Genomic DNA, 63136 nt, shown 5'->3' on the forward strand with positions numbered 1-63136 from the left:
CAGTGTGACAGAGCTGTGACCGGTCACCTGAGGAAACCAGACCAGGACCACATGAGCCAGTCCCAGTCCAGTCCTAGTCTAGTCCCGGTTCAGACTGTGCACATAGTTTTCAGTCTAAACGTGACACAACACGAGCTGAGAGCTTCAGGCGCCTCAGCCCCGCCCACTCCTGATTCAGCCCCGCCCACTCCTGATTCAGCCCCGCCCACTCCTGATTCAGTCCTGATTCAGTCCCAGTTTAGTCCCAGTTTAGTCCTGGTTTAGTCCCAGTTTAGTCCCGGTTTAGTCCTGGTCCTGTTGTGGCCCTGATTCATGTTTTGTCCATGTTTGTATTTGAAACATTCCGGAGCTGGTTCAAACATTTCAACTTTTGTTTGTTGTAAACTCTGTTTTGACTCTTTAACGTGAGCTCCATGTTCCTCCTTGTTCCTCCACGCTGGGGGTGTTCTACACATATGTCTATGACAGAATGATCAGCAGTCTGAAAAACTCTTAAACAGTCTGTGACACAGACACTGAATAGTTTTGAGAGCTTTTGCCACACCCCCTTTTGAGTCGACCAATCAATGAGCAGCATGTGTCTTTAGTCCAAGGAGGATGTGGTCAAACACAGACCCAAACACTACAGCCCACCGCTTAGCACTGTGACGGGACTCACCTGGGTGGGGCAGGTGGTGGAGTGGGTCAGGGGTCACCTGGGTGGGGCATGGTGATGGTGTCGTTGGGTCAGGTGGTGTGGTCTCACCTGGGTGGGTCAGGTGCGTGTGGTCTCACCTGGGTGGGTCAGGTGGGTGTGGTCTCACCTGGGCAGGTGGGTGTGGTCTCACCTGGGTGGGTCAGGTGGGTGTGGTCTCACCTGGGTGGGTCAGGTGGGTGTGGTCTCACCTGGGTGGGTCAGGTGCGTGTGGTCTCACCTGGGTGGGTCAGGTGGGTGTGGTCTCACCTGGGCAGGTGGGTGTGGTCTCACCTGGGTGGGTCAGGTGGGTGTGGTCTCACCTGGGTGGGTCAGGTGGGTGTGGTCTCACCTGGGTGGGGCAGGTGGGTGTGGTCTCACCTGGGCAGGTGGGTGTGGTCTCACCTGGGCAGGTGGGTGTGGTCTCACCTGGGTGGGGCATGGTGATGGTGTCGTTGGCGTTGGTGGAGCCCACGTTGTAGATGACCACTGCGGAGGCGTTGAGCGCTGCCGCGTGGCGGATCTTGTCGCGGTACGTGCAGTTTCCGCGCGCGATGAGCGCGACCCACGGCCCCGCGCGCGGAGGCACCGCGAAGCGCCCGTGGGGGTCACAGGCCAAACGGTCCGTCTGCGGCAGCACCACCACCCCCCGCGCGTCCCGTTTGGGGGAGTGCTCCCCGTAGCGGCCGCACTCCGTCTTCTCCGTGCGCCAGTCCGCCGTCACCGGGTCCGTGTACGTGATGTTCACGAAGGCCGTGTACCACTCCTCCCGCTCCGCCACCGTGAAGTCCAGACACAGCAAGTGAACGAAACTGAACGACAAGAGCCACGTAGACAGCGCCAGGCTCCGGCACAGAGCCACCAGTGAGCCCGGGGCCATGACGGAGCACCGGGGGCCCGGAGCAGCGGGGGCCCGGGGAGGAGCACCGGGGGCCCGGAGCAGCGGGGGCCCGGGGAGGAGCACCGGGGGCCCGGAGAACCGGGGGCCCGGGGGTTGAGTGTGGGACCCGGGACGGGGCCTGGAGCCCGGGGAGAGTGCGTGGAGTACGGGGCCGGGGGACAGTGTATGGAGCCCGGGGAGAGCGCGTGGAGCGGGGAGGGACAGTCTAAACCGGGAGCTACTCCCCCATCTCCGGCTGGAGGCTCAGGAGCCCCCGGGGCTGGTCCTGGTGGTGCTGGTGGTGCTGGTGGTGCTCAGACTCCTCCGCCGCCTCCATCACAGAAGCTGCGGCTCAGGAGCCGCGGAGCCGCGGTGGAAACGCTCGTGGACGCGTGCGCGCCGCGGGGCCGCTGTGCGCCTCATGCCGCGCGGGGCCGGTGTAATCCCCGGTGTAATCCCCGGTGTAATCCTGGTGTAATCCCGATTTGAGGTGAGAGATGGAGAGAAATAAGAGGTAAAAGAGGCAGATCTGTGGACGGGCGCTTTGTTTTGACTGGGCCCAAAACTGCGTCCACTGCGCATGCGCACCAGCACCGGGGCGAAGCGCACAAATAAAAGTGTGACGTCAGTGAAAGCGCGTGTTTTCTGTGCGCGTGAGGCCAATGTGACGTAGGTCACGTCAGATTAAAGATCAGGGCGTCGGGTTTTATCCTCCAGTTTATCTCCAAAACGAGTTTTACTCAGAAAGTGAAAACAGAGGATTTTATTTTGAAACTCGCCGCAGACCTACTTCCGGTTTCCACTGTGAGGGACGAGCAGCGCCCTCCCGCGGCCACACGGCACATGAACACATTTATAATGAACTGGACCGCCCGAGGTCACGTGTTTGTGTCAGTGCGATTCAACTGAAAAGAAACAAATAAGAACAACACAGAGCTGTGAGGTGGAGTCTGTGAGGTGGAGTCTGTGAGGGTGGAGTCTGTGAGGTGGAGTCTGTGAGGTGGAGTCTGTGAGGGTGGAGTCTGTGAGGTGGAGTCTGTGAGGTGGAGTCTGTGAGGTGGAGTCTGTGAGGTGGAGTCTGTGAGGGGGGAGTCTGTGAGGGGGGAGTCTGTGAGGTGGAGTCTGTGAGGTGGAGTCTGTGAGGTGGAGTCTGTGAGGTGGAGTCTGAGGTGGAGTCTGAGGTGGAGTCTGTGAGGGTGGAGTCTGTGGGGTGGAGTCTGTGAGGTGGAGTCTGTGAGGTGGAGTCTGTGAGGTGGAGTCTGAGGTGGAGTCTGAGGTGGAGTCTGTGAGGGTGGAGTCTGTGGGGTGGAGTCTGTGAGGTGGAGTCTGTGAGGTGGAGTCTGTGAGGTGGAGTCTGAGGTGGAGTCTGAGGTGGAGTCTGTGAGGTGGAGTCTGTGAGGTGGGAGTCTGTGAGGGTGGAGTCTGTGAGGTGGAGTCTGTGAGGGTGGAGTCTGTGAGGTGGAGTATGTGAGGTGGAGTCTGTGAGGTGGAGTCTGTGAGGTGGAGTCTGTGAGGGGGGAATCTGTGAGGTGGAGTATGTGAAGTGGAGTCTGTGAGGTGGAGTCTGTGAGGTGGAGTCTGAGGTGGAATCTGAGGTGGAGTCTGTGAGGTGGAGTCTGTGAGGTGGAGTCTGAGGTGGAATCTGAGGTGGAGTCTGTGAGGTGGAGTATGTGAGGTGGAGTATGTGAAGTGGAGTCTGTGAGGTGGAGTCTGTGAGGGTGGAGTCTGTGAGGGTGGAGTCTGTGAGGGTGGAGTCTGTGAGGTGGAGTATGTGAAGTGGAGTCTGTGAGGTGGAGTCTGTGAGGGTGGAGTCTGTGAGGGTGGAGTCTGTGAGGGTGGAGTCTGTGAGGTGGAGTATGTGAAGTGGAGTCTGTGAGGTGGAGTCTGTGAGGGTGGAGTCTGTGAGGGTGGAGTCTGTGAGGGTGGAGTATGTGAGGGTGGAGTATGTGAGGGTGGAGTATGTGAGGGTGGAGTATGTGAGGGCGGAGTATGTGAGGGTGGAGTATGTGAGGGCGGAGTATGTGAGGGCGGAGTATGTGAGGGCGGAGTATGTGAGGGTGGAGTCTGTGAGGTGGAGTATGTGAGGGTGGAGTCTGTGAGGTGGAGTATGTGAAGTGGAGTCTGTGAGGTGGAGTCTGTGAGGTGGAGTCTGTGAGGGTGGAGTCTGTGAGGTGGAGTCTGTGAGGTGGAGTCTGTGAGGGTGGAGTCTGTGAGGGTGGAGTCTGTGAGGGTGGAGTCTGTGAGGGGGGAGTATGTGAGGGTGGAGTCTGTGAGGTGGAGTCTGTGAGGTGGAGTCTGTGAGGTGGAGTCTGTGAGGGTGGAGTATGTGAGGGTGGAGTCTGAGGTGGAGTCTGTGAGGGTGGAGTCTGTGAGGGGGGAGTATGTGAGGGTGGAGTATGTGAGGTGGAGTATGTGAGGTGGAGTCTGTGAGGTGGAGTCTGAGGGGGGAGTATGTGAGGGTGGAGTATGTGAGGTGGAGTATGTGAGGTGGAGTCTGTGAGGGTGGAGTCTGTGAGGTGGAGTCTGTGAGGGGGGAGTCTGTGAGGTGGAGTATGTGAGGTGGAGTCTGAGGTGGAGTATGTGAGGGTGGAGTCTGTGAGGTGGAGTATGTGAGGTGGAGTCTGAGGTGGAGTCTGTGAGGGTGGAGTATGTGAGGGTGGAGTCTGTGAGGTGGAGTCTGAGTCTGGAGTCTCCACCCGCTCCACCCGCTCCACCTGCTCCACCTCAGACTCACTCCACCCGCTCCACTACAGACTCCACCCGCTCCACCTCAGACTCCACCCGCTCCACCTCAGACTCCACCTCAGACTCCACCTCAGACTCCACCTCAGACTCCACCCGCTCCACCTCAGACTCCACCCGCTCCACCTCAGACTCCACCTGCTCCACCTCAGACTCCACCCGCTCCACCTCAGACTCCACCCCAGACTCCACCCCAGACTCCACCTGCTCCACCTCAGACTTCACCTCAGACTCCACCCGCTCCACCTTAGACTCCACCCGCTCCACCTCAGACTCCACCCGCTCCACCTCAGACTCCACCCGCTCCACCTCAGACTCCACCTCAGACTCCACCCGCTCCACCTCAGACCTCCGCCCGGGTCAGTTCTACACCGGGCCGAACCTGGTCCTGGAGGAGGCGGGGCTGACATCTGTCTGTCAAACACTGTCTTCTGTCATGAGGAGGTGACACCGCAGCAGTAAAACCCCCTCCCCCTCAGCCCCTCCTCCTCACAGTCCATTTACACCAAGACCAGAGACAGTCCTGGTTTAGACCTGGTTTAGACCTGGTTTAGACCTGGTTTAGACCTGGTTTAGACCTGGTTTAGTCCTGGTTTAGTCCTGGTTCAGTCCTGGTTTAGACCTCGTCCTGTGTGACCTCACTCAGGTGTGAAACTTTACCTGAGCGCTCAGGTTTCTTTTCACACTCGAAACAAAAGAACAAACACTGTCCCACATCCACGTCTGAACCAGGTCGAAACCAGGACTAAACCAGGTCTAAACCAGGTCTAAACCAGGTCTAAACCAGGACTAAACCAGGTCTAAACCAGGTCGAAACCAGTACTAAACCAGGTCGAAACCAGGTCGAAACCAGGTCTAAACCAGGACTAAACCAGGTCTAAACCAGGTCGAAACCAGTACTAAACCAGGTCGAAACCAGGTCGAAACCAGGACTAAACCAGGTCTAAACCAGGTCTAAACCAGGTCTAAACCAGGACTAAACCAGGACTAAACCAGGTCTAAACCAGGACTAAACCAGGTCGAAACCAGGTCTGAACCAGGTCTAAACCAGGACTGAACCAGGACTGAACCAGGTCTAAACCAGGAATAAACCAGGACTAAACCAGGTCGAAACCAGGTCTGAACCAGGTCTAAACCAGGACTAAACCAGGACTAAACCAGGTCGAAACCAGGTCTGAACCAGGTCTAAACCAGGACTGAACCAGGACTGAACCAGGTCTAAACCAGGACTAAACCAGGTCGAAACCAGGTCTGAACCAGGTCTAAACCAGGACTGAACCAGGACTGAACCAGGTCTAAACCAGGACTAAACCAGGTCTAAATCAGATCAAAACCAGGACTAAACCAGGACTATACCAGGTCTAAACCAGGACTAAAGGTTAGGTCCTGGTTTTACCTGAAGCCCCTTTGTAGTAGCAGTGATAGTAATAATATCAGTATCAGGAGGAGATGTGTGTGTGTGTGTGTGTGTGTGTGTGTGTGTGTATATATAATACACACACTTTCTCTCTCTCTCTCTCTCTCTCTCTCTCTCTGTTCTGGTCAGACTCTTTCTCTTTTCTCTTTTCTTCTAATAAACTCCAGGCGCGTCTTGGCTCCGGGGCCGCGGCTCTTGCTCTTTTTTTTCCTCTGTTTTTTCTCATTTTTTTCTTTTTTTTTTTCAGTTTTTTCCTCACATTCCTGCGCTCTCCGCAGCCTCAGACTGACAGCTGCGCGGGCCAATCACAGCTCAGCCTCCACACACTCGTCCAATCAGCGCGCGGCTCGGCTCGGGGGCGGAGCTGCGGCTAAACTTTCAGCTTTTGTCTCAAACTTCAGCTTTGAAGCGAAACAGACGCGACCGAGCGCACCCGAGCCGCGCCGAACCGAGCCAAACCGAGCCGAGCCAAACCGAGCAGAGCCGACAGTCCGCGGCCCGGGCCTCGCTCTGCGGGACTTTACTTTTACTTTGGGACTTCAGGACCTCCGGGTCCAGACACCGAAGCGTCGGCGGCTCACAGTCCGCCTGTGAGGCTCCTGTGGCTCAGGCCCCGCGGACGCCCCGGAGCTCGGGCCCGTGTCTCTCCGGTGGACCCGGGGACGCCTCCGGGACGCGGCTGTGGAGCGGCTCAGGGGCGGCTCTGGAGCGGCCCGGGACGCCCTGACCCCGGGTCTCGGTGGAGTTTGGAACTTTACGGCCTCCATTTTGCCCCCCCTCCCCCTGCGTCTCTTCCGGTGTGGATGCTGCGGCTGACGTCACTCACCGGGGGTCGGTAGGTCGGGAGCGGGGCCGCGGGATGGGGCTCCGCCGCGGGTCCCCGGGTCGGGCCTGCTCCTCCTGCGGGCTCTGGGTGCTCCTGCTCCGGCTGCTGCTGCGCTGCTGCTCCGCAGAGGAGGGTGAGTCCCGGGTGAACCGGATCAGACCGAATCGATTCTTTAGATCGATCATGATTCACGGTATCGATCCCCCTCCCCAGAGACCTCTGGGTCAGAGCATTAAAGCTCTAATACGGATTATTCTATAGAATGGACCTATAAACATCAAACTGCCTCATGTAAACAGACAGGACCAACCCGGACTAACCCGGACTAAACCAGGTCTAACTCGGACTAAACCAGGTCTAAACCAGCTCTAACCCGGACTAAACCAGGACTAAACCAGCTCTAACCCGGACTAAACCAGGACTAAACCAGCTCTAACCCGGACTAAACCAGGTCTAACCCGGACTAAACCAGGTCTAACCCGGACTAAACCAGGTCTAAACCAGGACTAAACCAGCTCTAACCCGGACTAAACCAGCTCTAACCCGGACTAAACAAGGACTAACCCGGACTAAACCAGCTCTAACCCGGACTAAACCAGGACTAACCCGGACTAAACCAGCTCTAACCCGGACTAAACCAGGACTAACCCGGACTAAACCAGCTCTAACCCGGACTAAACCAGCTCTAACCCGGACTAAACCAGGACTAACCCGGACTAAACCAGGACTAACCCAGACTAAACCAGGACTAAACCAGCTCTAACCCGGACTAAACAAGGACTAACCCGGACTAAACCAGGACTAACCCGGACTAAACCAGCTCTAACCCGGACTAAACCAGGACTAACCCGGACTAAACCAGGTCTAAACCAGCTCTAACCCGGACTAAACCCGGACTAAACCCGGACTAGAGCAGGACACTGTGGTACTGATAAGTTTGTGATTTAAAGGTTGGACAGACTCCATTTTTGATCTGACCCAGGATCAGCTGACCCTTGACCTCAGAAGATCATTTCATTGTTTTTGGTCCTGGTTTAGTCCTGGTTTAGTCCTGGTTTGGTCCTGGTTTAGTCCTGGTTTAGTCCTGGTTTTGGTCCTGGTTTAGTCCTGGTTTAGTCCTGGTTTAGTCCTGGTTTAGTCCTGGTTTGTAGATTAACTCTGTTGTTCCCTCAATGGAATGGGAATAGACTGAGACCACCAGGTCCAGACCAGGTCCAGACCAGGTCCAGACCAGGTCCAGACCAGGTCCAGACCAGGTCCAGACCAGGTCCTATCCTGGTTTTTGAGAGAAAGACAAATGAGATCTTTAAACCAGATGGACTCAAGTATCTCCTCTGACCCTCTGCTCCTCTCAGCAGCGTCTGGTCTCGGTCCTGGTCTCAGTCCCGGTCTCTGGTCTCAGTCCTGGTCTCAGTCCTGGTCTCAGTCCCGGTCTCAGTCTCACTTCTGGTCTCAGTCCCGGTCTCAGTCCCGGTCTCAGTCCCGGTCTCAGTCCCGGTCTCAGTCCTGGTCTCAGTCCTGGTCCCAGTCCTGGTCCCAGTCCTGGTCCCAGTCCTGGTCTCAGTCCTGGTCTCAGTCCTGGTCTCAGTCTCAGTCCCGGTCTCAGTCTCAGTCCCGGTCTCAGTCTCAGTCCTGGTCTCAGTCCTGGTCTCAGTCCTGGTCTCAGTCTCGGTCTCAGTCCTGGTCTCAGTCCCGGTCTCAGTCTCACTCCTGGTCTCAGTCCCCGTCTCAGTCCCGGTCCCGGTCTCAGTCCCGGTCTCAGTCCTGGTCTCAGTCCTGGTCTCAGTCCTGGTCTCAGTCCCGGTCCCAGTCCTGGTCTCAGTCCTGGTCTCAGTCCCGGTCCTGGTCTCAGTCCCGGTCTCAGTCCCGGTCTCAGTCCCGGTCTCAGTCCCGGTCTCAGTCCCGGTCTCAGTCCTGGTCTCAGTCCTGGTCTCAGTCTCAGTCCCGGTCTCAGTCCTGGTCTCAGTCTCGGTCCTGGTCTCAGTCCTGGTCTCGGTCCCGGTCTCAGTCCTGGTCTCAGTCCTGGTCTCAGTCTTGGTCCCGGTCTCAGTCTCAGTCCCAGTCTCAGTCCCGGTCCTGGTCTCAGTCTCAGTCCCGGTCTCAGTCCTGGTCTCAGTCTCGGTCCTGGTCTCAGTCCTGGTCTCAGTCCTGGTCTCAGTCCCGGTCTCAGTCCTGGTCTCAGTCCTGGTCTCAGTCCTGGTCTCGGTCTCAGTCCCGGTCTCTGGTCTCAGTCTCAGTCCTGGTCTCAGTCCCGGTCTCAGTCCTGGTCTCAGTCCCGGTCTCAGTCTCAGTCCTGGTCTCAGTCCCGGTCTCAGTCTCAGTCTCAGTCCCGGTCCTGGTCTCAGTCCCGGTCTCAGTCTCGGTCCTGGTCTCGGTCCTGGTCTCGGTCCTGGTCTCAGTTCTGGTCTCAGTCCTGGTCTCAGTCCTGGTCTCAGTCCTGGTCTCAGTCTCAGTCCTGGTCTCAGTCCTGGTCTCAGTCCCGGTCCTGGTCTCAGTCCTGGTTCTTTGTGGAGCCGGCGCCCGCAGCAGGAGGATGACATCACTGTGATATTGTTGTGATGACATCATCAGCGTGCGCCCGGGGCCTGAGCGCTGCAGATCAGGCGCCGCTCGTTACACGAACTCAAACACGAACTCAAACACGCTCATTTGACTCTGACAAATGTACGGCTGGACATGGCGGCTGGTTAAAGCTGCACTGTGTCACTTTTCACGTCTGAAATCCACCGTCTGCTCGTCTCCATGGAGACAGTAGTACGTTGCCTGGAATGTTCCGCAGTATGGCATTTAAAACTCTCCGTCTCCACGCAGACAAGCGGCAGCACAAGCACCTGTGTCGAATGTAACGTGGATACGTTTAATGCCCCACTGTGGAACCTTACAGGCAGAGCGTTAACGTCTCCATGGAGACAGGCCCCGACCACAAAAGTTCCACAAACGTTTGAAAAAGACTGAAACCTGAACTGACAAGACGTTTGTGCAGACGCCACAGGCCCAAAGTGAAACAAACAGACTGGAGTATCAAGACTAGAGTATCGACAATGAACCTCTGTCCTCCTCCCTCTCTCCTTCCTCCTTCTCTTCTCTCTCTCTCCTCCTCCCTCTCTCCTTCCTCCTTCTCTTCTCCCTCTCTCCTCCTCCCTCTCTCCTCCTCCATCTCTCCTTCCTCCTTCTCTTCTCCCTCTCTCCTCCTCCCTCCTCCTCCCTCACTCCTCCTCCTCCTCGTGGTATCGAGTATCGGCTCTTGCTCAGTATCGTATCGTGCTTGTTCTCCTGATGCTTATCGCTGACGGTCGTTCTCTTTTTTCTCAGAGGTTCTGTTGAACACAAAGCTGTCGACCTCTGACCTCCGCTGGGGCGTGTACCCCGGCGATGACCCCCAGTGGGACGAGGTCAGCGTTCTGGACGACGAGCACAACACCGTCCGAACCTTCGAGATCTGCACGCCCAACAGCGCCACCTACCACTGGCTCCGCACCAACTGGATCCCCCGCAAGGCCGGCACCACCCTCTACGTGGAGATGAGGTACTGCCCCACTGGACCGGGTCTGGACCGGGACTGGACCGGGACTGGACCGGGACAGGACTGGGACTGGACCGGGACTGGACCTAGCACTGAACCTGATTTAAGTCAGTCTTTCTCTCGTCCTGGTCCTAGCCCTGGTCTGGGTTCTGGTCTTGGTCTAACACTGGTCCCTCTGGTCTTGGTCTAACTCCGGTCCCTCTGGTCCTGGTCTAACTCTGGTCCCTCTGGTCCTGGTCTAACTCTGGTCCCTCTGGTCCTGGTCTAACTCTGGTCCTGGTCTAACTCCGGTCCCTCTGGTCCCTCTGGTCTTGGTCTAACTCTGGTCCCTCTGGTCCTGGTCTAACTCTGGTCCTGGTCTAACTCCGGTCCCTCTGGTCCCTCTGGTCTTGGTCTAACTCTGGTCCCTCTGGTCCTGGTCTAACTCTGGTCCCTCTGGTCCTGGTCTAACTCCGGTCCCTCTGGTCCTGGTCTAACTCCGGTCCCTCTGGTCCTGGTCTAACTCTGGTCCCTCTGGTCCTTCTTGTGTCTCAGGTTCACGATGATGGAGTGCTCGTCTCTAAACCAGCGTCACTGTAAAGAGACTTTTACTCTCTTCTCGTTTGAGTCGGATCAGGCCACGCCCCCCGGCTCTGCTCTGGACTCCGCCCCCTCGGAGCCCTTCGTGAAAGTGGCGACGGTGGCGGCCGACTTCCTGCTGCGTCGCGGTGGCGACGGCGTGCGACGCTCCAACACGCGGTTATTGCGATTGGACGGGCTGACGAGGGCGGGGCTTTATCTGGCCATTCAGAGCCAAGGCGCCTGCATGGCCCTGCTGTCACTCAAAGTCTCCTACAGGAAGTGCCCGCCCCTCCGCGCCGCCTTCGCCGCCTTTCCCGAAACCGTGCCACACTCGCTGGTGCAGCAGGTAACAGCGCCCCCTGCAGTACACCTGTAATACACCTGTAGTACACCTGTAGTACACCTGTAGTACACCTGCAGTACACCTGTAGTACACCTGCAGTACACCTGCAGTACACCTGCAGTACACCTGTAGTACACCTGCAGTACACCTGCAGTACACCTGCAGTACACCTGTAGTACACCTGCAGTACACCTGCAGTACACCTGCAGTACACCTGCAGTACACCTGCAGTACACCTGTAGTACACCTGCAGTACACCTGCAGTACACCTGCAGTACACCTGCAGTACACCTGCAGTACACCTGTAGTTCACCTGTAGTTCACCTGTAGTACACCTGTAGTTCACCTGCACTAGAATCATTTGGATAATTTCAGACTCTGTTCACTTGAAAACTCCCACTTGATGACATCACAAGGTGGAGCAGAGCGTTTTGATCTTTGTAGATGTGACAGACGAATAATAAAGTGACTCAAACATGTGAAACAAACACACGTCCAGTTTAGAGGAACATGGAGCTCAGTCTGTGACAGGAGCTGAACAATCGTTTGACCATTGAAAGAATCGTTGGCTGCAGATTCATAACTCCTCCTCCTCTTCTCCTCTCCTCCTCTTCTCCTCCCCCTCCTCTTCTCCTCTCCTCCTCCTCCTCTTCTCCTCCCCCTCCTCCTCCCCCTCCTCCTTCCTCCCCCTCCTCCTTCCTCCCCCTCCTCCTTCCTCCCCCTCCTCCTTCCTCCCCCTCCTCCTCCTCCTCTTCTCCTCCTCCTCCTCTTCTCCTCCTCCCCCTCCTCCTCCTTCTCCTCATCCTCCTCCTCCTCTTCTCCTCCTCCTCCTCCTCCTTCTACTCCTCCTCTTCTCCTCCTCCCCCTCCTCCTCCTCCTCCTTATCCTCCTCCCCCTCCTCTTCTTTTCCTCTTCTTCTCCTCCTCCTCGTCTTGTCCTCCTCGCCCTCCTCTCCTCCTCCTCTTCTCCTCCTCCTCCAGGCTCAGGGCGTGTGTGTGGAGAACGCCATCACGCCGCCCGGAGAACACACTACACTTCCCAGCATGCTCTGTGGCCAAGACGGACAGTGGGTGGGGCAGCCCTCCTCCTCCTGCGCCTGTCGCCCCGGATACGAGCCGACAGGCGACACCCGCTGCCGAGGTGAGACCAGGACCGGACCAGGACTGGATCAGGACTCGGACTGGATCAGGACTCAGACTTGACCAGGACTTGGGCTGGACCAGGACTGGACCTGGACTAGACCAGGACTCGGAATGGACCAGGACTAGACCAGGACTGGACCTGGACTGGACCAGGTCTGTGGAGGCTGTGAGGTCCGTTCAGTCACAGGACGTGGCTGGCGCCTCTGTGATGTCATGCGTACATTCTTCGATGATCCGTGGCGTGCGCTCTTCACTTCCTGACGGCGCCCGCTGCACTTCCTGTTATTCTTTGTGAGGTCAGGGGTCGGAGGTCGGCGGACCGGCTCCAGGAAGTGTTACCACGGCGACGGGGAGGAGCCGCAGGGTCTAAAATAAGACCCAGGTTTTCAGTGTTTATGGCCCCGTCGTTCCCCAGAGTCACTGCCCAATCCGCGTCAGTCATGCTAGCTGTTAGCTTGTCTTTATCTTCATGATTGGACTCAGGCAGTTGTATGTTGTGTCACTTAAACCTGAGTTCTGCTTCATTTAAGTGAAATGGAGTTTGAAAATAAAGTTTCCAGAGGTTTATTTTAATAAAAACTCCGGTGAAATTATCTGTGACACAAACACGTGAAATTTGAACCTCAGACCAGAACCTCCATGTGTCATGTGTTTACTCCAAGAGAACGACCACACGGAGTCCTGACGTAGACCTGGTTTAGACCTGGCTTAGACCTGGTTTAGACCTGGTTTAGGTCTGGTTTAGACCTGGTTTAGGTCTGGTTTAGACCTGGTTCAGTCCTGGTTCAGTCCTGGTTTAGTCCTGGTTCAGTCCTGGTTTAGTCCTGGTTCAGTCCTGGTTTAGACCTGGTTCAGTCCTGGTTTAGACCTGGTTTAGACCTGGTTTAGTCCCGGTTTAGTCCCGGTTTAGTCCCGGTTTAGTCCCGGTTTAGTCCCGGTTTAGTCCCGGTTTAGACCCGGTTCAGTCCCGGTTTAGACCCGGTTTAGTCCTGGTTTAGTCCTGATTTAGTCCTGGTTCAGTCCTGGTTTAGACCTGGTTCAGTCCTGGTTCAGTCCTGGTTCAGTCCTGGTTTAGTCCTGGTTTAGTCCTGGTTCAGTCCCGGTTCAGTCCCGGTTCAGTCCCGGTTTAGTCCTGGTTTAGTCCTGATTTAGTCCTGGTTTAGTCCTGGTTTAGTCCTGGTTTAGTCCTGGTTCAGTCCCGGTTCAGTCCTGGTTTAGTCCTGATTTAGTCCTGGTTCAGTCCTGGTTTAGACCTGGTTCAGTCCTGGTTTAGTCCTGGTTTAGTCCTGGTTCAGTCCCGGTTCAGTCCTGGTTTAGTCCTGGTTTAGTCCTGGTTTAGTCCTGGTTCAGTCCCGGTTCAGTCCTGGTTTAGTCCTGGTTTAGTCCTGGTTTAGTCCTGGTTCAGTCCTGGTTTAGTCCTGATTTAGTCCTGGTTTAGTCCTGGTTTAGTCCTGGTTCAGTCCTGGTTTAGTCCTGATTTAGTCCTGGTTTAGTCCTGGTTCAGTCCCGGTTTAGTCCCGGTTCAGTCCCGGTTTAGACCTGGTTCAGTCCTGGTTTAGTCCTGGTTTAGTCCTGGTTTAGTCCTGGTTTAGTCCTGGTTCAGTCCTGGTTCAGTCCCGGTTCAGTCCTGGTTCAGTCCCGGTTTAGACCCGGTTCAGTCCCGATTCAGTCCCGGTTTAGTCCTGGTTTAGTCCTGGTTCAGTCCTGGTTCAGTCCCGGTTCAGTCCTGGTTCAGTCCCGGTTTAGACCCGGTTCAGTCCCGATTCAGTCCCGGTTTAGTCCTGGTTTAGTCCTGGTTCAGTCCTGGTTCAGTCCCGGTTCAGTCCTGGTTCAGTCCTGGTTTAGTCCTGATTTAGTCCTGGTTTAGTCCTGGTTTAGTCCTGGTTCAGTCCTGGTTCAGTCCTGGTTCAGTCCCGGTTCAGTCCTGGTTCAGTCCTGGTTTAGTCCTGATTTAGTCCTGGTTTAGTCCTGGTTTAGTCCTGGTTTAGTCTCTGTATGTAGCCTTATGCTATGCTTATCCTTAGCCTTAAGTCCCTTTAATGCCACAGTCTGTAACTTTTCAGCAGTAAAATAAAAGTTGTTTTTTTTCGTGCACTGATGCAGTTCTCCTCCCGTCCACAGCGTGTCCCGCGGGTCACTTCAAACCCTCCTCTGGTTTGGGGGCGTGTACTTCCTGTCCGGACTTCAGTGGGACTCTGGTGCCGGGCTCCGCCTACTGCCTCTGTCGCCACGGTTACCTGCGCGCCGACTCCGACCCGCCGAGCGCCGCCTGCTCCAGTGAGTACTACAAGACATACTACTGATACTACATGTATACTACACCACGACTACTCAGAAATACTACTACTACTTATACTGTTACTATCCCTGCTCCAGTGAGTAAATACTGCTACTACTATTACTACTACTATTACTACTACTGCTACTATTACTCTGACACACGTGTCAAACTCAAGGTCCTGGGGCCAAATGTGGCCCTCGACAGGGTAAACTAAAGGTCTGATGGTCTTTAAATGTTTTTTATCAGGAAATACAATTACACAGACACATTTTTACATCTAGACAAACACATATACAATATTTGTAACTTCAATAATAAATACAGAAACAGTTAATGAACAAGTTATAAAAGTAGAACATTAAAGTAGTAAATTAAAGTAGTACGTTAAAGCAGTACGTTAAAGTAGTACATTAAAGTAGTACATTAAAGTAGTACATTAAAGTAGTACATTAAAGTAGTACATTAAAGTAGTACATTAAAGTAGTACATTAAAGTAGTACGTTAAAGTAGTACGTTAAAGTAGTACATTAAAGTAGTACGTTAAAGTAGTAAATTAAAGTAGTACGTTAAAGTAGTACGTTAAAGTAGTACGTTAAAGTAGTACGTTAAAGTAGTACGTTAAAGTAGTACATTAAAGTAGTACGTTAAAGTAGTAAATTAAAGTAGTACGTTAAAGTAGTACGTTAAAGTAGTACATTAAAGTAGTACATTAAAGTAGTACATTAAAGTAGTACGTTAAAGTAGTACATTAAAGTAGTACGTTAAAGTAGTAAATTAAAGTAGTACGTTAAAGTAGTACGTTAAAGTAGTAAATTAAAGTAGTACGTTAAAGTAGTACGTTAAAGTAGTACGTTAAAGTAGTACATTAAAGTAGTACGTTAAAGTAGTAAATTAAAGTAGTACGTTAAAGTAGTACGTTAAAGTAGTACATTAAAGTAGTACATTAAAGTAGTACATTAAAGTAGTACATTAAAGTAGTACATTAAAGTAGTACATTAAAGTAGTACATTAAAGCAGTACGTTAAAGCAGTACGTTAAAGTAGTACATTAAAGTAGTACATTAAAGTAGTACGTTAAAGTAGTACATTAAAGTAGTACATTAAAGTAGTACATTAAAGTAGTACATTAAAGTAGTACATTAAAGTAGTATATTAAAGTAGTACATCTGGCCCTGGCGCTAATGTGGCCCTCGGTGAAAATGTTCTGCTCTAACTGTATTTGTAGTACTGATAGTATTACTGCAAATACTGTTAATGCTACTTCAGATACTGTTATTAATCCTGCTCCAGTGAGTACTGCACTACTACTACTGTTACTACTTCTACTACTTCTTATGAATATTAAATAATAAAGGGTCCGAGCTTCTGTGACGTCATCACATTGTGACGTCAGTCCTGGTTTAGTCCTGGTTTAGTCCTGGTTTAGACCTGGTTTAGTCCTGGTTTAGTCCTGGTTTAGTCCTGGTTCAGTCCTGGTTTAGTCCTGGTTTAGTCCTGGTTTAGTCCTGGTTTAGTCCTGGTTTAGACCTGGTTTAGACCTGGTTTAGACCTGGTTTAGACCTGGTTTAGACCTGGTTTAGTCCTGGTTTAGTCCTGGTTTAGTCCTGGTTTAGTCCTGGTTTAGACCTGGTTTAGTCCTGGTTTAGTCCTGGTTTAGACCTGGTTTAGACATGGTTTAGACATGGTTTAGTCCTGGTTTTGGGTTAGATCCAGATGTCTGATCCTGAACAGACCTGGATCTGTTTGTGGACACAGGAAGTTGAGGGAGGGGTCATGAGGTCACAGGGTCGGCAGGTGAAAGGTCGTGTTTCAGGAAATCCTCATCTGTCTGTGACTCAGATAACACAAAAGAATGTGAGGGTTAGAGACCAGAGACCGGGACAGAGACCGGGACAGAGACCGGGACAGAGACCGGGACAGAGACCGGGACAGAGACCGGGACAGGGACAGGGACAGAGACCGGGACAGAGACCGGGACAGAGACCGGGACAGAGACCGGGACAGGGACCGGGACAGGGACCGGGACAGAGACCAGAGACCAGAGACCAGGGACCGGGACAGGGACCGGGACAGGGACCGGGACAGGGACCGAGACCAGAGACCAGGGACAGGGACCGGGACAGGGACCGAGACCAGGGACCGGGACAGGGACCGGGACAGAGACTAGAGAGGGAGGGCATCTGACACTCTCTTGTGCCGTAGAGCCGCCGTCGCCGCCGCGCTCGCCGGTGGCTCAGCTGAACGCGTCGGGCTCTGTGGTGCTGGAGTGGAGCGCGCCGCTGGACTCCGGGGGGCGCTCTGACGTGTGGTACCGCGTCCTGTGTCAGCGCTGCCCGGACGCCGCCGCGCCGTCGGCCGAGGCCTGCTCCCCGTGCGGCGACGGCGTCCTGATCGGCCCCGCCCCCACCGTCACGCAGCGACGCGTCGTGGTCATCGGACTCCGCCCACGAGCGCTCTACGTCTTCACCATCCAATCGCTGAACGGCGTGTCCTCCCTCAGCCAATCACAGCCCGGCGCCGTCCAGGTCAACGTCACCACCAACACCAACGGTACTGAACCAGGACTAGACCAGGACTAGACCGGGACTAAACAGGGACTGAACAGGGACTAAACCAGGACTAGACCAGGACTAAGCCAGGACTAAGCCAGGACTAGACCAGGACTAGACCAGGACTAGACCAGGACTAAGCCGGGACTAAACAGGGACTGAACCAGGACTAAACCAGGACCCATGTTCAGATCTAATCTGGTTCTTGTCCCGTAGTCCCAGGTCTGGTCTCTGGACTCAGGAGGACTTCGGCCTCAGATAACTCCCTGACTCTGGAATGGACTCCCCCGAATCCGGACCAGACCCAGGACCAGACCCGGACTCAAACCCCCAACCGCATCCTGGACTACCAGCTGCGCTACTCCCCCAAGGTAAGACCAGGATCTCCACCGGTTTAGACCGGGATCGTAACTGGTTTAGACCGGGATCGTAACTGGTTTAGTAGAGGATCTGAGCCGGTCTACATGAGAACCTGAGCTGGTTCTACATGGATCATAACCGGTTTTGTCTGTCCAGGATGGCGAGGGCTCGGGGCAGTGGCAGTATGTGTCCAGCAGGGGCTCCTCTCTGGTCCTGCTCGGACTCAGGAGGTCTCAGAAGTATCTGGTCCAAGTCCGAGCCCGGTCCAGTACCGGGTTTGGACCGTTCAGCGCCGAGTCCGGCTTCAGCACTCTGCCCGAAGGTACGCGGATCTCAACCGGTCTACAGGAGGTCTGAGTGGATCTAAACCGGTCTACAGGGGGTCTGAGTGGATCTAAACCGGTCTACAGGGGATCTGAGTGGATCTAAACCGGTCTACAGGGGGTCTGAGTGGATCTAAACCGGTCTACAGGAGGTCTGAGTGGATCTCAACCGGTCTACAGGAGGTCTGAGTGGATCTAAACCGGTCTACAGGGGATCTGAGTGGATCTAAACCGGTCTACAGGGGGTCTGAGTGGATCTAAACCGGTCTACAGGGGATCTGAGTGGATCTAAACCGGTCTACAGGGGGTCTCAGTGGATCTCAACCGGTCTACAGTGGGTCTGAGTGGATCTGATTTAAGTCTGTTTGATTGACAGGTAACTCTCACCTGGTGCTGACGGCTGTTCTCGTTACCATGACGATCCTGCTGCTGGTGGGTGGGGCTATGGTCGCCGCTTTGTGCTACAGGTAACTCCCGGTTTAGTCCTGGTTCAGTCCTGGTTTAGACCTGGTTTAGTCCTGGTTTAGTCCTGGTTTAGTCCTGGTTTAGTCCTGGTTTAGACCTGGTTCAGTCCTGGTTTAGTCCTGGTTTAGACCTGGTTCAGTCCTGGTTTAGTCCTGGTTCAGTCCTGGTTTAGTCCTGGTTTAGACCTGGTTCAGTCCTGGTTTAGTCCTGGTTCAGTCCTGGTTCAGTCCTGGTTTAGTGCTGTTTTAGTCCTGGTTTAGTCCTGGTTTAGTCCTGGTTTAGTCCTGGTTCAGTCTTGGTTCAGTTCTGGTTCAGTCCTGGTTTAGTCCTGGTTTAGACCTGGTTTAGACCTGGTTTAGACCTGGTTTAGTCCTGGTTTAGTCCTGGTTTAGTCCTGGTTTAGTCCTGGTTTAGACCTGGTTTAGTCCTGGTTTAGTCCTGGTTTAGTCCTGGTTCAGTCCTGGTTCAGTCCTGGTTCAGTCCTGGTTTAGACCTGGTTCAGTCCTGGTTTAGTCCTGGTTTAGACCTGGTTCAGTCCTGGTTTAGTCCTGGTTCAGTCCTGGTTTAGTCCTGGTTTAGACCTGGTTCAGTCCTGGTTTAGTCCTGGTTCAGTCCTGGTTTGGTCCTGGTTCAGTCCTGGTTTAGACCTGGTTCAGTCCTGGTTTAGTCCTGGTTTAGACCTGGTTTAGTCCTGGTTTAGACCTGGTTTAGTCCTGGTTTAGTCCTGGTTTAGACCTGGTTTAGACCTGGTTTAGACCTGGTTTAGACCTGGTTTAGTGCTGTTTTAGTCCTGGTTCAGTCCTGGTTCAGTCCTGGTTCAGTCCTGGTTCAGTCCTGGTTTAGTCCTGGTTTAGTCCTGGTTTAGTCCTGGTTCAGTCCTGGTTTAGTCCTGGTTTAGACCTGGTTCAGTCCTGGTTTAGTCCTGGTTTAGACCTGGTTCAGTCCTGGTTTAGTCCTGGTTTAGACCTGGTTCAGTCCTGGTTTAGTCCTGGTTCAGTCCTGGTTTAGACCTGGTTAAGTGCTGTTTTAGTCCTGGTTTAGTCCTGGTTTAGTCCTGGTTTAGACCTGGTTTAGTCCTGGTTTAGTCCTGGTTTAGTGCTGTTTTAGTCCTGGTTTAGTCCTGGTTTAGTCCTGGTTTAGTGCTGTTTTAGTCCTGGTTTAGTCCTGGTTTAGACCTGGTTTAGTCCTGGTTCAGACCTGGTTTAGTCCTGGTTCAGTCCTGGTTTAGTCCTGGTTTAGTCCTGGTTTAGACCTGGTTTAGTCCTGGTTTAGTCCTGGTTTAGTGCTGTTTTAGTCCTGGTTTAGTCCTGGTTTAGTCCTGGTTTAGTGCTGTTTTAGTCCTGGTTTAGTGCTGTTTTAGTCCTGGTTTAGTCCTGGTTTAGTCCTGGTTTAGACCTGGTTTAGTCCTGGTTCAGACCTGGTTTAGTCCTGGTTCAGTCCTGGTTTAGTCCTGGTTTAGTCCTGGTTTAGTCCTGGTTTAGACCTGGTTTAGTCCTGGTTCAGACCTGGTTTAGTCCTGGTTCAGTCCTGGTTTAGTCCTGGTTCAGACCTGGTTTAGTCCTGGTTTAGTCCTGGTCTAGTCCTGGTTTAGTCCTGGTCTGGTCCGGTCCGGTTCACCCTGTGGTTCTGTTTCAGGAGGAGGAGACGTGGGACTCGCAGAGACAAGAGCAGTTTCCAGATGAACCAGAGTCAGTCACAGCTTTGGGTTTGAACTTAAAGCTCCACTGTGTAACTTTTTCATCAAAAATGATGAGTCTGAAAAACTCACCTCTCCTACTGTGAGTGGGACATAATATTCCACAGTGTGGCATTAAACAGATCTCCATGGAGACCGTTCTGGAGTATGGTTTTTACTGTCTGTGACTTTATGGAGGTGAAGTCCACAGACACACAGTGAAGCTTTAGAAATGTGAAAGTGTGAGACTCGTGTGCGTGTGTGTGGGGGTGTGTGTGTGTGTGTGTGTGTCTCATATGTGTGTCTCATGTGTGTGTGTCTCATATGTGTGTGTCTCCTGTGTGTCTCATGTGTGTGTCTCATGTGTGTGTCTCATGTCTCTCATATGTGTGTGTCTCATATGTGTGTCTCATGTGTGTGTGTCTCGTGTGTGTGTCTCATATGTGTGTGTCTCCTGTGTGTCTCATGTGTGTGTCTCATGTGTGTGTCTCATGTCTCTCATATGTGTGTGTCTCGTGTGTGTCTCTCATATGTGTGTGTCTCGTGTGTGTCTCTCATATGTGTGTGTCTCATGTGTGTCTCGTGTGTGTGTCTCATATGTGTGTGTCTCATATGTGTGTGTCTCATATGTGTGTCTCGTGTGTGTGTCTCATATGTGTGTGTCTCTTGTGTGTCTTGTGTGTTTTTCAGGTATGAAGTTGTACATTGACCCGTTCACATACGAGGACCCGGAGCAGGCTGTGAGACAGTTCACCAGAGAGATCGACGCCTCCTGTGTGAAGATCGAGGAGGTCATCGGAGCAGGTACTGGACCGGGACTGGACCGGGACTGGACCGGGACTGGACTGGGACTGGACTAGGACTGGACCGGGACTGGACCGGGACTGGACCGGGATTGGACCGGGACTGGACCGGGACTGGGACTGGCTCTTCCTCAGGGCCTTCTTAGTTTTCTGCAGGACGTTCTTGGTGCTTCTTTAGGGTGTTCTCGGTAGTTCTTCTTCAGGACATTTTTGGTTCTTCAGGATATTCTTGGTTCTTCTTAAGGACGTTTTTGGTTGTTCCTCTTCCTGACATCCTTGGTGGTTCTTCTTCAGGACATTCTTGGTTCTTCAGGACATTCTTGGTTCTTCTTCAGGACATTCTTGGTTCTTCTTCAGGACATTCTTGGTTCTTCAGGACATTCTTGGTTCTTCTTCAGGACATTCTTGGTTCTTCTTCAGGACATTCTTGGTTCTTCTTCAGGACATTCTTGGTTCTTCTTCAGGACATTCTTGGTTCTTCTTCAGGACATTCTTGGTTCTTCTTCAGGACATTCTTGGTTCTTCTTCAGGACATTCTTGGTTCTTCTTCAGGACGTTGTTGTTGTTGTTCCAGGTGAGTTCGGGGAGGTGTGCCGCGGCCGGCTGCAGGTGCCCGGGCGTCGTGAGAACTACGTCGCCATTAAAACGCTGAAGGGCGGGTACACCGACAAGCAGAGGCGGGACTTCCTGTCAGAGGCGTCAATCATGGGACAGTTCCAACATCCGAACATCATCCACCTCGAAGGAGTCATCACCTCCTCCTGCCCCGCTATGATCCTCACGGAGTACATGGAGAACGGAGCTCTGGACAGCTTCCTCAGGGTAAGACCGGACCAGGACCAGACAAAGACCGGACCAGGACCAGACCAGGACCAGACGAAGACCAGACCAGGACCAGACCAGGACCAGACTAGGACCAGACCAGGACCAGACAAAGACCGGACCAGGACCAGACGAGGACCAGACGAAGACCAGACGAAGACCGGACCAGGACCAGACCAGGACCAGACGAAGACCCGACCAGGACCAGACGAAGACCAGACCAGGACCAGACGAAGACCGGACCAGACGAAGACCGGACCAGGACCAGACGAAGACCGGACCAGGACCAGACGAAGACCGGACCAGGACCAGATGAAGACCAGACCAGGACCAGACGAAGACCAGACCCAGACCAGGACCGGACCAGGTCCAGACCCGGTCCAGACCCGGACCAGACCAGGACCAGACGGGTCCAGACCAGGTCGAGACCAGGACCGGACAAGGTCCAGACCAGGACCGAACCAGGTCCAGACCAGGTCCAGACCAGGTCCAGACCTGGACCGGACCAGGTCCAGACCAGGTCCAGACCCGGTCCAGACCCGGTCCAGACCCGGTCCAGACCCGGTCCAGACCCGTGTGACGTGGCTCTCTCCTCAGATGAACGACGGTCAGTTCACGGTGATCCAGTTGGTCGGGATGCTCCGGGGAATCGCTGCTGGGATGAAGTATCTGAGCGACATGAGCTACGTCCACAGAGACCTGGCAGCACGGAACATTCTGGTCAACTCCAACCTCGTCTGCAAGGTCCTCCTCTGCTCCTCTGCACCTCCTCTGCTCCTCCGACCCTCCTCTGCTCCTCCTCTGCTCCTCCGCACCTCCTCTGACCCTCCGACCCTCCTCTGCTCCTCTGACCCTGTCTCTGCACCTCCTCTGCTCCTCCTCTGCTCCTCTGCTCCTCCGCCCCTCCTCTGACCCTCCGACCCTCCTCTGCTCCTCCGCCCCTCCTCTGCACCTCCTCTGACCCTCCTCTGCTCCTTTGCACCTCCTCTGCTCCTCTGACCCTGTCTCTGCTCCTCTGCTCCTCCGCCCCTCCTCTGCTCCTCCGCCCCTCCTCTGCACCTCCTCTGACCCTCCTCTGCTCCTCCTCTGCTCCTTTGCACCTCCTCTGCTCCTCTGACCCTGTCTCTGCTCCTCTGCTCCTCCGCCCCTCCTCTGCTCCTCCGCCCCTCCTCTGCACCTCCTCTGACCCTCCTCTGCTCCTCCTCTGCTCCTTTGCACCTCCTCTGCTCCTCTGACCCTGTCTCTGCTCCTCTGACCCTGTCTCTGCTCCTCTGCTCCTCCGCCCCTCCTCTGCTCCTCCGCCCCTCCTCTGCACCTCCTCTGACCCTCCTCTGCTCCTCCTCTGCTCCTTTGCACCTCCTCTGCTCCTCTGACCCTGTCTCTGCTCCTCTGCTCCTCCGCCCCTCCTCTGCTCCTCCGCCCCTCCTCTGCACCTCCTCTGACCCTCCTCTGCTCCTCCTCTGCTCCTTTGCACCTCCTCTGCTCCTCTGACCCTGTCTCTGCTCCTCTGCTCCTCCGCCCCTCCTCTGCTCCTCCGCCCCTCCTCTGCACCTCCTCTGACCCTCCTCTGCTCCTCCTCTGCTCCTTTGCACCTCCTCTGCTCCTCTGACCCTGTCTCTGCTCCTCTGACCCTCCGAACCTCCTCTGCTCCTCTGACCCTGTCTCTGCACCTCTTCTGCACCTCCTCTGCTCCTCCTCTGACCCTGTCTCTGCACCTCTTCTGCACCTCCTCTGCTCCTCCTCTGACCCTGTCTCTGCTCCTCCTCTGCTCCTCTGACCCTCCTCTGCTCCTCCTCTGCTCCTCCTCTCTCTGCTCCTCCTCTGTTTCATATTCATAAGTTGTTTTTATTTTTTATTTTTTACAGGTTTCTGACTTTGGTCTGAGCAGATTTCTGACGGAGAACTCGTCTGACCCGACCTACACCAGCTCTTTGGTGAGTCCGGACTGGACCGGGACTGGACCGGGACTGGACCGGGACTGGACCGGGACTGGACCGGGACTAAACCAGGTCTAAACCGGAACTAAACCGGGACTGGACCAGGACTGGACCGGGACTGGACCAGGACTGGACCGGGACTAGACCAGGTCTAAACTGGAAGTAAACCGGGACTGGACCGGGACTGGACCAGGTCTAAACCAGGTCTAAACCAGGTCTAAACCAGGTCTAAACCAGGACTAAACCAGGTCTAAACCAGGTCTAAACCAGGACTAAACCAGGACTAAACCAGGTCTAAATCAGGTCTAAACCAGGACTAAACCAGGACTAAACCAGGACTAAACCAGGTTTAAACCAGGTTTAAACCAGGTCTAAACCAGGTCTAAACCAGGACTAAACCAGGTCTAAACCAGGTCTAAACCAGGTCTAAACCAGGACTAAACCAGGTCTAAACCAGGACTAAACCAGGACTAAACCAGGACTAAACCAGGACTAAACCAGGTTTAAACCAGGTTTAAACCAGGTCTAAACCAGGTCTAAACCAGGACTAAACCAGGTCTAAACCAGGTCTAAACCAGGTCTAAACCAGGTCTAAACCAGGACTAAACCAGGACTAAACCAGGTCTAAACCAGGTCTAAACCAGGTCTAAACCAGGACTAAACCAGGACTAAACCAGGACTAAACCAGGACTGAACCAGGACTAAACCAGGACTAAACCAGGTCTAAACCAGGTCTAAACCAGGTCTAAACCAGGACTAAACCAGGTCTAAACCAGGACTAAACCAGGACTAAACCAGGACTAAACCAGGTCTAAACCAGGACTAAACCAGGTCTAAACCAGGACTAAACCAGGACTAAACCAGGACTAAACCAGGACTAAACCAGGTTTAAACCAGGTCTAAACACAGGTGTATTCTTTCAGGGAGGGAAGATCCCGATCCGATGGACCGCCCCTGAAGCCATCGCCTACAGGTAAGCCCCTCCCCCTCGCTGTGACTCTCACTGCTCATTGGCCGATCTCTGATATGCCGCTCTGTGATTGGCTGGTTCACAGGAAGTTCACGTCGGCAAGTGACGCCTGGAGCTACGGCATCGTCATGTGGGAAGTGATGTCATACGGCGAGCGGCCATATTGGGACATGAGCAACCAGGACGTGAGTACAGCATGCAGTAAAAGTACAAGTAACAGTAAAAGTACAAGTAACAGTACAAGTACGAGTAACAGTACAAGTACGAGTAACAGTGGCAGTAAAAGTACTATTTGTAGCAGTAGTAGTAGTTGTAGTAGTATTTGTAGCAGTAGTAGTTGTAGTAGTATTTGTAGCGGGTTGTAGTTGTAGCAGCAGTAGTAGTAGCTGTAGTAGTAGCTGTAGTAGTAGCTGTAGTAGTAGCTGTAGTAGTAGTCGCTGTAGTAGTAGCTGTAGTTGTAGTAGTAGTAGTAGCTGTAGTAGTAGTAGCTGTAGTTGTAGTAGTAGTAGTAGTAGTAGCTGTAGTAGCAGTAGTAGTAGCTGTAGTAGTTGTAGTAGTAGTAGCTGTAGTAGTAGTATAATAAAAGTTGTGTATTTTCAGGTGATAAATGCGATCGAGCAGGACTACCGCTTGCCCCCGCCCCCTGACTGTCCCGCCGCGCTCCATTGGCTGATGCTGGACTGTTGGCAGAAGGAACGAGCCAATCGGCCGCGATTCTGCGACGTGGTGTCAGCGCTCGATAGGCTGATCCGAAACCCCGCCTCCCTCAAGATGACTGACTCCGCCCAGTAAGAACCACGACTGGACTGGGACTGGACCAGAACTAAACCGGGACTAGACCAGGACTAGACCAGGACTAAGGAAGGATTAAACCAGGACCATGTCTGTGGTGAATGGGGGTCCACTGAGGGGTAAACCTTTAAAATGGGAGGTCAGTGACCTTTGACCCCTGTGACCCAAGCCTAGACCTGAGAACAAAGTTTGACAGCTCTGGAATGTCACCAATGCACAGCTGCTGCTGAAGGTCAGAGGTCAGGGGTCAACATGCGATCGAGACAAATCTCAACCACTTGTTCAGTCCTGGTTTAGACCTGGTTTAGACCTGGTTTAGACCTGGTTTAGACCTGGTTTAGACCTGGTTTAGACCTGGTTTAGACCTGGTTTAGTTCGGGTTTAATTCAAGATTTCTTTATTTGTCTCAGGAGAAATTTTTCTTGGACCAATGGGCTCACACCACAAAAAACAAACAGAACCATACCCAGGGGGCAGTACATCTCTCTCAACACACACTCATTTCTACATCATTTATCATTTAACAGCTCCACCGAAACAGGTACAAATGAATGTCTATATCTGTTATATTTCCATCGTGGTGCCCTGTACCTCCTCCCCGAACTCAACAGTTCATACTCAGGGTACAACACATGTGTCGGGTCAGAGAGAATGCTCCTGGTCTGTCCCCTCCTGGTCTGTCCCCTCCTGGTCTGTCTCCTCCTGGTCTGTCTCCTCCTGGTCTGTCTCCTCCTGGTCTGTCTCCTCCTGGTCTGTCTCCTCCTGGTCTGTTTGTAAAGTTCTTGAGCTCAGAGGGACAGCACAGCTCATCATTTTCCCTGCTGTCCTCACCAGATTTAAAATGTGGGTTTTTGATTTGACCAGCAAGTTTCCAAACCAGCTGGTGATTCCATATCTTAGCACCGACTCAATGGCAGCTCTGTAGAAAATGAGCATGATATTACTACTGACACCAAATAATCTGAGCCTGCGCAGAAAATGGAGGCGCTGGTGTGTTCTGCTGCAGACAGTGGTCACCTGTGTGTTCCAGCTCAGATCTGTGTCAATATGGACTCCAGATACTTAAAGGAGCTCACCTGCTCTATGTTATGGCCATGAACGGTCACTGGGCCGTGGTCACCAGCTGCTCTGGGGTCAATCACCATTTCTACTGTTTTATTTGTATTAATCTGCAGTTTGTGTGAGTCACACCAGGCCACAAGCTTCTCCACAGCAACACCATGAAACTTTACATCAGATGTCTCTGTCAACAGGCTGAGTAGGACAGAGTCATCAGAAAATTTCAATATATACTGGCATGATTCAGAACTAACACAATCATTTTAGTCCTGGTTTAGACCTGGTTTAGTCCTGGTTCAGTCTTGGTTTAGTCCTGGTTCAGTCCTGGTTTAGACCTGGTTTAGTCCTGGTTCAGTCCTGGTTCAGTCTTGGTTTAGTCCTGGTTCAGTCCTGGTTTAGTCCTGGTTTAGTCCTGGTTCTGACCCAGTTTAGTCCTGGTTTAGTCCTGGTTCTGACCCAGTTTAGTCGTGGTTTAGACCCAGTTTAGTCCTGGTTCAGTCCTGGTTTAGTCCGGGTTTAGTCCTGGTTCTGACCCAGTTTAGTCCTGGTTCAGTCCTGGTTCTGACCCGGTCTTGTCTCCTCAGCTCCTCTCAGCCGCTCCTGGACCAGCGTCCAATCGCGCGGCTCTCGTCCTGCTCCTCTGTCTCTGATTGGCTGAGGGCCATAAAGATGGAGCGTTATGAGCAGAGCTTCCTCCAGAACGGCCTCACGTCACTCCAGGAGGTGGCGCTCATCACCACTGAGTGAGTACCCATAAGAGAGTACCTACTGCTGTTTACTGTAGGATGTGGTGATGTCATCTGAAACCCTGCAATATATAAAACTGACCCCTCTCTGGGTCAAACTGACCCCTCTCTGGGTCAAACTGACCCCTCTCTGGGTCAAACTGACCCCTCTCTGGGTCAAACTGACCTCTCTCCGGGTCAAACTGACCTCTGTCTTGGTTGAATGGTCAGATGATGACTCCTCTGTGTGTCCAGGGATCTGCTTCGTGCCGGAGTGACCCTCGCCGGACACCAGAAGAAGATCCTGTCCTCCATCCAGACACTACGCTGCTCCGACCAATCACAGACGCCCACACTGCTCTACTGACCAACCAGAGAGCTGCAGGACCACTACAGCCCGCCCCCTGCTCTACTGACCAACCAGAGAGCTGCAGGGCCACTACAGCCCGCCCCCTGCTCTACTGACCAACCAGAGAGCTGCAGGACCACTACAGCCCGCCCCCTGCTCTACTGACCAACCAGAGAGCTACAGGACCACTATAGCCCGCCCCCTGCACCATCAGCCAATCACAGGCTCGAACACTTCATCCCGAACCAGTCTTAATCTGTACTGTTTCAACCAATCAGAGACAGACTTGAAAACACTACACTCAGGATCAGGATGACAGCCAATCACAGCTCAGGAATCCCTCTCCGCCCTGCCCTCCTCTCCTCTGATTGGCCGGTTTAGTCCCACTGATCTGTCACCAAGTCTGGAGGGTGGAGCCAGTTTCCTGATTTGTCCTTCTTATTTGAGACACAGATCCAAGATGGCGTCCGCGCCTGTGCCTTCCTCTGGCGTCCGCTTGGTTTCGGATGTTTTTGCCGCTATGACTGCCTCTGCATTTCAGAACAAACTGGATCTTTTTAAAAACTCTTGTGGGATTTTGGCTTTTTTTTTTTAAATGGTGAGTTCTGGAAAGACTTTTATTTGGAGCTGTTTACTTGGACCTAAAACTCCACATCATGAAACAAACTCTACATTTTTACAGATGAATCTTAAACGTTTGAACTTTTTTTGTTTTTTTAGTCTTAAAAGTGTCACGACTTGATGCTCTGTTGAAAACACTAAACCAAACGAGCTCGCTGGAGACTTTACATTTTATATTTAAATTTTACATTTGGGTCAGAATTTTGTAAAATGCACCACATTATTTTAAAGAAGAGGCCACTGTAAACTCTACACCCGTCCCTCTGTGGACACACCCGTCCCTCTGTGGACACACCCGTCCCTCTGTGCACACACCCGTCCCTCTGTGCACACACCCGTCCCTCTGTGCACACACCCGTCCCTCTGTGGACACACCCGTCCCTCTGTGGACACACCCGTCCCTCTGTGGACACACCCGCCCCTCTGTGGACACACCCGTCCCTCTGTGGACACACCCGTCCCTCTGTGGACACACCCGCCCCTCTGTGGACACACCCGCCCCTCTGTGGACACACCCGTCCCTCTGTGCACACACCCGTCCCTCTGTGGACACACCCGTCCCTCTGTGCACACACCCGTCCCTCTGTGGACACACCCGTCCCTCTGTGGACACACCCGTCCCTCTGTGCACACACCCGTCCCTCTGTGCACACACCCGTCCCTCTGTGCACACACCCGTCCCTCTGTGGACACACCCGCCCCTCTGTGGACACACCCGCCCCTCTGTGGACACACCCGTCCCTCTGTGGACACACCCGTCCCTCTGTGGACACACCCGTCCCTCTGTGCTCAGTCTATTTAAACCAAAGACCGGACATTCACCAAAGAGTCAAACTAAACGTGTCCAGAGGAGACAGAGGAGGGAGGGGTCACCAAAGAGGTACTCGAGTAAGAGTACTGTTACACTGTGCAGTATTGTACTCGAGTTAGAGTACTGTTACACTGTGCAGTATTGTACTCGAGTAAGAGTACTGTTACACTGTGCAGTATTGTACTCGAGTAAGAGTACTGTTACACTGTGCAGTATATTACTCGAGTAAGAGTACTGTTACTTAAAAGTACATGGTCTGACGTAAAAGTACAATTTGTTCAAATAGTAAATGTAGCTCAGTGCTGCCCCCCTCTGCTCATGTTTATTATATTTAAATTAAATTGATACTTTGCAGTTATCACGCTGGGGGTGTTCTACATGTATGTTTATGGTGGAATGCTCAGCAGTTCCCATGGAGACGCAACATCACAAACATAGTGTGAAATCAAGAAAAAAAAATCCAAAGTGGTTTAAAGAGCTCATGGTCCTGAGTTTGATTTTACACAAAAAGGTGAGACTCACTGAAAAACTGTTGGCTAATGCTAATGCTAATGCTAGCGCTAGCGTGTGACTGTGACGTTATCTCAGAGGGACTTGTTTAACAGCACAGATCACTGGTGTAGTTCAGCTCTTTATGGTCAGATTGTGTTAAAATAAAACTCAGGTTAAAGTCTAACTTCAGACAGAGCAGTGCCTCCAGTTAGCGTCACACCCCCAGAGAATGTGGATGACATCATCTGCAAAGGATCAATAGAAACTTCATCTGAAACATGAGAGTGACTTCAAAACTTTTAAAATGTTTTAGTTGAATACATAAATATGAATATAATTTCATATTTTAATCTCCAAAGAAGAAACTAAAACATAAACAAAGAAATCCAGCGCCTGTTACCAAACACTACAGGAGAGGTCAGAAGGTTTGAGCCTCGGGTCAGAAAACCTCCAAACACTACAGAAGAGGTCAGAAGGTTTGAGCCTTGGGTCAGAAAACCTCTCATATTTAGCACTTTTTGTACTGTTTTGTATTGACAGTGTTTATCATTTCAAAGACTTTTTTTTTATAAAGAAAATCATGAAACTGTCTCCTGTCTGTTTCCTACAACTCCCACAATGCACTGCTGCTTTTGTTTATGGTCAGAGTGGTTTAGTCCTGGTTTAGTGCTGGTTTAGTCCTGGTTTAGTCCTGGTTTAGTGCTGGTTTAGACCCGGTTTATTCTAGTCTACTGGTTTAGTTGTTGTCCTCCTGGTTTATTCCTGGTTTATTCCTGGTTTAGTCCTGGTTTAGTCCTGGTTTAGTGCTGGTTTAGACCCGATTTATTCTAGTCTACTGGTTTAGTTGTTGTCCTCCTGGTTTATTCCTGTGCTTATTTTCTCATGGTGTCTTTATTTTCAAGTTGCTCAGAGCTGAAGGAGGAGGATCTAAACCAGATGGAAATCTTTACTGATTGAAAAAATAAAATAATTATTTAGTTTGGATTAGTTTGTGGCGGCTTTAGTTTCGAGCCTTTTCCTTTTAGAATATAAATAAATAAAAAATCAAGGGAAACGGTGATAAAGAGAGTGACGTCATGACGCACCGAGGCCACGCACGCACAGACGTCAGAGAAGACAAGATGGCGGCCGTGCAGAAGGCGGAAGGTAACGGAGCTACAGCCGCGGCTCGGAGCTCTCTCTGACCGCGCTGTTCCCCTCAGACACCGGGTTATCCGCGGTACCTCTTCCCCCGGAGGGTCTCCGTGCCCCGGGGCCGCTGTCCGCGCTCTGCCCCCGCTGTGAAGGGCTGTCCGCGGGGGTAAAGCCCCTTAAGTCCCGTTAGCTGTAGTTAGCCGGTTAGCCGCGGGCCAGGGATCCAAACAAACCCGTTCTCTTCTCCGAACAGCCCGAAACCCGAACCGGGAGCGGGTCCGTTTGGTCCGTGGGGTCTGGGCAGGCCGGGCAGTCCGCTCCGTGGGGCCGTGTCCAGTTGTCCGGCTCTCCCTTTAGCGTCCCGGAGGGGACAGCGGCGGAGAGCTCCAGCCGCGACAGGTGCAGCGTGAGGCGGCCACAGGCGCCAGGAGAGCCCGGGGTCTGAGCCCGGCCTCCGGTGACCCGAGGCTCAACACGTCAGTCTGAACTGTCCCGGGTCAGTCTGAACTGTCCCGGGTCAGTGAGGAGCTTGAATCAGTCTGAACTGTCCCGGGTCAGTCCGAACTGTCCCGGGTCAGTCTGAATGTCCCGGGTCAGTCTGAATGTCCCGGGTCAGTGAGGACCTTGAATCAGTCTGAATGTCCCGGGTCAGTCTGAACTGTCCCGGGTCAGTGAGGACCTTGTATCAGTCTGAATGTCCCGGGTCAGTCTGAATGTCCCGGGTCAGTCGGAATGTCCCGGGTCAGTCTGAACTGTCCCGGGTCAGTGAGGACCTTGTATCAGTCTGAATGTCCCGGGTCAGTCTGAATGTCCCGGGTCAGTCGGAATGTCCCGGGTCAGTCTGAACTGTCCCGGGTCAGTGAGGACCTTGTATCAGTCTGAATGTCCCGGGTCAGTCTGAATGTCCCGGGTCAGTGAGGACCTTGTACCCTTCGGTCTGTGTCTGTCTTCAGTGCTGTCGAGTCCACACACTGAAGTAGAATCGTGTTTTTCTGGGAGAATTAGGCGACACTGCTCCTGTTGTATTACATATTTGGAGTGAAATGTGAATAAATGGTTTGATTCTTATTAGTGACATAGAACCCTCCATGTGAGACACTGTAGAAAGAAGAGCTGCTCTCTCAGGACACGGGCTGAGACACAGGGACGGGACAGGGTTTGAGCCCATGTCTTCAGCTTAAAGGTCCACTGTCCACTGATCAGTTTAATGTTTCCTCATCACACACAGACTTGGAGTTGTGTTTTGTTTCATTCACACATGTTTAACACACACACACACACACACACACACACACCCTACAGAGGCTGAGTTCTTCTCTCAAACTGAAAACACTTTGTGATGTCATCATGTGGTGATACAGGAAGTGCTCCACTGTGTTTTTAAACTCCACACACCTTCATTTATAGAATCATTTTGGATTATTTCAGATCTGGAGTTGCCACTTATCTCGACTGAACTAAAGGTAAAATGAGCTGTTCACTTAAACTCCCACTTCATGACATCACAAGGTGGAACGTCACATTTTGACCTTTGTAGATGTTACAGACTAATAATAAAATGTGACTCAAACGTGTGAATGAAACAAAACACAACTCCAGTGTGTGTGATATTGGACCTGTCTGTCTCTGTCTCCTTAAAATAAAATGAAGACATGGACCTGACCAAATGAAACGCGTCTGACTGGGAGCGGTGCCTTTTACGCTGCAAAGTGGAACAATATTTGACTTTATGTTCGGCTGAACGACTTATGGTTTAATAAAATGTTCAAAGTTCACATTTTAAACACGTCCAGAAGAACTGACAACAAATCTGAACTGACAAACTAATACAAGATAAAGAGAGACACGGGGAGGGCATCTGACACACGGGGAGGGCATCTGACACACAGGGAGGGCATCTGACACACGGGGAGGGCATCTGACACACGGGGAGGGCATCTGACACACGGGGAGGGCATCTGACACACGGGAGAGCATCTGACACACGGGGAGGGCATCTGACACACGGGGTTATTCCAGAGCATGTTTGTACAGATCTAAACTACAGGGTTAAATGTTTTTACTCACAATAAGAGGAGATTTGTGGAGGAGACGACACTGCAGCCTGATTCTGTCCAGACTGTGGTTTTGGCTCGTCTTGCAGCGCCCTCTGGTGGGACAGTTCCTCTGGTGGGACAGATCCTCTGGTGGGACAGACCCTCTAGTGGGACAGACCCTCTGGTGGGACACATCCTCTGGTGGGACAGATCCTCTGGTGGGACAGACCCTCTAGTGGGACAGACCCTCTGGTGGGACAGACCCTCTGGTGGGACAGATCCTCTGGTGGGACAGACCCTCTAGTGGGACAGACCCTCTGGTGGGACACATCCTCTGGTGGGACAGATCCTCTGGTGGGACAGATCCTCTGGTGGGACAGACCCTCTGGTGGGACACATCCTCTGGTGGGACAGATCCTCTGGTGGGACAGATCCTCTGATGGGACAGTTCCTCTGGTGGGACAGACCCTCTAGTGGGACAGATCCTCTGGTGGGACAGTTCCTCTGGTGGTACAGTTCCTCTGGTGGGACAGTTCCTCTGGTGGGACAGTTCCTCTGGTGGGACAGATCCTCTGGTGGGACAGATCCTCTGGTCGTGTTTCTGTGTTTTTGATTTAGTGGCACAAATTGTTTCTCTATGCATCATGTTCCTCGTACAGTTTGTGAAGCAGGATTTTTGGACTGTGTAGTTACTTGTACTTGTGTACTTTGGACTGTGTAGTTACTTGTACTTGTGTACTTTGGACTGTGTAGTTACTTGTACTTGTGTACTTTGGACTGTGTAGTTACTTGTACTTGTGTACTTTGGACTGTGTAGTTACTTGTACTTGTGTACTTTGGACTGTGTAGTTACTTGTACTTGTGTACTTTGGACTGTGTAGTTACTTGTACTTGTGTACTTTGGACAGATGCAGTGGGACAGTTCCTCTGGTCTCGGGGCGAGTCCAGGCGTCACTGAGACATGAGCGTCGCCATGAGCCAAAGGAAGGACATGGTCTGTCCTGAGAGCGGTAAGACAACGTACTGTCCCCTCTGTCCCCTCTGTCCTCTCTGTCCCCTCTGTCCTCTCTGTTCTGAGAGCAGTAAGACACCACACTGACCTCTGACCCCTATAACTCAGGATGGGCCGATATGGATGGGGCTGGGGCCCGCGCAGACGCAGGCTGGGGTGAGCAGAGGTCGAGGGTCACTGGATGCCGCTTGCGGCTTTAACCGTGTTGTTGTTTTTTTCAGAAAATAAAAGTCAGAGAAAAGTGTTTGTGCCAAACAAACTCCTGGAGTGTCTCCCCCGCTCCCCCTGCCTCCCCACGGAGCGCCTGCGCTGGAACACCAACGAGGTACTCCCCCTGTACTCTATATACTACACTGACGAGGTACTCCCCCTGTACTCTATATACTGCACCGACGAGGTACTCCCCCTGTACTCTATATACTGCACCGACGAGGTACTCCCCCTGTACTCTATATACTGCACCGACGAGGTACTCCCCCTGTACTCTATATACTACACCGACGAGGTACTCCCCCTGTACTCTATATACTGCACCGACGAGGTACTCCCCCTGTACTCTATATACTGCACCGACGAGGTACTCCCCCTGTACTCTATATACTGCACCGACGAGGTACTCCCCCTGTACTCTATATACTACACCGACGAGGTACTCCCCCTGTACTCTATATACTACACCGACGAGGTACTCCCCCTGTACTCTATATACTGCACTGACGAGGTACTCCCCCTGTACTCTATATACTACACTGATGAGGTACTCCCCCTGTACTCTATATACTACACCGACGAGGTACTCCCCCTGTACTCTATATACTACACCGACGAGGTACTCCCCCTGTACTCTATATACTACACTGACGAGGTACTCCCCCTGTACTCTATATACTGCACTGACGAGGTACTCCCCCTGTACTCTATATACTACACTGATGAGGTACTCCCCCTGTACTCTATATACTACACCGACGAGGTACTCCCCCTGTACTCTATATACTACACCGACGAGGTACTCCCCCTGTACTCTATATACTACACCGATGAGGTACTCCCCCTGTACTCTATATACTACACTGACGAGGTACTCCCCCTGTACTCTATATACTACACTGACGAGGTACTCCCCCTGTACTCTATATACTACACTGACGAGGTACTCCCCCTGTACTCTATATACTACACCGACGAGGTACTCCCCCTGTACTCTATATACTACACCGACGAGGTACTCCCCCTGTACTCTATATACTGCACCGACGAGGTACTCCCCCTGTACTCTATATACTGCACCGACGAGGTACTCCCCCTGTACTCTATATACTACACCGACGAGGTACTCCCCCTGTACTCTATATACTACACCGACGAGGTACTCCCCCTGTACTCTATATACTACACCGACGAGGTACTCCCCCTGTACTCTATATACTGCACCTGACGAGGTACTCCCCCTGTACTCTATATACTGCACCTGACGAGGTACTCCCCCTGTACTCTATATACTACACTGACGAGGTACTCCCCCTGTACTCTATATACTACACTGACGAGGTACTCCCCCTGTACTACACTGACGCAGACAGTAGTCGTGTGTTTATTTGGACGTATTTCGCCTCATGGTTGTACATCACGTGTCCTGAGGCTCAGATACATGACGCAGATCAGGTAGGGCTCATTCTAAACTCTGCTCACGTCTCTACAGGAGATCGCTTCGTTCCTGATCTCGTTCGACCGACACGATGAGTGGTTGTGCTGCTCCCTCAAAACCAGGTCAGAACCTCCTCCCACGTTCTGCTCTGGATCTTTGTGAGTTCTGACCATAGACTGCATACGTCTCTCGGCGTAGCTAACCTGCTAGTGGCCATTTTTCAAACAGGAAGTGAGCGTGGACACTTTAGACTTTAACCTGAGCTTTGTTTCACAGTCTGAACATAAAGAACTTACTTATCTGAATACAACAGGTGAGGTGATTTGTGCTGTTAAGTCCTGTCAGGTAACATGACAGTCACATGCTAGCTAGCATTAGCATTAGCTGATTTTGAGTAAAACCAAACTCCTAAACAGGACCGTGAACGTTTGGACTGATCACATATTGATCCATATTGTGTTTTTTCAAGAGTTTTCAGACTTAGATCTTAAACATGTGTGCATTGTGTCTCCATTATCATTATCATTAGAAGCAGCAAAATCTTATCTCAATGCTATGATTATATCTCACATTTTGTATTGTATTTCCTCATGGTCTCAAGCCAAAATAACAGTACTAAATCCTCTCAGATCATTGCATAATCAGGCGTTGAAAATCCTCGATAAAAAGCCCAGACGTTACCATCATTGCTACATATTGGACAAATTTAAAATATTAAGCTTTGACAACTTGATCAGGTTCTCTGATATTCGCCTGGTACATAAAATCTTGCCTGACGCTGCCCCACTAAAGAAATATGTACAGCCTCAACTCAACTCACAAGCAGAGTGTGAAGGTCTGTGTCCAGGGGTGACTGCAATGTTCCTACAAGAAAGTCCGCGTTCTCTCAATCTGCCTTCTCCTTTAAATCCATCAAGGAATGGAACGGGCTTCCACAAAATCTTAAGAACACAGCAGATTATCTCATCTTTTCAGGGGCTGTTAAAAACTGTCTTCTTGACCATCAGTCCTGTCCACACTGACTATACCAGACGAGTATTTGTCCATCAGATGTTCCCCTCGTGGGCACCATCTGATGGACACTAGATCACCACATCATGAGTGTTATTGAACTGTCTTAGTGTCATATTACTGTCTTGTTTACATTTATAATACCAATAAGGTACAGAGCGACCAGACGCTGCCCTCGTGGGTATCATCTGAAACCGACTACACTGTATTTATTCTGATATTTGTTGCATTTCTTTGTTTTTTTCTGTCTTGCACTTTAATAACCTGTAGTTTGCACTATGTGTTGAAAATTTGTACATTGTCTTTTGTATTGCAGTTTTTATATGTGAATTGTTTTTAATGTTTGTGACAAAGGACTACAGATGGAAATTAGCATTTTGCTAAATCTGGTGCAGCCATCTATTTAATGCATCTGTACATTGTCCTTCAAATAAAAAAAAAAACAAAGAAAAGGAACCTGCTGAAGATTCCACCATTGAGATGCATGTAGAACTCCCCCAGCGTGACGTCACTGCAAAGTGTGAATATCAGCTACGATTCTGACGCTGTGTTGTGTGTTCTGCGTCTCAGGCCGAAGAACGGAAGCATCATCCTGTACAACCGGAAGAAAGTCAAATATCGAAAAGATGGATACGCCTGGAAGAAACGAAAAGATGGAAAGACCACCAGAGAAGACCACATGAAGCTCAAGGTCCAGGGGATGGAGGTAAGAGAGGAGGAGAGGAGAGAGGGGAGGAGAGGAGGAGGAGAGAGGGGGGAAGGAGAGGAGAGGGAGAGGAGGAGAGAGAGGAGGAGGAGAGAGGGGGGAGGAGAGGAGAGAGAGGAGGAGAGGGAGAGGAGGAGAGAGAGAACCACCAGAGAAGACCACATGAAGCTCAAGGTCCAGGGGATGGAGGTAAGAGAGGAGGGGGAGAGAGGGGGGAGGAGAGGAGGAGGAGAGAGGGGGGAAGGAGAGGAGAGGGAGAGGAGGAGAGAGAGGAGGAGGAGAGAGGGGGGAGGAGAGGAGAGAGAGGAGGAGAGGGAGAGGAGGAGAGAGAGAACCACCAGAGAAGACCACATGAAGCTCAAGGTCCAGGGGATGGAGGTAAGAGAGGAGGGGGAGAGAGGGGGGAGGAGAGGAGGAGGAGAGAGGGGGGAGGAGAGGGAGAGGAGGAGGGAGAGGAGGAGAGGGAGAGGAGAGAGAGAACCACCAGAGTAGACCACATGAAGCTCAAGGTCCAGGGGATGGAGGTAAGAGAGGAGGAGGAGAGAGAGAAGGAGAGGGAGAGAAAAAAGTGTAAAGATGTATTTCTGCAACACATTTTCTAGTATCAGCGCAGGGTCTAGTATCAGCCAATCAGAGTCTCTGATGTAGAGACGTTATTATCTGGAGAAGGAAAACTCTGGAGCCAATCGCCTTTGTTCATGGGTTTTAATAACTAAAGACTACAGGCGTCCGACGACAGACGCCCCGACTACAGGCGTCCGACTACAGGCGCCCGACTACAGACGCCCCGATTACAGGCGTCCAACTACAGACGCCCCGACTACAGGCGCCCCGACTACAGGCGCCCGACTACAGGCGCCCCGACTACAGGCGCCCGACTACAGACGCCCCGACTACAGGCACCCGACTACAGTCGTCCGACTACAGGCGTCCGACTACAGACGCCCCGACTACAGGCGTCCGACTACAGGTGCCCCGACTACAGGCGTCCGACTACAGACGCCCCGACTACAGGCGTCCGACAACAGACGCCCCGACTACAGGCGTCCGACTACAGGCGCCCGACTATAGGCGTCCGACTACAGGTGCCCCGACTACAGACGCCCCGACTACAGGTGTCCGACTACAGGTGCCCCGACTACAGGCGTCCGCCTACAGACGCCCTGATTACAGACGCCCCGATTACAGACGCCCCGACTACAGGCGTCCGCCTACAGACGCCCCGACTACAGGCGCCCCGATTACAGATGCCCTGACTACAGGTGTCCGACTACAGGTGTCCGACTACAGGCGTCCAACTACAGGCGCCCCGACTACAGGCGTCCAACTACAGGCGCCCCGACTACAGGCGTCCAACTACAGACGCCCCGACTACAGGCACCCCGATTACAGACGCCCCGACTACAGGCATCCGACTACAGGTGTCCCACTACAGGTGCCCCGATTACAGACGCCCCGACTAAAAGCGTCCAACTACAGACGCCCCGACAACAGGCGTGCAAGTACAGGCGTCCGAATACAGAATAAACGAGTGAATTTGTGACTTCCCCTGACAAATGAATAAGTCCCTGTTTTCCTCCTTTTCTCTCCAGTGTCTTTATGGGTGTTACGTTCATTCCTCCATCGTCCCCACATTCCACAGACGTTGCTACTGGCTCCTGCAGGTACTTTTACTGTAGAATAAGCTGAAGTACTTTTACTATAGTACAATCTGTACTATAGTAAAAGTACTTCAATCTGAAGTACTTTGACTGCAGTAGTCTCTGAAGTACTCTGTCTCCCTGTAGAACCCGGACATAGTGCTGGTGCACTACCTGAACGTGCCGTGTGCTGAGGATTCTGGGAAGTGTAGTCCTCTGGTGTGTGCGGTGAGCGAGCGCCACAACAACACGCGCTGGAGCCGCGACGACCTGCTCAGCCAGCTCAAGCCTATGTGTAAGACCAGGACTGGACCAGGACTGGACCAGGACTGGACCAGGACTGAACCAGGACTGAACCAGGACTGAACCAGCTCAAGCCTATGTGTAAGACCAGGACTGGACCAGGACTGGACCAGGACTGGACCAGGACTGGACCAGGACTGGACCAGGACTGAACCAGGACTGAACCAGCTCAAGCCTATGTGTAAGACCAGGACTGGACCAGGACTGGACCAGGACTGGACCAGGACTGGACCAGGACTGGACCAGGACTAGACCAGGACTAGACCAGGACTGGACCAGCTCAAGCCTATGTGTAAGACCAGGACTGGACCAGGACTGGACCAGGACTGGACCAGGACTGGACCAGGACTGGACCAGGACTGGACCAGGACTGGACCAGGACTAGACCAGGACTAGACCAGGACTGGACCAGCTCAAGCCTATGTGTAAGACCAGGACTGGACCGGGACTGGACCAGGACTGGACCAGGACTGGACCAGGACTGGACCAGGACTAGACCAGGACTAGACCAGGACTGGACCAGCTCAAGCCTATGTGTAAGACCAGGACTGGAGCAGGACTGGACCAGGACTGAACCAGGACTAGACCAGGACTGGACCAGCTCAAGCCTATGTGTAAGACCAGGACTGGACCGGGACTGGACCAGGACTGAACCAGGACTAGACCAGGACTGGACCAGCTCAAGCCTATGTGTAAGACCGGGACTGGACCGGGACTGAACCGGGACTGAACCGGGACTGGACCAGGACTGAACCAGGACTGAACCGGGACTGGACCAGGACTGGACCAGGACTGGACCAGGACTGGACCAGGACTGAACCAGGACTGGACCAGGACTGAACCAGGACTGGACCAGGACTGGACCAGCTCAAGCCTATGTGTAAGACCAGGACTATAACCGGACTAGACCAGGACTAGACCAGGACTAAAGCAGGTCTGGAGTGTCACTCGTCCCTGTGTCTCAGTCCACGCGTGTCTCAGTCCACATGTGTCTCAGTCCACGTGTGTCTCAGTCCACGTGTGTCTCAGTCCACATGTGTCTCGGTCCACGCGTGTCTCAGTCCACGCGTGTCTCGGTCCACATGTGTCTCAGTCCACATGTGTCTCAGTCCACGCGTGTCTCGGTCCACGCGTGTCTCAGTCCACATGTGTCTCGGTCCACGCGTGTCTCAGTCCACGCGTGTCTCAGTCCACGCGTGTCTCGGTCCACGCGTGTCTCAGTCCACGTGTGTCTCAGTCCACATGTGTCTCGGTCCACGCGTGTCTCAGTCCACATGTGTCTCGGTCCACGCGTGTCTCAGTCCACGCGTGTCTCAGTCCACGCGTGTCTCGGTCCACGCGTGTCTCAGTCCACGTGTGTCTCAGTCCACATGTGTCTCGGTCCACGCGTGTCTCAGTCCACGCGTGTCTCGGTCCACGTGTGTCTCAGTCCACATGTGTCTCAGTCCACGCGTGTCTCAGTCCACGTGTGTCTCAGTCCACAGTATGAAGTGCTCTGTGGGCTCTGGAGACTCATCTATTGAAGACCTCGTCCAACACATCCTGGAGAGACAGAGGAGCAGACCCCAACCCAGGACTCACACCTGTCTGTGTACTCCCCACGGTGAGAGGGAGAGGAGGAGGAGGAGGGGGAGGAGGGGGAGAGGAGGGAGGAGAGGAGAGGAGGGGAGGGGAGGAGAGGAGAGGAGAGGAGGGGGAGGGGAGGGAGGAGGGGGAGGGGAGGAGAGAGAGGAGAGGAGGGGGAGGGGAAGAGAGGGAGGGGAGGAGAGGAGTGTCTGACGGTGCAGAGGAGTGTCTGACGGTGCAGAGGAGTGTCTGACGGTGCAGAGGAGTGTCTGATGGTGCAGAGGAGTGTGTGGTGGTGCAGAGGAGTGTGTGGTGGTGCAGAGGAGTGTCTGACGGTGCAGAGGAGTGTCTGACGGTGCAGAGGAGTGTCTGACGGTGCAGAGGAGCGTCTGACGGTGCAGAGGAGCGTCTGACGGTGCAGAGGAGCGTCTGACGGTGCAGAGGAGCGTCTGATGGTGCAGAGGAGTGTGTGGTGGTGCAGAGGAGTGTCTGATGGTGCAGAGGAGCGTCTGACGGTGCAGAGGAGCGTCTGATGGTGCAGAGGAGTGTGTGGTGGTGCAGAGGAGCGTCTGATGGTGCAGAGGAGTGTGTGGTGGTGCAGAGGAGCGTCTGATGGTGCAGAGGAGCGTCTGATGGTGCAGAGGAGTGTGTGGTGGTGCAGAGGAGCGTCTGACGCTGCAGAGGAGTGTCTGATGGTGCAGAGGAGTGTGTGGTGGTGCAGAGGAGTGTGTGGTGGTGCAGAGGAGTGTGTGGTGGTGCAGAGGAGTGTGTGGTGGTGCAGAGGAGCGTCTGACGCTGCAGAGGAGTGTCTGATGGTGCAGAGGAGTGTGTGGTGGTGCAGAGGAGCGTCTGACGCTGCAGAGGAGTGTCTGATGGTGCAGAGGAGTGTCTGATGGTGCAGAGGAGCGTCTGACGGTGCAGAGGAGCGTCTGATGGTGCAGAGGAGTGTGTGGTGGTGCAGAGGAGCGTCTGATGGTGCAGAGGAGTGTGTGGTGGTGCAGAGGAGCGTCTGATGGTGCAGAGGAGCGTCTGATGGTGCAGAGGAGTGTGTGGTGGTGCAGAGGAGCGTCTGATGGTGCAGAGGAGTGTGTGGTGGTGCAGAGGAGTGTCTGACGGTGCAGAGGAGTGTCTGACGGTGCAGAGGAGTGTCTGACGGTGCAGAGGAGTGTCTGACGGTGCAGAGGAGCGTCTGACGGTGCAGAGGAGCGTGTGGTGGTGCAGAGGAGTGTGTGGTGGTGCAGAGGAGTGTGTGGTGGTGCAGAGGAGTGTGTGGTGGTGCAGAGGAGCGTCTGACGCTGCAGAGGAGTGTCTGATGGTGCAGAGGAGTGTGTGGTGGTGCAGAGGAGCGTCTGACGCTGCAGAGGAGTGTCTGATGGTGCAGAGGAGTGTGTGGTGGTGCAGAGGAGCGTCTGACGCTGCAGAGGAGTGTCTGATGGTGCAGAGGAGTGTGTGGTGGTGCAGAGGAGTGTCTGGTGGTGCAGAGGAGTGTCTGGTGGTGCAGAGGAGTGTCTGATGGTGCAGAGGACTCACTCTCGTCTCTGTGCTCAGTGGCGTCTGGAGTGAACATTCCTCATCGCTGTAACAGCACCAAACACCGCATCATCTCCCCCAAAGTCGACAAAACTAAACCTCCTCCAATCAAAACGCAGAGCCCCGCCCACTCGCCGTGCCCGCCCGCCAGGTCAGCCCCGCCCCCTGCTCTCCCGTTTACTCTACCACTCTCTCTCTTGTTTTTACTTTCATCCTCCCCCCTTTTTCTCCCATAGCTCCTTCCCTCCTCTGTCTCCTCCTCTCTCTCCTCCTTTCTCTCCTCCTCTGTCTCTCCTCCTCTGTTGTCCTCCTGTTTCTCCTCCTGTCTCTCCCTCTGTTGTCCTCCTCCTCTCTCTACTCCTCTGTTCTCTTCCTCCTTCTCTCTCTCCTTCTCCTCTCTCTCCTCCTCTGTTCTCCTCCTCCTCTCTTCTCCTCTGTGTCTCTCCTCTGTCTCTCCTCCTCTGTTCTCCTCCTCCTCTCTCTTCTCCTCTGTCTCTCTCCTCTGTCTCTCTTCCTGTTCTCCTCCTCCTCTCTCTACTCCTCTGTCTCTCCCCTGTTCTCTTACTCCTCTCTCTCTCTCCTCCTCTGTCTCTCTCCTCCTCTCTCGTCCTTTGTCTCTCTCCTCCTGTCTCTCCCTCTGTTCTCCTCCTCTCTCTCCTGTCTCTCTCATCCTCTGTTCTCCTCCTCCTCTGTCTCTCCTCCTCTATCTCTCCTCCTCTGTGTCTCTCCTCCTCTGTCTCTCCTCCTCTGTTCTCCTCCTCTCTCTTCTCCTCTGTCTCTCCTCCTCTGTCTCTCCTCCTCTCTTCTCCTCTGTCTCTCCTCCTCTGTTTCTCTCCTCTGTGTCTCTCCTCCTCTGTCTGTCCTCCTCTGTGTCTCTCCTCCTCTGTTTCTCTCCTCTGTGTCTCTTCTCCTCTGTCTCTCTCCTCCTCTGTTTCTCTCCTGTGTCTCTCCTCCTCTGTCTGTCCTCCTCTGTGTCTCTCTTCTGTGTCTCTCCTCCTCTGTTTCTCTCCTCCTCTGTGTCTCTCCTCCTCTGTCTGTCCTCCTCTGTGTCTCTCCTCCTCTGTTTCTCTCCTCTGTGTCTCTCCTCCTCTCTTCTCCTCTGTCTCTCTCCTCCTCTGTTTCTCTCCTCTGTCTCTCCTCCTCTGTCTGTCCTCCTCTGTGTCTCTCTTCTGTGTCTCTCCTCCTCTGTTTCTCTCCTCCTCTGTGTCTCTCCTCTGTGTCTCTCCTCTGTGTCTCTTCTCCTCTGTGTCTCTCCTCCTCTGTCTGTCCTCCTCTGTGTCTCTCCTCCTCTGTGTCTCTCTTCTGTGTCTCTTCTTCTTTGTCTCTCTCCTCCTCTGTCTCTCCTCCTCTGTGTCTCTCTTCTGTTCTCCTCCTCTCTCTTCTCCTCTGTCTCTCTCCTCCTCTGTGTCTCTCTTCTGTGTCTCTCCTCCTCTGTCTCTCCTCCTCTGTCTCTCCTCCTCTGTGTCTCTCTTCTGTTCTCCTCCTCCTCTCTCTACTCCTCTGTCTCTCCCCTGTTCTCTAACTCCTCTCTCTCTCGTCCTTTGTCTCTCTCCTCCTGTCTCTCCCTCTGTTCTCCTCCTCTCTCTCCTGTCTCTCTCCTCCTCTGTTCTCCTCCTCCTCTGTTCTCCTCTGTCTCCCTCCTCTGTTCTCCTCCTCCTCCTCTCTCTTCTCCTCTGTGTCTCTTCTCCTCTGTGTCTCTCCTCCTCTGTGTCTCTCCTCCTCTGTTCTCCTCCTCCTCCTCTCTCCTCTGTGTCTCTCCTCCTCTGTCTGTCCTCCTGTCTCTCTCCTCCTCTGTCTGTCCTCCTCTGTGTCTCTCCTCCTCTGTGTCTCTCCTCCTCTGTCTGTCCTCCTCTGTGTCTCTCCTCTGTGTCTCTTCTCCTCTGTCTCTCCTCCTCTGTGTCTCTCTTCTGTTCTCCTCCTCCTCTCTCTTCTCCTCTGTCTCTCTCCTCCTCTGTCTGTCCTCCTGTCTCTCTCCTCCTCTGTCTCTCCTCCTCCTCTCTCTCCTCCTCTATCTCTCTCCTCTGTCTGTCCTCCTGTTTCTCTCCTCTCTAACACTCTCCTCTCTTCCACAGCTCCTCCTCTCCTCCCCCAGCGCACACAGCCGCCATCGCTGTCAGTAACTACACCGATCGCCACGGTAACTTGACCGCCGTCGCCCTGCCGCAGAACGCCCTCATCGTCATGGCAGCCACGCCCCCCTCATCCGCCGCCACCGCTAACCACTCTGCCAACGCCGCTCTCAGTCACAACAACAACAATAACAACAAGAAGCCGCTGGTGGTCGCCGCGGAGACCGTCGCCCTGCTCCTGACCCCGCCCCCTCAGTCCACGCCTCCTCCGCCACCCCAGGCCACACCTCCTCCTCCACAGGCCACGCCCCCCGGCTTCGATCCCGACGCCTTCCTGAATTCGCCCAAACAGGGGCAGACGTACGGCCGCTCTGTATCCAATCAGAACGCGGCACTGGCGCCGAGCCCCGCCTCCTCCCTGTCCTCCCTCAGCTCCACAGACTCCGCCCCCCTCGCCACAGACTCCGCCCCCCTCGCCCTCCCGCTCTCTCTCGACCTGGACGAGGACACGCCCAAAACACGGCGAGACGAAGAGTCCAAAGACGAGAATGCAACCGGACCGCCCACCAAAGTGGCTCTGATCCAGGTACAGACCAAGTCCACCCCCCCAAAGTCCACCCCCCCAAAGTCCACCCCCCCAAAGTCCACCCCCCCAAAGTCCAGTCCCCCCAAAGTCCAGCCCCCCAAAGTCCACCCCCCCAAAGTCCACCCCCCCAAAGTCCACCCCCCCAAAGTCCAGTCCCCCCAAAGTCCAGCCCCCCAAAGTCCATCCCCCCAAAGTCCACCCCCCCAAAGTCCATCCCCCCAAAGTCCACCCCCCCAAAGTCCACCCCCCCAAAGTCCATCCCCCCAAAGTCCACCCCCCCAAAGTCCATCCCCCCAAAGTCCACCCCCCCAAAGTCCAGTCCCCCCAAAGTCCAGTCCCCCCAAAGTCCACCCCCCCAAAGTCCAGCCCCCCAAAGTCCATCCCCCCAAAGTCCACCCCCCCAAAGTCCATCCCCCCCAAAGTCCACCCCCCCAAAGTCCAAAGTCCATCCCCCCCAAAGTCCACCCCCCCCAAAGTCCACCCCCCCAAAGTCCATCCCCCCCAAAGTCCAGCCCCCCAAAGTCCAGCCCCCCAAAGTCCATCCCCCCCAAAGTCCACCCCCCCAAAGTCCATCCCCCCCAAAGTCCACCCCCCTAAAGTCCATCCCCCCCAAAGTCCACCCCCCCAAAGTCCATCCCCCCCAAAGTCCACCCCCCTAAAGTCCACCCCCCCAAAGTCCATCCCCCCCAAAGTCCACCCCCCTAAAGTCCATCCCCCCCAAAGTCCACCCCCCTAAAGTCCATCCCCCCCAAAGTCCATCCCCCCAAAGTCCAGTCCCCCCAAAGTCCACCCCCCCAAAGTCCATCCCCCCACATTTCGACAGGGTTTAAGCCCCACTGCGGGACATTTCACTTTAGAACAGTTCTGACATGTTCTGTCTGGTTCTGTTTCAGTCCAACAGTGGCTCTCCTCCCCGGCGACAGAGCAGCGCCCCGCTCCTATTGGTCTGTCACGACTCTCCACCCACCAATCAGACGCAGAGACACAACGACAACATGGTGACCTTCAGCCCCCAGCCTCAGACCAGTCCAGTCCAGGTACAGTCCTGGTTTAGACCTGGTTTAGTCCTGGTTTAGTCCTGGTTTAGTCCTGGTTTAGACCTGGTTTAGACCTGGTTTAGTCCTGGTTTAGACCTGGTTTAGACCTGGTTTAGACCTGGTTTAGTCCTGGTTTAGACCTGGTTTAGACCTGGTTTAGACCTGGTTTAGTCCTGGTTTAGTCCTGGTTTAGACCTGGTTTAGACCTGGTTTAGACCTGGTTTAGACCTGGTTTAGTCCTGGTTTAGTCCTGGTTTAGACCTGGTTTAGACCTGGTTTAGACCTGGTTTAGACCTGGTTTAGTCCTGGTTTAGACCTGGTTTAGTCCTGGTTTAGTCCTGGTTTAGTCCTGGTTTAGACCTGGTTTAGACCTGGTTTAGTCCTGGTTTAGACCTGGTTTAGACCTGGTTTAGTCCTGTTTAGTCCTGGTTTAGTCCTGGTTTAGTCCTGGTTTAGACCTGGTTTAGACCTGGTTTAGTCCTGGTTTAGACCTGGTTTAGACCTGGTTTAGTCCTGGTTTAGACCTGGTTTAGACCTGGTTTAGACCTGGTTTAGACCTGGTTTAGACCTGGTTTAGACCTGGTTTAGACCTGGTTTAGTCCTGGTTTAGACCTGGTTTAGTCCTGGTTTAGTCCTGGTTTAGTCCTGGTTTAGACCTGGTTTAGTCCTGGTTTAGTCCTGGTTTAGACCTGGTTTAGTCCTGGTTTAGACCTGGTTTAGACCTGGTTTAGTCCTGGTTTAGACCTGGTTTAGACCTGGTTTAGACCTGGTTTAGACCTGGTTTAGACCTGGTTTAGACTGGTTTCTTGTTCCAGGTGAAGCAGGAAAATGGGAGGCGTGGCTCTGATGCCGTTTCCGTGGAAACGCCTCCCCAGCGCTCTGTTTCCATGGACACGGACACTGTGGAGGAGGCGGGTCTTGAGCTCTCCTTCGATTCGCCGTTCCCTGACCTCATCTCTGACCTCATCGCCGAAGAGGCCAATCCGGCCCCACCGTTAGCCACCCTGGCGCCCTCGTTAGCGCAGTTTCCCACCGGCGTGCGCTACATGGTCCCTCCCACTCCGTTGCCGTCATCATCCTTCCTGCCCTTTCCAAACCCCGCCCCCTCGCCACGAACAGCCGCCATCACTGACTTCAGCCCCGAGTGGTCTTACCCCGAGGTATGAACACCCTCTGCTCCTCTGACCCTCTCTGCTCCTCTCTTCTCTGACCCTCTCCTCCTCTGACCCTCTCCTCCTCTGACCCTCTCTCCTCCTCCTCTGACCCTCTCTCCTCCTCCTCTGACCTTCTCTCCTCTGACCCTCTCCTCCTCTGACCCTCTCTCCTCCTCCTCTGACCCTCTCTCCTCCTCTGACCCTCTCTCCTCCTCTGACCCTTTCTCCTCCTCTGATCCTCTCTCCTCTTCTGACCCTCTCCCTTCTCTTCTCTGACCCTCTCCTCCTCTGACCCTCTCCTCCTCTGCTCCTCTCTCCTCCTCCTCTGCTCCTCTCTCCTCTGACCCTCTCTCCTCCTCCTCTGACCCTCTCCTCCTCTGACCCTCTCTCCTCCTCCTCTGACCCTCTCCTCCTCTGACCCTCTCTCCTCTGACCCTCTCTCCTCCTCCTCTGCTCCTCTCTCCTCTGACCCTCTCTCCTCTGACCCTCTCTCCTCCTCCTCTGACCCTCTCTCCTCCTCCTCTGACCCTCTCTCCTCCTCCTCTGACCCTCTCTCCTCCTCTGACCCTCTCTCCTCCTCTGACCCTTTCTCCTCCTCTGACCCTCTCCCCTCCTCTGACCCTCTCCCTTCTCTCCTCTGATCCTCTCTCCTCTTCTGACCCTCTCCCTTCTCTTCTCTGACCCTCTCCTCCTCTGACCCTCTCCTCCTCTGCTCCTCTCTCCTCTGACCCTCTCTCCTCTGACCCTCTCTCCTCTCTCCTCAGGGCGGGGTTAAAGTTCTCATCACAGGTTCTTGGAGTGAGTCTTCTGGCCGTTACTCTTGTGTGTTTGACCAGAGTTTGGTTCCTGCGTCTCTGATCCAGCCTGGAGTCCTGCGCTGCTACTGCCCCGGTAACTCCACCTCACTGTGAGCCACAGACTCCACACGCGTGTTCTGACCACTCTGGCGTGTTCTGACCAAACGCTCACTCTGTTGTGTTCTGACCAAACGCTCACTCTGCCGTGTTCTGACCAAACGCTCACTCTGGCGTGTTCTGACCAAACGCTCACTCTGCCGTGTTCTGACCAAACGCTCACTCTGGCGTGTTCTGACCAAACGCTCACTCTGGCGTGTTGTGACCAAACGCTCACTCTGGCGTGTCCTCCTCAGCTCACGAGGCCGGGCTCGTCTGTCTGCAGGTCGTGGAATCTGGAGGTTCAGTCTCCTCTTCAGTTCTGTTCGAGTACCGCGCCCGGAACGCCAACTCTCTGCCCAGCTCCCAACTCGACTGGCTCTCCCTGGACGGTACAGAGGAGGAGGGAGGGGAGGGGAGGGGAGGAGGGAGGGAGAGGAGGAGGAGGAGGAGGAGGGAGGGGGAGAGGAGGAGGAGGAGGGAGAGGAGGAGGAGGGAGGGGGAGAGGAGGGGGAGGAGGGAGGGGGAGAGGAGTAGGGAGGGGGGAAGAGGAACAGAGGAGAGCAGGGGATGTCAGGTGGGTCAGAGGGGGTCAGGTGGGGTCATATGTGTCAGAGGGGGTCAGGTGGGGTCATATGTGTCAGAGGGGGTCAGGTGGGGTCATATGTGTCAGAGGGGGTCAGATGGGTCAGAGGGGGTCAGGTGGGTCAGATGGGTCAGAGGGTGTCAGATGGGTCAGAGGGGGTCAGGTGGGTCGGGGGGGGTCAGGTGGGTCAGAGGGGGTCAGGTGGGTCGGGGGGGGTCAGGTGGGTCAGAGGGTGTCAGATGGGTCAGAGGGTGTCAGATGGGTCAGAGGGGGTCAGGTGGGTCGGGGGGGGTCAGGTGGGTCAGAGGGGGTCAGGTGGGTCGGGGGGGTCAGGTGGGTCAGAGGGTCACCTCTCTGTCTCTTGTAGATAATCAGTTCCGGATGTCGATCCTGGAGCGTCTGGAGCAGATGGAGAGGAGGATGGCACAGATGTCGTCCAGAGAAACCCAGTACCACCAACAGCAGCAGGGTCAGGGCACCCAGCTGAGCTCAGGGCCGGCTCTGCCCCCGGCGCTGCCCCCGGCTCTGCCCCCGGCTCTGCCCCCGGCGCTGCCCCCGGCGCTGCCCGCTCCTGTGCCCGGGCAGACACAGCAGGTCAGACCCACTTGGCCTTAAATCCTCCCAGTTCTTCAAACTGTTGAGATGGTTCTCCAGGTTCTCGTCATTTTTTTCTCTTTGAGCCTCTGAAGTTTAATTGGACTGATACATATTTGAGTTTAGTCTTTAATCTTTTATTTTACCATTCTACCCCTGGAACCTCTGCTGTGACTGGACATGTGTGAAAAACACGGCACAAATATGTTCAGACGTAAACGACGTGATGAAAAATGATTCTTAGTGTAAAGAATGAGACCACACCACAGAGAGTGTTGGGCCCAACGCAAAGGTCAGAGGATCGAGTCCCACTCAGATCAAGTTCTGTCGTTGTGTCCTTAGGCAAGACACTTCACCCACATTGCCTAGTATGAAAGTGGTGTGTGTGTGAATGATAGGTGGTGGTCGGAGGAGCCGTTGGTGCAGATTGGCAGCCTCGCTTCTGTCAGTCTGCCCCGGGGCAGCTGTGGCTACAGTAGTTTCTGACCATCACCAAGTGAAATGAATGAATAATGAGTCTAGTGCAGAGGCTTTGACAAGACTGTAAAGCGCATTACAAGTGTAAGACATTATTATTATTACTATTATTATTATTATTACTGTGCACGTGTCTGGACTTGGCTAACCCTTCTAGAGTAGACTGTTTATATAAATGCACATAACTAACCTGCTGCCGTCACGTTAAAGGAAGTATCATGGGCGCACTATTGGGGTCACGTCTGCTGGTGTTAGCAACAGGTTTGATTGACAGAGTTGCTAAACTAGCGTTGTGGGCGTGGCAGGGGGTGTTTCAGCTGCCTCGCTCCTGATTGGCTCTTTGGTTACTATGATGCCCGTGGTCAGAATTCTAAATTTATACAGTCTAAGTTAACCCCGCACACATGTCCTCTGACCTTTGACCCTCACGTCTTCCCCAGTGGTTCGAGCAGCGCATCGTGGGTCTGTGTGAGCGCATGATGAAAAGTGCCTGCTGGAGGTCGAGTCACGCACCTGCAGCTGAAGGGGGCGGAGCCACAGACACAGGAGGCGGAGCTTCGGCAGGAAGGGGTGGGGACAGGCTCCACCGGGCGCCACGTCACAGAGGAATGACTCTGCTGCACCTAGCGGCCGCTCAGGGCTACACCCACCTCATCCACACGCTCATCCACTGGAGGTACTCACGAAGACCTGGCACGGACCTGGGATGGACCTGGGACAGACCTGGGACAGACCTGAAATGGACCCTGGTTTTGTGCTGTCAGTGAGGCAGGGCATCTGTGTTAAATGTGTGTTTGTTTCAGGACGCTGCACAGAGACAGCCTGGACCTGGAGCAGGAAGTGGACCCTCTGAACGTGGACCACTTCTCCTGCACCCCCCTGGTAAGACACACACACACAGTGGGGCAAAAAAGTCTTTATTCTTCCTCCAATTGTTCCAGTTCTTCACTTAAAAAGATGAGACGCCTGTGATTTTCATCATAGTTTCACTTCAACTATGAGACAGAATGAAAGATCCAGGAAATCACACTGTAGGATTTTTAATGGATTGATTTCCAAATGATGTTGTAAAATAAGTATTTGGTCAATAACAAAAGTTCATCTCATACTTTGTTATATTCCCTTTGTTGCAGTGACAGGTCGTTTTCTGTCTCCAGAGGTTTTCTCTGTTGCTGTAGTTTGGTCCGTTCCTCCTGCAGATCTCCTCTAGAGCAGTGATGTTTTGGAGAACACGGACTTTCAACTCCCTCCAAAGATTTTCTATGGGGTTGAGATCTGGAGACTGGGCCACTCCAGGACCTTGAAATGCTTCTTATGAAGCCTCTCCTTCGTTGCCCGGGCGATGTGTTTGGATCATTGTCACACTGAAAGACCCAGACACGTTTCATCTTCAATGTCCTCACTGATGGAAGGAGGTTTTCACTCAAAATCTCACGATACATGGCCCCGTTCATTCTTTCCTTTACACAGATCAGTCGTCCTGGTCCCTTTGCAGAAAAACAGCCCCAAAGCATGATGTTTCCACCCCCATGATTCACAGTAGGTCTGATGTTCTTTGGATGAAACTCAGCATGAAACTTTTTTACCAAAAAGTTGTATTTTGGTTTGATCTGACCATGTGACATTGTCCCAATCCTCTTCTGGATCATCCAAATGCTTCTGTCAAACTTCAGACGGGCCTGGACATGTCCCGTCTTAATCAGGGGACACGTCTGGCACTGCAGGATTTGAGTCCCTGGTGGTGTAGTGTGATACTGATGGTCCATTTGTTACTTTGGTCCCAGTTCTCTGCAGGTCATTCACTCGGTCGTGTGGTTCTGGGGTTTTTGCTCTTTGTTCTTGTGTCATTTTGACCCCACGGGGTCAGATCTTGGTGGAGCCCCAGGTCTTGGTCTTGTTCCATTTTGTAATACTTGCTCCACAGTTGATTTGTTGACTCCAGCTCTTACCTGTTGCAGATTGAGTGTTCGGGGCCTGGTGTCTACAGTTTTGTTTGTGGTTCCTTTGCTCTTTGGTCTTGTCCATAGTGGAGTTTGAGTCTGACTGTTTGAGGTTGTGGACATGTGTCTTTTATACTGAGGACGAGTTCAAACAGGGGCCATTAATACAGAGAACGAGTGGAGGACAGAGGAGCCTCTGAAAGAAGAAGGTACAGGTCAGAGACACAGATCTTTATTGTTTGTAGGAGACAAATACTTATTTTACCGAGAAATTTACCAATACATTCTTTAAAAATCCTACAGTGTGATTTCATGTGTTTTATATAAACATACATGTTTCTTTCAGATGTGGGCGTGTTTTATATAAACACATACATGTTTCTTTCAGATGTGGGCGTGTTTTATATAAACATACATGTGTCTTTCAGATGTGGGCGTGTTTTATATAAACATACATGTTTCTTTCAGATGTGGGCGTGTTTTATATAAACATACATGTGTCTTTCAGATGTGGGCGTGTTTTATATAAACATACATGTGTCTTTCAGATGTGGGCGTGTTTTATATAAACATACATGTTTCTTTCAGATGTGGGCGTGTTTTATATAAACATACATGTGTCTTTCAGATCTGGGCGTGTTTTATATAAACATACATGTGTCTTTCAGATGTGGGCGTGTTTTATATAAACACATACATGTTTCTTTCAGATGTGGGCGTGTTTTATATAAACACATACATGTTTCTTTCAGATGTGGGCGTGTTTTATATAAACACATACATGTTTCTTTCAGATGTGGGCGTGTTTTATATAAACACATACATGTTTCTTTCAGATGTGGGCGTGTTTTATATAAACACATACATGTTTCTTTCAGATGTGGGCGTGTGCGTTGGGGCATCAGGCGTCGGCCGAGCTCTTGTATTCTTGGAGCAGTTCAGCTTTGGGGATCCCTGACTCTCTGGGACGGCTCCCCCTGGCTGTGGCTCGCTCCAGGGGCCACACGAGGCTCGCGACGGCCCTGGAGAGGATGCACACCTCACGAGGGGACACGGGGGTCAGAGAGGGGGTCAGAGAGGGGGTCAGCGCAGAGAGACCTGAAGAGGAGGCCACAGAGGAGCAGATTACCAGAAAGAGAGGATGCAACACTGAACAGAGCAGACAGGAGAAGCAAATGAAGGCAGAGGAGGAGACGAGGGAGAGGAGGAGAGAAGAGGAGGAAGAAGAGAGGAGCAGGCAGGAGGAGAGGAGGAGGAGCAGAGGAGTGGAGGAAGAGAGGAGCAGGCAGGAGGAGAGGAGGAGGAGCAGAGGAGTGGAGGAAGAGAGGAGCAGGCAGGAGGAGAGAAGGAGGAGCAGAGGAGGAGGGGAGGAGGAGGAGGAGGAGAGGAGCATCAGTGTGGACCTCGAGGATCCTGGCCTGACCTTCCCAGACCTGAGACCAGAGCCCGAGTCCAGAGACGTGTCCCTGGACTCTCCCCTGTCGCCTCTGTCCACCAGCCCAGACACAGGTGCGTCTCTGCGTCCCAAACAGGAAGTGACCCTGGTGCACTTCCTGCTCCATCGACTCCATCACTCTGTGTATAAACTGTGTCTCTGTCCCTGCTGCTTCAGACTCATTTTGGTCTTAAATGTTCTTGTTACTCAAACAGCGACAGAACATGGTTTAAATCCAGAGTTTGTCTGTGTGATACAGGCCCTTTAAAGAGGAGGTGCTCTGAAGGGGAGGGGCTTAGCACAGAGAGCAAAGGAGGAGAGACTCAGAGCGACAGAAAGTGAAACTTATGAAACATGTTAATACATTATTGGTGATCTTAATATGCTTTGTATTAATGTGAATACCCCATAGAGATACTCTCTCTTTAATACCCCACAGAGGTAAATACCCCCTCTTTAATACCCCACAGGAGTAAATACCTCCTCTTTAATACCCCACAGGAGTAAATACCTCCTCTTTAATACCCCACAGAGGTAAATACCTCCTCTTTAATACCCCACAGAGGTAAATACCCCCTCTTTAATACCCCACAGGAGTAAATACCTCCTCTTTAATACCCCACAGAGGTAAATACCTCCTCTTTAATACCCCACAGAGGTAAATACCCCCTCTTTAATACCCCACAGGAGTAAATACCTCCTCTTTAATACCCCACAGAGGTAAATACCTCCTCTTTAATACCCCACAGAGGTAAATACCCCCTCTTTAATACCCCACAGTCTTTAATATTCTTGGTCTTCCTGTCGTCCTAGGCCTGAGCTCTTCCAGTCGGCTCAGCTCGTCGAGCAGTCTCCCCTCGCCCTTTGACCCCGCCTCCTCGCCCTCGCTGAGCTCCGCCTACTCCAGCGTGGGACCCGCCCCCATGGACACCTCTCCGCCCGAGTCGCCGTCTGATTCGCCGGGGCTGCTGTGGGGGGTGGAGTCTCACCTCATGGACTTCGAGAACTCGCCCCCTCCTCACGTGCATGCCCCCGGGCGCCGTGCACTGTCCCCTCACGTGCACGCCCCCGGGCGCCGTGCACACTCGTCTCTGGAGCAGTTTCTGAGTCTGAGCGAAAACAACGAGAACGAAGAGCTTCTGGAGGACGACGAGCTGCAGGTGAGGACGGGAGGGCATCTGACACACGGGGAGGGCATCTGACACACAGGGAGGGCATCTGACACACAGGGAGGGCATCTGACACACGGGGAGGGCATCTGACACACAGGGAGGGCATCTGACACACAGGGAGGGCATCTGACACACAGGGAGGGCATCTGACACAGAGGGAGGGCATCTGACACACGGGGAGGGCATCTGACACAGAGGGGGGGCATCTGACACACGGGGAGGGCATCTGACACACGGGGAGGGCATCTGACACACGGGGAGGGCATCTGACACACAGGGAGGGCATCTGACACACACAGGGAGGGCATCTGACACACGGGGAGGGCATCTGACACAGAGGGAGGGCATCTAACACACACAGGGAGGGCATCTGACACAGAGGGAGGGCATCTGACACACGGGGAGGGCATCTGACACACAGAGGGAGGGCATCTGACACACAGGGAGGGCATCTGACACACAGGGAGGGCATCTGACACAGAGGGAGGGCATCTGACTCTCCGTGTCGTTCAGGTGGATGTGGCGGCGCTGGCAGAGCAGATCATCGAGGCGACTCCTGAGCGAATCAAACGCGAGGATTTCCCTCGAGGGGCGGAGTCAGCGCTTAGAGAGAGACAGGACAATCCCGACCTCCAAGACACATGGCTCGCAGCCTACCTGGAGACTGTGGACCCGCCCAGGTGAGACCAGGACCCGCCCAGACCAGGACTGAACCAGGTGAGACCAGGACTAGACCAGGTGAGACCAGGACCCGCCCAGACCAGGACTGAACCAGGTGAGACCAGGACCCGCCCAGACCAGGACTGAACCAGGTGAGACCAGGACTAGACCAGGTGAGACCAGGACCCGCCCAGACCAGGACTGAACCAGGTGAGACCAGGACCCGCCCAGACCAGGACTGAACCAGGTGAGGCCAGGACCCGCCCAGACCAGGACTGAACCAGGTGAGACCAGGACCCGCCCAGGTGAGACCAGGACCCGCCCAGGTGAGACCAGGACCCGCCCAGACCAGGACTGAACCAGGTGAGACCAGGACCTGCCCAGGTGAGACCAGGACCCGCCCAGACCAGGACTGAACCAGGTGAGGCCAGGACTGAACCAGGTGAGACCAGGACCCGCCCAGACCAGGACTGAACCAGGTGAGACCAGGACTGAACCAGGTGAGACCAGGACCCGCCCAGACCAGGACTGAACCAGGTGAGGCCAGGACCCGCCCAGACCAGGACTGAACCAGGTGAGACCAGGACTGAACCAGGTGAGACCAGGACCCGCCCAGACCAGGACTGAACCAGGTGAGACCAGGACCTGCCCAGGTGAGACCAGGACCCGCCCAGACCAGGACTGAACCAGGTGAGACCAGGACCCGCCCAGACCAGGACTGAACCAGGTGAGACCAGGACTAGACCAGGTGAGACCAGGACCCGCCCAGACCAGGACTGAACCAGGTGAGGCCAGGACCCGCCCAGACCAGGACTGAACCAGGTGAGACCAGGACCCGCCCAGACCAGGACTTGCCCAGGTGAGACCAGGACTTGCCCAGGTGAGACCAGGACCCGCCCAGGTGAGACCAGGACCCGCCCAGACCAGGACCTGCCCAGGTGAGACCAGGACCCGCCCAGACCAGGACTGAACCAGGTGAGGCCAGGACTGAACCAGGTGAGACCAGGACCCGCCCAGACCAGGACTGAACCAGGTGAGACCAGGACTGAACCAGGTGAGACCAGGACCCGCCCAGACCAGGACTGAACCAGGTGAGGCCAGGACCCGCCCAGACCAGGACTGAACCAGGTGAGACCAGGACTGAACCAGGTGAGACCAGGACCCGCCCAGACCAGGACTGAACCAGGTGAGACCAGGACCTGCCCAGGTGAGACCAGGACCCGCCCAGACCAGGACTGAACCAGGTGAGACCAGGACCCGCCCAGGTGAGACCAGGACCCGCCCAGGTGAGACCAGGACTGAACCAGGTGAGACCAGGACCCGCCCAGACCAGGACTGAACCAGGTGAGGCCAGGACCCGCCCAGACCAGGACTGAACCAGGTGAGACCAGGACCCGCCCAGACCAGGACTGAACCAGGTGAGACCAGGACCCGCCCAGGTGAGACCAGGACCCGCCCAGGTGAGACCAGGACCCGCCCAGACCAGGACTGAACCAGGTGAGACTAGGACCTGCCCAGGTGAGACCAGGACCCGCCCAGACCAGGACTGAACCAGGTGAGGCCAGGACTGAACCAGGTGAGACCAGGACCCGCCCAGGTGAGACCAGGACTGAACCAGGTGAGACCAGGACCCGCCCAGACCAGGACCCGCCCAGGTGAGACCAGGACTGAACCAGGTGAGACCAGGACCCGCCCAGACCAGGACTGAACCAGGTGAGGCCAGGACCCGCCCAGACCAGGACTGAACCAGGTGAGACCAGGACCCGCCCAGACCAGGACTGAACCAGGTGAGACCAGGACCCGCCCAGGTGAGACCAGGACCCGCCCAGGTGAGACCAGGACCCGCCCAGACCAGGACTGAACCAGGTGAGACTAGGACCTGCCCAGGTGAGACCAGGACCCGCCCAGACCAGGACTGAACCAGGTGAGGCCAGGACTGAACCAGGTGAGACCAGGACCCGCCCAGACCAGGACTGAACCAGGTGAGACCAGGACTGAACCAGGTGAGACCAGGACCCGCCCAGACCAGGACTGAACCAGGTGAGGCCAGGACCCGCCCAGACCAGGACTGAACCAGGTGAGACCAGGACTGAACCAGGTGAGACCAGGACCCGCCCAGACCAGGACTGAACCAGGTGAGACCAGGACCTGCCCAGGTGAGACCAGGACCCGCCCAGACCAGGACTGAACCAGGTGAGACCAGGACCCGCCCAGACCAGGACTGAACCAGGTGAGACCAGGACTAGACCAGGTGAGACCAGGACCCGCCCAGACCAGGACTGAACCAGGTGAGGCCAGGACCCGCCCAGACCAGGACTGAACCAGGTGAGACCAGGACCCGCCCAGACCAGGACTGAACCAGGTGAGACCAGGACCCGCCCAGGTGAGACCAGGACCCGCCCAGGTGAGACCAGGACCCGCCCAGACCAGGACCTGCCCAGGTGAGACCAGGACCCGCCCAGACCAGGACTGAACCAGGTGAGGCCAGGACTGAACCAGGTGAGACCAGGACCCGCCCAGACCAGGACTGAACCAGGTGAGACCAGGACTGAACCAGGTGAGACCAGGACCCGCCCAGACCAGGACTGAACCAGGTGAGGCCAGGACCCGCCCAGACCAGGACTGAACCAGGTGAGACCAGGACTGAACCAGGTGAGACCAGGACCCGCCCAGACCAGGACTGAACCAGGTGAGACCAGGACCTGCCCAGGTGAGACCAGGACCCGCCCAGACCAGGACTGAACCAGGTGAGACCAGGACCCGCCCAGGTGAGACCAGGACCCGCCCAGGTGAGACCAGGACTGAACCAGGTGAGACCAGGACCCGCCCAGACCAGGACCCGCCCAGGTGAGACCAGGACTGAACCAGGTGAGACCAGGACCTGCCCAGACCAGGACCCGCCCAGGTGAGACCAGGACTGAACCAGGTGAGACCAGGACTGAACCAGGTGAGACCAGCACCCGACCAGGTCTAGACCAGGACTAGACCAGGACTAGACCAGGTCTAGACCAGGACTAGACCATGATTAAAGAGGTTACCGTCTCCATGGTAACAGAGCAGACTCCCTTTAAACCCACATGACCCTGGCTGTTTCCCATGATGCATTGCTGTCATGTGCCCAGGCGCCTCTGCCCGCCCTCGCCGCTCTCTGCCCTGGCGCTGCACCGACTGCGCCCGCCTTCCTCCGCCGCATGGGCGGAGTTTCTCAACGCCTCGGCCAATGGGAAGATAGAACGCGACTTCGCTCTGTTAACGCTCACAGACGGAGAACAGCGAGAACTGTACGAGGCTGCGCGCATCATCCAGACGGCGTTCAGGAGATACAAGGTACTGGACCCGGACTGGACCCGGACTGGACACGGACTGGACACGGACTGGACACGGACTAGACCTGGACTAGACCCGGACTGGACCTGGACTGGACACGGACTGGACACGGACTAGACCTGGACTAGACCCGGACTGGACCTGGACTGGACACGGACTGGACACGGACTAGACCTGGACTAGACCCGGACTGGACCTGGACTGGACACGGACTGGACCCGGACTGGACCCGGACTGGACACGGACTGGACCCGGACTGGACACGGACTGGACCTGGACTAACCTTTGGTGTGTTTCAGGGTCGACGGCTGAAGGAGCAGCAGGACATGGCAGCTGCAGTGATCCAGAGGTGTTACCGCAAATACAAACAGGTAACAGGACCGAACCAGGACTGAACCAGGACTGAACCAGGACTGAACCAGGACCGAACCAGGACTGAACCAGGACTGAACCAGGACTGAACCAGGACCGAACCAGGACCGAACCAGGACTGAACCAGGACTAAACCAGGTCTGAACCAGGTCTGAACCAGGACTACAGGTGTGAGATGAGACTAACCTTTACTCTGTGGTACTGAGGCTTTCATCACATTAGAACTGAGTTAAAGCCCCACTGTGGAACATGTCAGAGCTTTAAGTTTGTTTGTTTTTGCTGTAACCTGTACTAACCTGCTCTCACCTGTCTCACCTGTCTGAAGCTTACCTGGATCGCCCTCAAGGTAATGTCTTTGTGCTGTGGGCGTGTCTCTAGATCTGACCCCTCCCCCTCTGTGTGTGTCTGTGTGTGTCTGTGTGTGTCTGTGTGTGTCTGTGTGTGTCTGTGTGTGTCTGTGTGTGTCGGTGTGTGTCTGTGTGTGTCTGTGTGTGCGGTCGATACTGAGGGAGGGCATCTGACACACAGCTGTCTGTAGTTCACAGTAGGCTCTTTAAACGTGTCGTGTTCCTCAGTTGTTAATGGTAGAACGTGTTCCTTCCTCAGTACGCGCTGTACAAAAAGATGACGCAGGCGGCCATCTTGATCCAGTCCAAGTTCCGCTCGTACTACGAACAGAAGAGGTTCCAACAGAGTCGTCGCGCCGCAGTCCTGATTCAGCAGTACTACAGGAGCTACAAGGAGTACGAGAGGAAGCAGAGGGCGGCCAGCAACAGGTACTGGACCGGACCGGACTGGACCGGGGCCTGACCGGGACCGGACCGGGGCCTGACTGAAGTGTCTTTTTTCAGGGGCTCTTTTCTGACAAAGAAACAGGACCAAGCGGCTCGAAAGATCATGAGGTTCCTGCGCCGCTGCAGACACAGGTCAGACACATTTACACCAGAGTGGACCGAATCTGACCAAACTGTGACCAAACTGTCCCCCACCCCACAACCGGGTCTACACCGGGTCTACACCGGGTCTACACCGGGTCTACACCGGGTCTAAATCGGGTCTAAACCGGGTCTAAACCGGGTCTACACCGGGTCTACACCGGGTCTACACCGGGTCTAAGTCTTGTTTCGTGTTTTCCAGGATAAAGGAGCTGAAGCAGAGTCGGGAGCTGGAGCGTCGAGGACTCACCACTTAAACATTTCACTGAAAATCTCACTTTAAAAACAGAATCTGACCCCAGTGAACCACTGTGTCCAGAGCTCTGCTGACCCCTCTGACCCCTCTGCCCCCTCTGACCACTGCACACTACTGCAAGAGTACTGCAAGAGTACTGCAAGAGTACTGCTACAGTACCACCAAAGCACTGCTAATACACTGCCACTGAGAGAATCAGAGAAATCTGGGGACACTGGGTTTAGTCCTGGTTTAGTCCTGGTTTAGTCCTGGTTTAGTCCTGGTTTAGTCCTGGTTTAGTCCTGGTTTAGTCCTGGTTTAGTCCTCAGACTTTATATGGGAACAAATCTAAACTCTACAAACAAGTTGCTCCCCCTCTGGACTAAACCGGGACTAAACCAGGACTAAACCGGGACTAAACCGGGACTAAACCAGGACTAAACCAGGACTAAACCGGGTCTGACACAGCGGGTGCCACAGTTGCCCCGGGGCAGACCACAGAGGCCCTCACACAGACGAGGGGAGGTGTCTTGCCTAAGGACACCTCAGCAGTACAGGAGCTGGTGTCGGGAGTTGAACCTCAGAGCTTGCGGTGAGAGGGAGTTTGTGGGCGGGGCCTGAGCCGCATATTCTTCTTCAAATAGTTTATTTGTTTATTTATTTATTATTCTAAAGCATGAGCCGGTCATGTGACTCTGTGCGACCGTGTGATTGGACGCTGCCAGTCTTAACGCCCAATGAGCTTTATGTTTGTACTTTGGCCTGAACCAATTGGCTTTCAGGATTTGCACCATGTGATTTTACGGCCCCGAGGGGTCATGTGACTCCCACCTGGCTCCTGATTGGTGGGTTTGAATCATGTGACTGGTGTTTTTACTGTAACGAGCATGAGCTTAATAACAGCGCCGCCTTTCACTCTTTCACTCCTTTCTCTCCTCCCTTTTCCCCTCCTTCTCTGAGGAGGAAGAGAAGGAGCTCCTCTCCTCCTCATCTCCCTTCTTCTCTTGCTCCTCTCTCTCCTCTCTTCTCCTCTCCCTCTCTCCTCCCTCTTTCTCTCCTCTCTCCTCCCTCTTTCTCTCCTCTCTCCTTCCTCTTTCTCCTCTCCCTCTTTCTCTCCTCTTCCTCTCTTCTCTTCTCCCTCTTTCTCCTCCCTCGTTCTCCCTCTTTCTCTTCCCTCGTTCTCCTCCCTCTTTCTCTTTGTTCTGTTGCAGTGAAGCTTTTGCATGACTTTATATCAAATACATTTAAATAAATGTTTAAATATAAATAATAAAATGTTGTTTGCTACGATCCGTCTGAGACTGATGTGTCATAAGGCCCCGGGGGGAGGGGCCCAGGGGGGACAGGGGCCCGGGGGGACAGGGGCCCGGGGGGGAGGGTCTGATGAGTGAGAGGGTCGTGTCCCTGTGACTTTGGGTCGGGGTCTCACGTTGTGTCCAGTGTCCTTGGACTTGTCACAGTTTGTCCATAACAAACTCCATGTCCGTGCACAGAGTGTGTCCATCGGTCTGACCTCGGGCCCCGTGCACAGAGTGTGTCCATCGGTCTGACCTCGGGCCCCGTGTCTTGGACACTCGGGTGGAGAGGGGCAGAGCTGTAGAGCACCACCTGAGTTGGATCCTCTGGAGGAGGAAGGACAGACCTGACAGGTGGGGGTCTGTGGGGACGTCTGGACCCTCCACCCGGGGCCGGCCTGAGCCTTCAGGGGCCCCTCACCAGCACAGATCTGTACAGACGGAAACATAAACATGAAGACTCTAGAGTGGGACAGTGTCACAGGAGGGCGCTATGTGCCCCTAGTGGCTAAAGTGAGAAAACACACACAGGTTTTAAAAGGTTTAGATATTTTTATAAAAAACAGCTGTTTAGACTAAATCAGGTTTAACATAAGACCCACTAAATATACTTTAAATATTTATGTTTGATGATAAAAGTGTGACTGAAGTCAGGTGTTCATAAATTAGTTTAAATAATTTAATACAATTTTGGCTCTAACATTGAGTCAAACTGTTTATCACAAAAACATTAGTGTTGAATACCATATTATATTTATTTATTTTAATAAATGACTAATGTTTACACTCTGATAAATGACTTAATTTATCATCAGGCACCACCAGCTTCAGCGTCTTCAGACGTGGACGTCACTTCATCTCAAAGAACTAAAGAAAAAACAAAACAGACTAAATGTAAATCCAAATCCTGAATAATGACGATAATGAAATAATTTTAGTCTTTATTTATTATTTGTGACTATTATGTTATTTATTTTTATCACTCGTATAACAATAAAAAGGACAGTTTATACAAACAAAGCCCAAATTTATGATCACATAAAACTGAACACTGAGGTGCACTGATGAAAAGTCACATTTATGCAACTTAAAAAGTGAATTCAAACATGGATTAAAAATCAATAAAACATCCAACAATTGAAACATTAAACATTTCCCTGAAATATCAAACAAAATTGTTATGTCTTTAACATAAATATTTATTTGTTTTATTATGGATCATTTTGACCTTCGTAAAACCGTCTGTTATGTTTGTGTCATGATTCTGCCTTTTCTGTCTCTCTGTGTGCTCCCCCCCCTCACCCCCCCCCCCCCCCCCTCACCCGCCCTCACCCCCCTCACCCCCCCTCCCCCCTCCCCCGAAGATGAAGATCACACCTGCAATTATGACCAGAGTGACAAGAACATGCAGGAAGAATCACCCACTGGAGAGAGGAGGAGATGGGCTCCCCTAAAGGAGGAGACAGAGGAGACGGTCTCTCCTTCATCACAGAGTCTGGTCAAATGGGCAGTGCCCCCCCCCCCCCCCCCCCCACACACACACACACACACACACACAGTCAGGTGGTCAGGGACAATACGATTCTGACAGAACAGACAGAACAGACAGAACAGACAGAACAGAGTCCTGAGACGTGCACTAAATCTTCATGTGTTCCGGTACATTCCATACGTCTGCGCCCCCTGGTGGACACGTGTCATTTACTTTCATGTTAGTAAATCAAGACACTAGTTTGATGTAGCTGCACTGCTAGAAAATACTTCACAATAATAAGATTAAAAGAACTGGCACGACATAGAAGGGAAACAGCGCCCTCTACTGTTATTAAAGTGGTGCAGCCACTGGACAAAATACTGAACCATTAAACTGAAATATCCCACTATATGTACAACTAATCAGTGTCTCTGGTTTATAGACTATGAATGTGAAAATGATCCTGTTTCCTCTGTCTCTGTTATTACGTTTTCACAAGGTTTATTTTGTTAAAGTTATGAAGTAGCTACAATTGAGTAAAAAATCACCTTAAACGTTATTTTTGTCTATTGATATTCAATCTAAACAGAAAGAAACGGCTGAAACGACATCTTGACTTTTCTTCTATTAAATAATAAATCATTAAAAATAACGTACGTAATGTACGTATCGTACGCTCAAAGACAGAGGTGGACGTGCGGTCCGTGGTGTGGACCTGTCCCACTTCAGTGAGATGGAGACGACACTGAGGACACACTCTCGACCGGAACCTTCAAACTACACTGAGGAGAACTGAGAAGGGAAACTTCAAAAGAGCATTTGGTGACACGGCCGTTGTTTCGATACACACTTCACTACGCCAAAAATCACGTGACCAGTCAAACCGAGGCCTCGTTACGTCAGAAGTGTCAGATACACGTGGAGCTCCAGTTTCAAGCTGCTTGGTGGGATTTTGATGGAGTTTGTCGTGTCAGAGTCTGACTCCTGTGGGTTTAGAGACACAAAAAACAACAGGTAAGAACAGACACAGACATGTTACATCACACAGGATACACACCACACACACACACCACACACACACCACACACACAACACACACACACACACACCACACACCACACACACATCAACACACACATCAACACACACACCACACACCACACACACAT

General features: G+C 53.4%; 3 protein-coding genes across 4 annotated transcripts in view; 2 read left to right on the forward strand and 1 right to left on the reverse strand.

Moving 5' to 3' along the window:
- Window positions 1-2128, reverse strand: part of LOC117386505 (RING finger protein 150-like) — a 5618-nt gene extending 3490 nt beyond the window's left edge. The window contains exon 1 of the mRNA XM_033983879.2: window positions 1103-2128. Within this exon, the coding sequence (XP_033839770.1) occupies window positions 1103-1553 (451 nt within the window). The 5' untranslated portion in view covers window positions 1554-2128. The remainder of the gene's footprint in view (window positions 1-1102) is intronic.
- A 4001-nt stretch (window positions 2129-6129) lies between these two features.
- On the forward strand, window positions 6130-29691 carry ephb4b (eph receptor B4b). 2 transcript variants are annotated; one of them, XM_055229123.1, is made up of 19 exons: window positions 6130-6671; window positions 9851-10064; window positions 10596-10968; window positions 11946-12105; window positions 14229-14384; window positions 16590-16937; window positions 17153-17307; window positions 17453-17618; window positions 17996-18086; window positions 19720-19772; window positions 20450-20563; window positions 21137-21384; window positions 21982-22128; window positions 23250-23318; window positions 24245-24294; window positions 24377-24476; window positions 24892-25079; window positions 26727-26885; window positions 27123-29691. In XM_055229123.1, the coding sequence occupies exons 1-19, from the start codon at window positions 6572-6574 to the stop codon at window positions 27232-27234; spliced, it is 3003 nt and encodes a 1000-aa protein (XP_055085098.1). In that variant the 5' UTR covers window positions 6130-6571; the 3' UTR covers window positions 27235-29691. The 2 variants fall into 2 exon arrangements, with proteins under 2 accessions (XP_055085098.1, XP_055085099.1); XM_055229124.1 differs by having other exon boundaries at window positions 6190-6671; window positions 19723-19772; window positions 27123-29672.
- A 554-nt stretch (window positions 29692-30245) lies between these two features.
- On the forward strand, window positions 30246-60390 carry camta2 (calmodulin binding transcription activator 2). Its single transcript, XM_055229117.1, has 26 exons — window positions 30246-30286; window positions 33219-33320; window positions 33544-33647; window positions 35025-35092; window positions 36552-36687; window positions 38280-38351; window positions 38475-38622; window positions 40108-40233; window positions 41745-41877; window positions 43799-44381; window positions 45275-45418; window positions 46234-46578; window positions 47337-47463; window positions 47723-47857; window positions 48419-48645; window positions 49563-49798; window positions 49926-50004; window positions 51941-52375; window positions 52433-52571; window positions 53311-53657; window positions 54183-54349; window positions 57452-57656; window positions 57956-58027; window positions 58635-58804; window positions 58880-58954; window positions 59166-60390. The coding sequence occupies exons 2-26, from the start codon at window positions 33272-33274 to the stop codon at window positions 59218-59220; spliced, it is 4377 nt and encodes a 1458-aa protein (XP_055085092.1). The 5' UTR covers window positions 30246-30286; window positions 33219-33271; the 3' UTR covers window positions 59221-60390.
- The last annotated feature ends 2746 nt before the right edge of the window (window positions 60391-63136 follow it).

Source organism: Periophthalmus magnuspinnatus, chromosome 18 (genome assembly GCF_009829125.3).
Source record: "Periophthalmus magnuspinnatus isolate fPerMag1 chromosome 18, fPerMag1.2.pri, whole genome shotgun sequence".
Classification (NCBI taxonomy): Eukaryota; Metazoa; Chordata; class Actinopteri; order Gobiiformes; family Gobiidae; genus Periophthalmus; species Periophthalmus magnuspinnatus.

What these genes read in the sequence shown, in the direction of transcription:
- ephb4b (XM_055229123.1), top strand. Translation starts at nt 6,572, where the DNA reads ATGGGGCTCCGCCGCGGGTCCCCGGGTCGGGCCTGCTCCTCCTGCGGG. An exon ending in CACACTCGCTGGTGCAGCAG is followed by an intron (nt 10,969 to 11,945) that starts GTAACAGCGCCC and finishes CTCCTCCTCCAG; the next exon opens with GCTCAGGGCGTGTGTGTGGA. An exon ending in ACTCCAACCTCGTCTGCAAG is followed by an intron (nt 22,129 to 23,249) that starts GTCCTCCTCTGC and finishes TATTTTTTACAG; the next exon opens with GTTTCTGACTTTGGTCTGAG.
- camta2 (XM_055229117.1), top strand. Translation starts at nt 33,272, where the DNA reads ATGAGCGTCGCCATGAGCCAAAGGAAGGACATGGTCTGTCCTGAGAGC. An exon ending in CCTGCGCTGCTACTGCCCCG is followed by an intron (nt 47,464 to 47,722) that starts GTAACTCCACCT and finishes TGTCCTCCTCAG; the next exon opens with CTCACGAGGCCGGGCTCGTC. An exon ending in GAGACTGTGGACCCGCCCAG is followed by an intron (nt 54,350 to 57,451) that starts GTGAGACCAGGA and finishes TCATGTGCCCAG; the next exon opens with GCGCCTCTGCCCGCCCTCGC.